Source organism: Mirounga angustirostris, unplaced genomic scaffold, assembly GCF_029215605.1.
Source record: "Mirounga angustirostris isolate CCGP_5_RB_7025 unplaced genomic scaffold, mMirAng1.0.hap1 SCAF_3, whole genome shotgun sequence".
NCBI classification, from domain to species: domain Eukaryota; kingdom Metazoa; phylum Chordata; class Mammalia; order Carnivora; family Phocidae; genus Mirounga; species Mirounga angustirostris.
This window is the reverse complement of record NW_026991711.1, coordinates 128,061,078-128,133,166: the sequence shown is the minus strand read 5'-3', so window position 1 is coordinate 128,133,166 and position 72,089 is coordinate 128,061,078. Positions and strand designations below refer to the sequence as shown.

Below are 72,089 nucleotides of genomic sequence, written 5' to 3'. Positions count from 1 at the left end.
TTTGATAATCTATTTGATGCTCCACATTTCATGAAGCCATGCATGTTTGGCTTGGGATTAGGACAAGTGTCAGTCAGAAACACAGCAATACTGTAAAGAGTGCTGTTCTTGCAGAATTTCCAACCCAATTTAAACCTATTTATTCTTGATATCTCATACAAAATATTTAGTATCGTGGGATTTATAGCCCAATTTTCTGACCGAACAAGTTCAGATAATTTTTAAAAGCTTATGATAAACAACTTTAAAGTTGTGCCCAAATCTCTGATTTTAGACCTCCTTGCAAACCACAGCACACTATTCTAGTAAATGCTCCTTAATTTTGGTTAACCAGTACTTGATTATTTCTATGTAGATGGTCAATGACACCCAGGAGACATTTGAGCTACCTTCCCCAACTAGTAGGTGGTATGGGCCCAAAGAATTACTAGTTTTATTTTATTTTTATTACTAGTTTTATTTCATGTTTATTACTAGTTTAAGTATAACCAGGGGTAAATTTGCTATAAAAGTCACACAGTGCCTTCCAATGGCAACTGCAAATGGCATTCAGAGTATTGACAAATAATTCACTTCCACATACCTTTAGAGAGGAAGGCAAGTGACTGTGTACGTCTATCTAGTCAAGTGGTTCTACCTTAGAGCCTGAGTCTTGGGGGCATGAGACAAAGTGTTAAGTCTTTTTGAGGTTACTTTTATAGAAAAACTGGTGGAGTTGAGGACTTAGCAGTATGATCACACTGGGGTTCTTAGGTGACATCTTAAATAGATCAAAAGAGGATTTGACTGTGTCTTTCCTCCCTTGGATTCTTGCTAGGCCTTGTATTCTAGGTTGTTATTTATGCTAACTTGCACCCTTCCAATAAATATCTTTTCTGTTTAAGTTAACCAGGGAAAGTTTCTGTTGTTTGCAACTAAAAAGCCTAACCAATAGTAAAGAAATATGATGCCATGATGCTATGTTTGCTTTACATCTGAGAGTTGCATTATAAAACTGTAGACATCAATCTAGATCGTCTGTAATAATTGCCCAATAAGTATTAAGACTTCAACTAGGTTAAATTAAAATAAAAGAAAACTCAATAGCACATTTTTGTCTACATCCACCTTTATGAAAAATAATGAACCACAGAGTCTAGAAATTTATTTAAAAAGCCACTTCTGACTTTTGTTTTGGTTCTGGCATGTAAGGATTTTGGAAGTTGTCACTGTGTCCTAACAGCAATGGAAAAACAAACAAACAAAAAATCCTGAAAAATCAGCAACTCTTCCTAGATCTGTCAGAAAAGTGAGGTCGTAGGCCAAACAACTTCCCCTAAAATTTGGAGAAACAGACAAATGAGTACAGAGAATCACAATGTACCCGCTAGAAGAAACTGCTGGGCTTTATCAGAGCCTAACTGACTTAGGGGGAGAGAAATACCCAATCCCAGGTGGCTCTAGCCATCTATTATTCAATTCCAAACCTCTCTAGCCTTCCACATGGAAGAAAAAAAATACACAACTTCAGGCCACTCTAGCCATCCTGTCCCACCTAGGGTAATAAAAAACTGAGAGGCACTTACAAAGTTTACAGTAAAGAGGTACAGGATCACTAAACGACTGAGACCTAATTATAGAATAACAGAATGCTTTTTCTGCATCCCATACCTCATCACCACATTACTAAAGGCCTAGTTACCTCAATTCCTTTCACTCAATACGTCCTGCCCAGCCATTAGTAAAAATTACAAGGCATAATAAAAGGCAAAAAACACAGTTTGAAGAGACAGAGCAAGAATCAGAACTAGACGCAGATATAGCAGGGATGTTGGAATTATTAAACTGGGAATTTAAGACAACTATGATTAATATGCTAAGGGCTCTATTGGATAAAGCAGACACATGCAAGAACAGATGGGCAATGTAAGCAGATAGATGAAAATTCAAAGAAAGAATAAAAAGGAAATGCTAGAGATAAAAACACTGTAACGGAAATGAAGAATGCCTTTGATGGACTCATTAGTAGACTGAACACATGAGGAAAAAATATCTGAGCTTGAGGATATGTCAACAGAAACTTCCAAAATGAAAAAGCAAAGGGAAGAAAAACTGGAAAAACAGAACACAATATCAATATCAAGGTTTGTGAGACAATTACAAAAAAATGAAACATATATATGGGACTACCAGAAGGAGAAGAAAGGGAAAAAGGAACAGTAGCAACATATGAAGCAATAATGGTAAGAATTTCCCCAAACTAATGTCAGACACAAAACCATGGACCCAGAAATCTCAGAGAACACCAAGCCTGATAGGTGAAACTAAAGAAAAAGAAGAAAAAAAAAAAGAAATCCCTACATGTAGGCATATAATATTCAAACTTCAGAAAATCACAGATAAAATCTTGAAAGAAGCCAAAGGTGAGAATTATATCTAATTTCTCAGAAATCACACAAGCAAGCAGAGATTGGAGTAAAGTAGTTTACATGTTAAGGGAGAAAAAAAAAAAAACAACTTGGAATTCTGTATCTTTTGAAATTATCTTTCAAAAGTAAAGGAGAAATAAAGTCTTCCCCAGACGAACAAAAATTGAGGAAATTTGTTGCTAGCAGACCTGCCTTGTGAGAAATGTTAAAAAAAAAAGTTCTTCAGAGAGAAGGAAAATGATATAGGTCAGAAACTTGGATCTATGTAATAAAAGGAAGAGCATCAAAGAAAGAAAAAGTGAAAGCAAAATACAATTTCTTAGTCTCAATTTAACAGATAATATTTGTTTTTCAAAATAATAATGCGACAATGTATCTGTTTTTTAAAAAACATTTCAGAGAGAGAGAGAGTCTGTGCATGAGGGATGGGGAGAAGGAAAGGGAGAGGGGAAGCAGACTCTCTGCTGAGTGTTGAGCCAGACATAGGGCTCTATGGAAGCGGTGGGGGGTGGGGGGGGGTGGGGACAGGGGTGTCTCAATCTCCTGACTGGAGATCATGACTCAGAGATCATGACCTAAGCCAAAACTAAGAATTGGTGGCTCAACTGACTGAGCCATCAGGTGCATCTGATACAACCAGGTATCAGTTTTATACACACATGCATACACACACTTATGTCTGCTTATGTATAGGTGAAATGAATGACAGTAATACTACAAGGGGCAATATAGGAATTAGATTGTCTTGTTATTATAAAGTACTTACACTACATGTGAAGTGGTATAGTGTTGGTTGAAATGGATTTGGGTTAGCTGTAAAGGTGTAAAGGTGTATTGCAAACCCTAGGGTAATCACTAAAAAAAGTAAAAATAACCAATATGCTAAGAAAACAGAGAAAATTTAATCATATAAGATGCTCAATTAAAACGAAAAAAAGCAAAAAAAGAGAGAGACAGAAAACAAAAATAAAAACAAAGAACAAGGGCAATGATTAGAAAACAGTGACAGATGTAGCAGATATTAATTCAACAACATCAATAATTATTTTCTTTCTTTCTTTCTTTCTTTCTTTCTTTCTTTCTTTCTTTCTTTCTTTCTTTCTTTCTTTCTTTCTTTCCTTTCTTTTGTTCTTTCTTTCTTTCTTTTCAGAGATTTTATTTATTCATTTTACTTTAGAGAGAGAGAGACAGAGAGCAGAGGGAGGGGCAAAGGGAGACGGAATTTCAAGCAGACTGCGTACCAAGTGTGGAGCCAGACATGGGGTTTGATCCCTTGACGCTGAGATCATGATCTGAGAGAAACCAAAAGTTGGATGCTCAAATGACTGATCTGATGCCACCCAGGCAACCCTCAATAATCACTTTAAATGTCAGTGGTCTAAATATACCAATTAGAAGACAGAAATTGTCAGACTGGATCAAAATACAAAACCCAACTATATGTTTTCTATAAGAAACTCACTTTAAATAAAAAGACATATAGATTAAAGGGATAGAATAAACTCAAAGTAAGTTAAATACCTAAATGTAAGACCTGATACCATAAAACCCCTAGAAGAAAACATAGGTAGTAATTTCTTTGACATTGGCCATACCAACATTTTTCTAGACATGTCTCCTCAGGCAAGGAAAACAAAAGCAAAAATAAACTATTGAAATACACCAAAATAAACAGTTCTTGCATAGTGAAGGAAATCATCAACTAAACAACAAGGCAACCTACACTAAATGGGAGAAGATATTTGCAAATTATGTATCTGATAACAGGTTAATATCCAAAATATATAAAGAACTTATACAACTCAATACTCCCCCAATAATCCAATTAAAAAATGGGCTGGGCCTTCCAAAGAAGAAATACAAATGGCCAACAGATGCATGAAAAGATGCTCAACATTACTAATCATCAAGGAAATGCAAATCAAAACTATAATGAGATATCAGAATATCTAAAATCAAAAACACAAGAAACAGTAAGTGTTGGTGAGGATATGGAGAAAGAGGAACCCTAGTGAACTGTTGGTGGGAATGCAAACTGGTGCAGCTACTGTGGAAGGGTATGGAGGTTTCTAAAAAATGAAAAATAGAACTACCATATGATCCAGTAATTCCACTCCTGGGTATTTACCTAAAGAAAGCAAAAACACAAACTTGAAAAGATATATGCACCCCTATGTTTATTGCAGCATTATTTACAATAGCCAAGATAATGGAAGCAACCCAAGTGTCTATCCATAGATGAATGGTTAAAGAAGATGTGGTATATATATTCAGTGGAATATTACTGAGTTATAAAAAGAATGAGATCTTGACATTTGAACAACATGGATGGACCTAGAGGGTATTATGCTTAGTGAAATAAGTCAGACAAAGAAAGACAAATACTATATGATTTCACTCATGTATGTAATTTAGCAAAACAAAGAAAAATAAAGAAAAAGGAGATAGACAAAAACAACAACAATAACAACAACAAAACCCAGACTTTTAAATATTGAGAACAAACTGATGGTTGCCAAAGGGGAGGTGGGTGGGGGAATGGGTGAAAAAGATAAAGGGGATTAAGAGTACACTTGTGAAAGGGCGCCTGGGTGGCTCAGTTGTTAGGCATCTGCCTTCGGCTCAGGTCATGGTCCCAGGGTCCTGGGATCGAGCCCCGCATCGAGCCCCGCGTCGGGCTCCCTGCTAGGCGGGAAGCCTGCTTCTCCCTCTCCCACTCCCCCTGCTTGTGTTCCCTCTCTTGCTGTGTCTCTCTCTGTCAAATAAATAAATAAAATTTAAAAAAAAAAGAGTACACTTGTGATGAGCACTGAGTAATGTATAGAACTGGTGAATCATACTGTACTCCTGAAAGTAACATAACATGTATATTAATTAAACTTCAATAAAAATAATGCATTAGATTAAATTATTAAATTATTATAATAATTCAGTGTGATTTTCTTCATTCTGTTTCTGTGTCCAAACTTTAAGATTTCAGACTTTTATCACTTTATTTCTGGATCATCAAAGTAGTCTCTGAAATTGTTTCCCTGTTTTCAGACTATATAGTTCTAAACCATCCTACTGATTAATTGCACACTCATATTCTTTGAAACATCAACATTTTATTGTGCCCATATATAGGACTGTTGACAATACTGACTCCATCTTTGGCCTTCCATCTTGTTCATGTTTGCTCAGTGATGTCTCTTGGGGCTACATGTTCCAGACCCCTTGGAGATTAATTTACATGCCTTAGAAATGCCCATCAGAGCCAGAAACAGGGGAGGTTTATTTTGGCCTCCCATGAATCTGTTAGAAATAACATAGTCTTCCCTTTCCTTATGTACAGGTGGTGCCACAAGATCTAATTAAGGGTTAGCTGTCAGGTGCATGCAAGTCCTTTAAGGTACATGCGAACACCTTGATCTCACTACTGTCTCAACCCACAGCCCTTCTGTGTATCCCCTCACTCTATAGAATCTGTGGACTGAGGTCTGGATTTTGTGGAGAAATAACTATGCAGCTGCTGTGGATTGTCCTCCACCCGATCATCCCTGTCGTAAGTTAACAGAAAGAAACTCTATGTAAACTGTATGGAGTGGCCTGCTTCTGGTCTCAAAGTGCCTTCTCAGTTTGGTGAATACTTCACTGTCTCTCTTCCACCTTCTAACACCATATTTAATAGCCTTTTATTACTTCTTGGATAAAAATCTACATTCTATTCATTATGAAAAGTTCTCTATAATGGTGCTCTTTATCTATCCATCCTCATGCCCCACCATAACCCTGTCAATTCACCGTCACTTCTAGCCCAATGCCAAACATCCTCCCTTGTTATTAGTGTTTTATATTTCATCTAATATTTATCTATTATTTATATTTCACTTAATTTCTTCACAGTTAACTCAAGTCCCTCCATCTTCATAATTCCCTGACTACTCTAGTCAGGGAACATAAAAAGTTACTGCAGAAGGAACATGGTCAATAATATTGTAATAACATTGTTTGGTGATAGATGGGGACTACATTTATCATGATGAGCACTGAGTAATGTGTAAAATTGTTGGATCATTATACTGTACATCTGAAACTAATATAACACTGTATGTTAAATGTAATTGAATTTGAAAAATAAAATAAAAGGTAATAAGAAATGTAAAGGGGTGAAGAAAGATATACTATGTGTGTAAGTCTGCTCAGGCTGCTGTAACAACATAGCAGAGACCAGGTGGCTTAAACAACAGAAATGTGTTACTCAATAGTTCCAGAGGCTGAGAAATCCAAGTTCGAGGTATCAGCAAAGTAGGTTTCAATCTGAGGCCTCTTCCCTTGGTTTGTAGGTAGCTACTACCTTACCTTCATGATCTACCCAGAATCATAACTTTTGATAACTTCCATTGCTACAAGCCCATTATCATCTCTCATGCATTGTTCCTAGAGTGCCTTATGGGTCTTTCTGCCCTTCTCCCCCTACACTCTATCCTCAACACAGCATGTCACTGTGATACCACAGGAGATCTCTTCACAAACTTGGCTCCAGGATGCTGGGCAATCTGGCCCCTCTTCCATCTCTTCAGTCTCATCCACTTGTCCCCTCTGCTTTGGTTATGAGAACTTTCCACCACTTCACACACACACACACACACACACACACACATCACATGTACTCTGCCGCAGGAACTTTATTGTTATGGTTCTTTCCTGGAATTCTCTTCTGCCAAATGTCTGCCTGACTTTCTTCTCACCTTCTTCAGGTTTTGGCTGGAGTGTCATCTTCTTAGTGACATCGACATACTTAGAAGTTGACTCTCCGTCCTCCTTCCCTTCATTATATTCTCCATAGAACTTATAAATATATAAGATACCAGATCTCATACTGTACCTTTTGGTTTTTACCTGTTTCTTCTTGCTAGGATATAAGCCCGTTAAAGTGAGGTTTTATTTTATTCATTTATTTACTTACTGGTCTATTTTGTTCAGTGTTTTCTCCTCATTACCTGTCACTTAAGAGGCTTAATAAATTTGTGTAAAATAAATAAAGGGCACATTTGCCTTTGTGGATGTCTCCCATTGTATTGTAGTAGGGAGGTCAGGGACCATAGAACATTTATCCTTTCCTCTGCTCTCTGCCCCACTGGACATGAGGGCATATAATATGTATTCAGCGACTGGGGATTTGTGTGTGTCTGTGTGTGTGCACGGTGCACACAACTAGTGAGTGTTAAAGCTGAGAATGGGACCTGTGTCTTCTAAATTTGGTCTCTCCATGGCTGTTCCCTTCTTATGACAATATATCTCAGTTTCAGAAGAATCTGGCTGAAGAGGCCTGAGTGTTGTCCTTTACTTTTTAAAATTTACTATCTCATTCGTGCTTATTTCCTGACTAGCAAAAATATATTTAATGCTTGATTTACACACAAGAACTATGTGATATGGTGGTAGAATATTGTAATACATTTGGTGAAATTTAAGCAAAAGACAGAGTACATTATTGCAATATAGCCCAGTTGTTTACCACAGTAATGATGATATATCCTCTTTAACAGGTATGAAATGCCTTTTTACCTGGCAATGTCCCTAGCTTTGAAGATTGAATGAAAAATATGTGCCAACTTCCTATTCTATACATTATTTTGACCACCTTGCGCCTTTTCCCAAGAGCGTTTGAATTTTCTGATGGTCACTTTTGCTAGGAAAATATTCTTGTGTGTTACAATTCTCTTCATGAACTAAAAAGCTATGAGAAGTGCTGCACACATACAAAAAACAAGCAGGGAAAGTGTAACTTCTTTGATTAGGCTTTTTCCTTACTTATCTCAGCTGAGGCTTAATTTAATATCTATTCTCTCTGTTTTATACTCTTGCTGTCTCCTGGGAGAAACTACTGCTTCTTACAGCACAGGTTTTTATAGTTTGATTTATCTATCATTTTTCTTCAGTATTTACCAAATAAATACAATGTTTCACAGCTTTACACTCCATGGCAAGAATGTTCTAAATCTTTCCCTAGTTTCTGTAAAATCTTTGACAGCATATTCTTACCACTTTTTCCTGTTCAAAAATTATAGCAATCAGAGGGCAAAGAAATACTTGTTTTTCCCTTAGGAGAATGGAGTGAGTAATCATAATAAAGAGTTTTCAAGATTATTCAACATTCCTTTCAAGAATCCTCACCTTATTGTAATTTTACTGCTACTACTATGGTTAATTCCCTTACCTTTGTAACTATTAGTTACCATTATTGAGCTGACTTACTTGCATATCTTCTTGAATCCTCAAACTCTACTATGAAATGGGTCCTATTTATTAATTACTTATTCCATTTTATGGAATAGGAAACTGAGATTCACAGTGGTTAGATAATGTTCTTGAGGTCACAGAGCTACTGAAGGCTGGTATTAGGATTTGAACCCAGGCCCATCTGCTTTCTCTTCAAATGTGAAGTATGAAACTCATGACACTGCTGTGAAGTCTATAACCTAAATAACTGAGCTCTTCCCTAGCATAATGAACATATTTTAGCACTCCATTAAAGAAATTCCAATATAATTCAAATTAATTCAAAGTGCTATGTCACCATTTTGTTCTTATATTAAAATATTAAGAAAATAAAAAAACTATAATAAGATTATAAGTGATAATAGGATTCTATATGTTTTAAATTATAATGATAAATGAAGGCAATTCAGTGAATTTTCTGAGGATAAAATAACACAAACAACAAAGATTCGTTTTGAAATCTAATCTTTATCATAGGATATTGTATGAACTACTAGGTTTATAAATTAATAAATATGAGGAAAAATTAATTGTGTGTTAGGTCAAAAGAGGAGATCCTTCCCTGAATTGGTTTTGAAAATGATTAGATGGAAGAAAAGAATAAAATTTTACAGCACTTTTTGCATGGCAGGCATATTTTTTTTAGCAAGCATATTTCTTATTACATACTTAATTTCCTGACAAAAGACTTTTGAAGTGGGCATTTTATCCTAGTCTTAAAGATGGGGAAACTGATACTCAGAGAGAGAAAATAATTTCTTTAGTGTCCAAGCTGATAATTGTAGAGCCGGGATGTGGCCCCGAGATTCCCTTGGTATTAGTCCACTTGATTCTCTGGGTCCATGTTGCTACACATTGAGTCTCTGAGAAAGAATGTGTATGTGGCAGGGAGTGGGGGCTGGGGTGGTGGTGGTGGTGAAATCAAACAGGTTGCCCTAGGGAACTTAGGTAGGTAAGTCCTTGTAGGCCATTAAGAGTTTGACCTTCCTTTGAATAAAATGGGAATATCCTGGAGGCTTTTGTGTAGAAACCCAAAACAATCTGGCAGAGATTAACAGCATGACTGTGACTATTCTCTTAAAAATAGACTTTAGGTTAATAAGGATTGATGCAGTGAGAACAATTAGGGACTAATGCAGTATTTCCTGCAGAGAATCTGATTTCAATCATATTTAAAAGATAGAACCAATAAAATTTGCTAATGGATTGGATGAATATTCCTACTATCATGCTATGAAAAATATTATGGGGGCGTCTGGATGGCTCCGTCAGTTAAGCATCTGCCTTTGGCTCGGGTCATGATCCCAGGGTCCTGGGATCAAGCCCCGCATTAGGCTCCCTGCTCAGTGGAAAGCTTGCTTTTCTCTCTCCCTCTGCTGCTCCCCCTTGCTTGTGTGCTCACTCTCGCTCTCTCTCTCAAATAAATAAAATCTTAAAAAAAAAAAAAAAGAAAAATATTATGTATCTTCTTTGCCTTCTCTTTCCCCATAAACCAATTGCACCTTTGTCACAGTCAGATGTGCATCTTAGAAAGAATACTGGGGAGAAAGTATGAGATGATAATATGACTAGAGACAAGGAGACCAGAAAGAAGTCTGTTGCACTTATCCTAATGATAGACTATGGTGGCTTGACCTAAGGGAGAGATGGAGACAGAAATACATCTGTAGAGTTAGGATAGGAATAAGTGACTGATTGGTATCAAAGCACAGACAAGAAGAATGATTCATAGCTTTTTGACTTAAACAAGGGATGATGATGCCATTCTAAAATAAAGAATCACAGGAGACAGAGAATAGGTTGAATGTGGAAGTTACGGGAAGATAATATGAATTCACCTTTGGACACACTGTATTCAGGGTTCTTGTTGGGGATCCGGGTGGTTTTTCAGGAGAGAGTGGGTTTCATGAGTGTGGGCTCAGAGGAGACATCAAGGCTCGTGCAGAGTCAGGCTCATCATTGTATAGGTAATAAGAGCTATGAGAATAGTTGAGACTATAAGAAGGTTTAGAATGTTTAGAATGAAAAGAACAAAGATTTGAGAATAGAACTAAGAAGAATACGTCCATTAAAGGAGTGGGTTCAAGCAAAGCCGTCCACGAAATATGATAAAAAAAAAGAATGGTTAGAAGGTGGGGCAAATTTATGAAGGTTAAATGTGGGGATGCCCAGGGAATAGGAGTGTGTGGTCAACAGTCTCATTGTTGGCAACTGTCAGAGTAAATCAAGGATTGGAAGTAAGCGGAATTAGCAACATAGAACTAATTTCAATGGTGAGAAGGAACTATATCACTGTAGTTTGCCTGTTGGCCTGTTCACTAGACACAAAGCTCCTATAGCATGGTGCTGTGTTCTTGAGTCTGGCCAATTCCTATTCCTTTCCTCTACCTCATGGCATCTCACACAGTGGAGATTTGGAATTTCACTGTCCATCTGAAATGGTGATTTACACTATAACAATAAATCATGGGTTCTATGTTGTATACGCTATGCCCTTTATGCCTCTTAAAAAATATTTTCCTCAATTAATTTCCACTGCGAGACTTAAAACAATTGGACTATATAGCATCTTGAATTGCTTTTGTCATTTCCTGCTTAATTATAGATGTCTCATCTTATTTTTAGTGCCACTAAGAATTACTATCTTTGGGAGCTAATTGCTATAGAGTCACAGAGTGTCGGTTATTTGTGACTTGTACAATCTATGCTGATGACTATACAACTTACATCCAAGGAATGCCACATTCCACAGTGTGCTGTGTTGGATAACAAGATCATTTTAAACTGAATTCCAAGTTCTCTAAACTTCACCTCTAATATATCTGGATGTGAATACCCTAATTTGTGAGCTACATAACTCCTTTGTTCCCCTGCAATAGATGTTGTATTAAGATGTCCTTCATACCCCAAAGACAGTGTTCTTTCCCTATAAAGCACCCCATTATACCCGAGAGCAGTGTAGGGCTTTTGTAGCCTCACTCAGAACTCCATTCATGCCCTCTCTAATAAAGGCCTCTTTGTAACATGCACATTAGTAGAACTCCCTCAAATCTCAGGTTCTCTGGAAGAACTCTAAAGAAAAGAAAGGGGAATGTTAGAATACGTACTTGGTGCAAATATAAATAAAAGACTGATCGGTTCAAGATCTTTTTTCCTTTGCAATAGTGCCAATGAGATGAAGAATTTGTGTGTCTGTTTTCATCACATTGTTCTGATGGTAGCGCCTCTCTTCTTGGCCTGCTTTATTGGTGTTTACCTACTTATTTTTTATGCCTTCCACCTTTGGCCTTGCTTTTTCAATGCAAGAAACTTATGCATACCCAGAGACCAAACATTTCCATAAGCTGCATTTTATCAAATAAAACATTTGTACAAATAAAAAGAGTTTTGGATTTTGGAGTAAAGTTTCTTATCCTTACCTATGTAACATTGCATAGGAGATTAAGTTTGACTTTGAAAGCAAAAACATTTTCCCCCAATTTTGTGTAATACCTAATTTGATTCTTTGTCTTTTTTTTTTTTTTTTCTATTTGGGAAAGAAAGAAAGAGAAAGAAAGAGAGAGGAAGAAAGAAATCACAGTGGAAGAAAGTCAGACCAGAGATTATATTAGGCTGAGGCAAATGGTATTCACCTTTTATAGTCCCTATGTTTTATAATGAAGATACTTCATTGAAACAATGATGCATACTTCAAGGGTCCCCTGGAGAGCTGTGAATCCTGTTTGGAGAGATTCATGAATATGTGCATTAGCACAATCCAACTGGAACTTGCCCTTAAAAACGAACCACAAGAGAAGCTGATCAGTTTCTGCTTATGTATATAATCAGAAGGTTATCATATTATCTCCCTCTCCACGGGAAAAGCAGATGCGTATTTTTCTACCACCTTAAGATGAGAAATGCCAAAGGAAACAACAATTTTTCCCCCCTCTGTGATGTTCATTATGTGAAACCCCATAGAGACCTTTTAATACTGGGTAAAAAGAGCAGAAAATGAATAGAGGCTCAATTTTTCAAAATGAACTTTAGTTTTTGTATAAGATGAATTGTAGAACAAGCCTTCAAAATACACATTTCTGCTTTAATTTGCTGAAGGGCACTAATAAACCTGCATCAACTTCAAATATTGCTAGAAATTGCATATATGAGATGTCTATTTCAGAGTCAAAGCTCACAGCAAGGTACATGAAACTCTGTGTCTTAAAGATGAATGTGGGGCACATAACAGATTTTGAAGTAATAGTTGATTTAAAGTACAAAGAATTCCATGAAAAATATTTCTAACCAGCAGTTGGTGACCAAATTTCAGTAAATATGGCAGACCACCACTAAGTTAGCAACAAAAGAGAAAAATTGTTGTTACCTAAGTACCGAATGTTGTTAAATTACCATCTTTGATGGCGTGCGGACCAGAAATCTCATTACCGAATGTAAATAAATTTGAAGTTTTTCTCCAGATCTGGGAAAAAATTTCCTTAGACAAGACCTTATGTAATTTGTGATGCATAGTTATTCTTACTTTAAGTCCTGTGCTCTGAGTTCAACCATGTCAGTGTTTGCAGCATGTTGTGCAAACATAGAGGAGAGTAATCACTGTCTCAAGAAGAAGAGTACAATTATATTAATGTGAAAAACTACTTAATTCCTGTCTAGCAATTTCTTTTTTAACTGGTCAGTGAGTCATTACTTAGGCATCTGATAATGAATTGCCAGAAATTGTTTCAATTTATCATTTTTTTGGTCCCTGTGTTCATGGAGAAAACAGTATTTGAACTCATCCAGTATTGTTCTCAAACCTCTGGATTCAAAGCTTCCTGGACATCTTAGGCTCTCCAAATGTGATTTGAGAGTCAGCACCATTCTTAGTATGCAGCATAGGGCCAAGGGAACATTGTTAATTTGAGAGGGTACAATGGTGTAGTCATGCATTTAAATTATTTCTAACTTTTCACCAGAAGTCGTATTCATGTTTTGGAAAATTAGTACTTAGCCAAGCTCTGAGGAAGAAAGCATTTTATTTAGTAATAGTTCAAATAATGCAGTAAAAATGTCTCTCTGTGCATTTGAACTGGCCCGGGTGGCCTGATTCAGTATTTTGCCCATTTCCTTGGCTGTTCTAGCTTCACACACACACACAAAGAAATTGTACAAAACACTTAGCACTATTTTTTCATAGCTGGTAGTGGGGCTTTCACTGCACAAAGGCAAGGAAAAATTATTTGGAAAGGTGGACAGGTTTTTTAGAAAAACTGAAAAACTCTCCTCATATGTTTTAGACTCAGCTTTCTGTCCCTTTCCTGTATGTTTTAATCTAGTTACTAGAATCCCTGAAAGAACTATGCTTTCTAATGTTAAATGCTGGATGTGATCACCCATGATGGCCTTTAAAAAAAAAATTTCATAAAGAATGGTGTTAAGAGAAAGACTGCTATTTACTGACAGTTTTCTTTTTGTGCCTATGCATATAAAATCTATTTATATCTATCTACCTCTCTATTCCCAAACTACCTCGGAATTTACGTATGCAGTACAGAAAATGTGGCTTTGAGCTCTTTTTGCAAATAGGTCCTATCATAGGATCTTAGAAGTTTTATCTTGTGCAAAAAGGCAGTTTTCACCAGCGACACAGCCATCTGTTTAGTGAAAACAGAGCCAGCTAGTGAATTGCAGCTTGTGTGTGTGTGTGTGTGTGTGTGTGTGTGTGTGTGTGTGTAGGCGAGGTGGTGGTGAGGGAGTAGAAGGTCAAAGGGTAAATTCCAATTGCTGTGACATATTTTTATGAGCTGAATCATACCCAGCTTTTAGCCTTGAAAGGGGAAGAGGATCTTAGAAAGGGAAGTAACATGAATGGGCAGGTCAGGAAAATCCTCAAGAAGTGCTCTTCCAAATTAGCAGTTAATTGCTCCCCAACTTGCCACATTCATGCATTTGAATTTTATTTTATTGTCCCAAGACTTGAAAAGATCCGTGTTCTCTTGAACGAATCCCAGTAAAATCTGGATTGCAAAAGTCGAAGTTATCTTGGAGAATTTACTTCCCTTTTATACCTTTGGTATTTTTCTCCTTGTTGGAGGGGTGAGGGGTGAAGCATCCTTGAAAGTCAGAGAGGAGGAGGAGACTGTGCGGGGAGTTCGTTCCCAGCCCAGGGCTGACAAAGCATTGCTGCAGCATGAAGGAAAATGCTAACCAGAGCGGGGAGAAAAAGACAGGAGGGGCCCCAGGAACCAAGCTTTGTTAGAAGCCTGAACCACCCCACCCTAGCCTCCTTTCCCCGCGCCCTCGCTCTCTGGCAAATGTGGAGGCTATTTTCTGCTTTTTACAAGAGGTACTGCCAGGAGGGGAAAAAAAAAAAAGACAGAAAAAAAGCGGGGGGTGTGAGATGAGGGGGTAGGGAAGCTGATGCTGAAATCAAGGAAGACAGCAGAAGGGTCAAGGCAGAAACAGCTGCCGTGGCCGGCCCAGCACCGGCCATCACCGTCCCGGCGGCGCGGCGACAGCCCGAGTGGCAACAGCTGGGGGGAGGCCCGGCTTCTCGCCCGCGCCGCCCGCACCGGGGCTCGGGCTGGGGGGTCCCTATCGCTCCCATCTTCTGAGCCAGCACATTCCTCTCATTCCTTCACTCGCGCCTTCTCAGCGTCAGCTGACCGGCTGCTCCCTCCCTGGCTTGGGGACCGGCGGAGCTGGTTTTCTTTCTCCGCGCTGCGCGGGAAGGACACCCGGATTTGTTCTAGTAGGGGTCCCTGCGGCTTCAGGACTTCGCGGAGCCAGTGCGGCCTGGGCCGCGCCCGCGCCCGCCTCCCCGCTGGCTCCTCAAACCCTAAGGCAGTTCTTTGCTGAGGTTGCCAGGGGCCAAACAGGACCTTCATTTTCAAAGTTGGTGGGGATAAACCCAGCATAACTGGAGCAGGTGACCAGCTCCAAGGCGCGGAAAGAAGATGAACAAATTAGGCAATTCCAGTATTATCGGAGACAGCATTATGACCCTTTTTGCTGTAAAATGAACATAAATGTAGCTACAGATTGAATGAAGTTATAGGCCATAAAAGGGCAGGAGAGAAAAAGGAAGAGATAATAGGCACTGTCCATTTGAGCCCGTTACACTTACTGTTTCAAATCTATTCAGACAGTGTTAGTGGCAAATACATAGTTTACCGGCAATAATAAATGAGGGACGGAGTGAAGATAAATACCACGGAGCGCTGCAGTGCATTTAGAGTAGTGACAATTGCTGTTTATTTGCTTTTCATTTGTGAAAATTACACAGGCCAAGGTTATATGTGAGACACATCGTTATATTGTTCTTTCTCATATTTTGGGGAGTCAGGGGGAGTGGAAACATTCCAGTTTATTTTCTTTATCTAGATAAACTAAAAAAAAAATCAATAAACCTTTTTTAGTATGGATTTCTGTCTTCTATTAAACACTCAAGCAAAACAAATTGTACATTTTTTTGGCATTTATAGCCAATCTGTTTGCCTTCATTAAGCCTACCCCATATAATCATTAAATGCTGCCTAAAAGTTTAAAATGTTTCGCATATATGAACTTTAACTCAGCCACGGAATAATGTATTTCTTTATACACTTGAGCAGTTACCCATTGAAGATTTCAGGCACATCGTTCACTTGATGGAAAATTAAAGAAATTTATTTTGTGTTTTTAAGTAGAAGCTCCTTAAGGGCAGAACTGGGGATTTCTCCATAGTCTGGAAACTACCAGCCTCACAATTAGTCTCAAGTAGGTGCATTTCCATTTGGAAAAAACAAATAAGCCAAACTTCAAATTTCAACTTGTACACTTGTGGTAATTGGTTTCAACTAAATGGAGAAATGAATTTTTTTTTTTTTTTTTAGGAGTGAAAGAACTTCGGGCCTTTAATTAGAAGATGTAATTATTTGATGTGGTGACAAAAGTATATACAGGTGATAATTGTTTATTTTGAAATTTTTTAAATGCATTACATTTTATTTTTTGTTTCTTTGAAATGGAGTGGAATAATTAAAAATAAGATCGCATTTGTCACATAAATGAAGGTGATCAAAATATTCATTTGTATTAGAAAAACAATTATACTACCTTTTGATAAATTATTTTACATAAATTTCAACAACATGATGTAGCATTTTACAAATACCTGAAAAGAATTTTCTTAAGGACAACTAAGAGAAATGACTATCAGAATACTATTTTTCCATGTGAAATTGAAGGAATTTTTTTACAAAAATGATATGTGAGGTTACATGAAAACTAACATTCCATTAAGAATATTCTTTAAGTAGCTTTCAAAAGAGAAAGAAAGATGAAATGTTAATATTTCTATGGTGAGCTGAGCAAACAGAATTTTTATGACTGATTTCATTTGGACATTCTGTAATTTTATAGTGTGATTTTGATGTATTTTTTTGATGTGTCCCTTAATGTGTACATGGGAGTTTGTTCTTCAGTGGCTCTTTTAAATAGAGAAAAATCAATGATTTCTTCATTCATAGATTGATCCTGATTTGCTTGTTATATTATTGTGTCACTGATCTTTTCTAGACACAGTGATATTGCATGAAATTTATATTTCAGTATTTTTATAAAATAACATAAAATGAGAAGGAGATTTCACATAATAAAAACAAACTTTTGCACCACATAGGTAAAAAAAATTCTCATTTAAAATGTACACTAAAATTGCGTTTTATTTCTTTATAGTCAAACAAAAGCTCTCTGAATGAAGGTTCAGGGATTCCTTGGGCTTTGTCTAAATTCAAAGTGCCCTCTACTGTCAAAAACGTGCACTGCTCAGAAAGAGAAAATCCGACAAGTCTGAAATCAAAATCTAGACAGTGAGAGACAGATGGAAGAAAACCAGGATAGGTAACAGCACTGTCACTCAGCTCCGGGACAATTCAGTTTGGAATGTTCCATCAGTAAATAGCCACACGCCCATTCCAAGTTAAAAGTTACATTTAAATCACTTGTAATTTTACAACTGTTGCTTCATGCTTCTTTTCTTTTTTTTTCGCTTTGGTTTTAAAACTGAAATTTCACTTTGGTTCCACTGTATGTTTTCCTATCACGATCTGAACCATGCATGTTATGACTGTCAGACGAAACTTTCAAACGACACATACCCAGATATTTTTATTCTACCTTTGAGGAACATTATTTAGAGTTTCTTTTCATATTTTTCTGTTACAGTATTTTCATTTTTATTATGGATTATGGATACTTAAAAAGGCAAAATATTTATCACCACTCTGACAGAATAATGCTAAGTAATCAGTTGAACCAGACTTTAAAAAATATCATGCAAATAAATAAAGGGTTGCCTATTTTGTTCGCTCTTAAGAAGGTGTTTAAACATTATCAAGACAGTCGTAGCATGCTCTGTGTGTTTGTGTAAGCTTATTATAATCTTTCAATTAAATTCAGTGACCCAAAGAAAATTTTGCCATAAGAAATTCAGGCTATTCCATAATGTTAAGTTGTGTTTTATAATGTACTGCAAAGCAGTGGAACTTGAGGTAGGTGACAGATATAGGTGAAAATTTTAGAAATCGTTACTGAGATGTTTTATTAAAGCTATAGATGGTATTGCAGTATATTCAAAAGAGAGTATTCTGATTGACTTTATTTATTTTTTTTTATAAAATCAATAATTTGAAGTGGGATTAAAGAGGCACTGACATAACTGAGAGGTGGGAAAGCTCACCATTGAAGTGGCCAATATATATAACCGGTCTTGGTTAACTAGCTCTTTGCAGTCTTTGGTCTGTATTTCAAGCAAAAACAAACTAGAGATTTGGATAATTTGGGGGAAGATTTTGTATAAAAATCAAGGGCCATAGCTTTTCTGTCAAATAAACCTAAAAATGGTTTTTCAGTTTAATCAACCACTAGAGATTTTAGGAGCGACTGTTGGAGGAGAAAGCCAGAGAGCTCATGCTTCCAGGGGAGTGGGCCTCAGGCAGCCAGTGTGTTCTTTCTCTGTGCCTCTCGTCTGGTTGGTTTCTGACTTCGCCACATGTCAGCTATCCGTGCTGCCTTCTGTGCATAAGCAGGACATTCAAATAGCACTTCACAATGATGCCTTCCTGATATGAAAGGCTGTATCTATCAGGAGTGCTTGTGTGTCACAAGCAACCAAGTGAATGAACAACTCAACTAACACATGAATAAAAGAGAGGCAAAACTTATCCCCAAGAAGTGGTTCTCTGGTGGTAGAAGTTAGAGGTGATTTGGAGAAGGAGAAGTACTTCAGGGCAAATCTCTCAACCCAAGGGCATACTTGAACCTAATTTTTGTGGAATCGCCATTTCTCTTGATCAGTGTTGTTATTTTCCACTCCTTGAAAAAGAATTGCATTTGTAATATTAATCCTAAATTCCACAAAAACATGCCCACATAAAAAAAGTCTAATACTATGACATACTAGATGACCAACTGAATGTTGTAGGCTTCTGTTTCCTTTGCTTTTTAGAATCCACTCTTTTCTTCTGAATTCAACTTGAGATCATCCAATTTCTAGATAACCTAATCTAAGCTAATTAATAATGGATCCCTTTTCTTTGGCATAAATACTCTTTGCCATTATGAGTCAGTTTGGGAAAACTTTAAATCAAGGGGCTGACATCCTCTAGCCAATGATGAGCTAAGTTAGACCCATGGAACTCCTTCTTCCTGCAAAATGAATTTTGAGGTAAATGTTACAAAGAGGAACAAACAAATAAACAAACAAACATTGGCTCCCTGAAGAGATTGCTCTTTATTTCCTACTTGTCTCCTAGCTTTGGTGGTCTGCACAATAGCCTTCTGATGAATTCCATTTCTCTGCAAGGTAGCTGGTCAGTTTCTTTTGTTTGCAACCAAATAAATCTAATGGACATGATTCATGTCTTTCTCAGTGAGCAACTCATAGATTCATAAGTGATATTCACAGAAAGTTCACAGACTTTCATTTCATGATCTAGAAGCTTAGTTGAAGAGGGGACTTGTCCAATGCCACATAGCATGCTTGTGCAAGAGACTGTGACTCAGTCCCAAACCTCCTGACAGCCACAGCATTACGCTGAAGCACTGATGAATCACTTCTATTTTCATGATCGGCCGGATTTTATATATGGCTTTGTTGACAGAAATTCTTATCTTTCACATCCTTACAATCTAATACTGAGAACATTGGTTTGGATACAAAAGTGAAAATCGCATATATCATGGAGATTAAACAATTTTAGGAAATGAGATATTACGACAAATTGAAATATTTGTAGTACATGTAGGGCCCTAACATTACACAGTTTGGTACCAGGATTATCTTCCCTAAAAAAAAAAATGAAATCTAGTGTATTTAAACGGTGGAGGGGACATATTTGGATTGTATATGTTTATGTAACTATCAATAGCAACTGTCTATTTCCAATTTGATAAGATGCACAACAAAACCCTTCTCTTTTTCTTATGAGAATTGTTGCAGATAGAAGAAAATATAAATTGTGGAAAATTGTCTTTAACACATCAGTAGTGACAAAGCATGCCACAAGCATTTAATAAAGGGATTATTGTGGACTTTCTTCATTCTTGGGAACCAACAGAAAAATCTCAAGGGACAGATCATTAAATCTTCTTCCTCAGTGTTAACTTGGACAACAGCTCAGGAGACATCTCTGAGGGTGCAAGGCACTTATTAGAAGCATGTTTAGGAATCTCTGACTGTTTTTCAAAAACCACTTCTGCAGCAAACAACAGGATAGTTACCAAGCATTTCTGGAAACCATGTATAACTGAGGAGATTCAATTCATTAGAAATATGATAAATTATAAATGGTAAAGGCTGAAAAAGGGTAAGTTGTGGGGGAAATATAAATTAAATATGAGAAGTATAATGTAACCATGAGAGATCATTTGGTATATATTATTTTATTATATTTTATATTATACTTTTTGAGATAAGGCAATTTACCACAGTATTATTTTATGCTTAACTTACTTTACAGAGGAAAAAGCAAAGAAAAATACAGAAACGAAATGTACAAGTGTGTTTTGTCTTACTATTTTTTCTTTTTGCATTATTAAATATTCTCATATTCATAACATAGAACATATTTATGGATTCTTCATTAGCTATAATTAATTCCCATTACTTTTTTCTTCCTGAAAGGGATTATTACTAAAACCATGATTTTTCTCCCAAATCTTTATCTTTCCTTGACCCAGCACTTTAATTTTTTTTTTCTAATGAATTTCAAGTAATAAATACAGTGTCTTTCATTTGTGTACCGATTCAGACTTAGTATTTTATAGTCAAACTTTTATTTGCTTCTCCTAAAGGCTCTCTTTCATAGTTGGCAGGTACTTTACTGATGGGTAATTTATTTGTTTGACTTTTTAAAAAATAAGGTTCAGGGATTAGCTCAAGATAACCCATATATTAGGAGATTAAAATAAGTGTAAAGTTCAGATCTTGAGAATCACAACTGGGCACTCATTTATTCACTGCTTTATTAAATCACTCATTTATGTATTTTTCAACAAGTTATTTGTTGAGCATCTATTTATATGAGATTCTCTTGCAAACAGGGGCCATTACTGCATTCTGCCTGAATGGGCTTTCCCTTGCCTAGGGGTAAGACCAGCAAGTTTATGAGGGCAGAAGGCACCTCAGGCTTCAAGGCATCAATTGAGGGTATATGTTTGGATAGATTTGATGACTAATCACTTCTGACTAATTCCCATGAAAAATCTTCTTTATTCCCTTTTTGCCTTTGGAAAATACTGTTTTGGACTTTCCACCTTGGAATCGATGCTTAATATGGTTCCTAACGTCTAGGCCCAATTTTGCTCCAGTCACTGTTAGACTTCCACACCCAGCCCTCAGGAACCAGAGGGTGTGGACACTTCCACTGTCCTTCACTACTCCTCATCGCCTCATCGTGCCCCCATCTCTGCCTCATGCATCTTGTCTGGGAGGGGAGTTCTCTGTCTAGAGTCAGACCTTATGGAAATCTGTAATTCTGCACTCCAGAGAATGTCAGCTTCATTTTTATTAATTTTTTTCCTTTTTCCTTTCTCCTCTGTGCTTTTCTGCTTTATTTTTTTTAAAGATTTTATTTATTTATTTAACACAGAGAGAGAGAGAGAGAGAGAGAGAGAGAGAGACAGTGAGAGAGGGAACACAAGCAAGGGGAGTGGGAGAGGGAGAAGCAGGCTTCCTGCCAAGCAGGGAGCCCGATGTGGGGCTTGATCCCGGGACTCCGGGATCATGACCTGAGCCAAAGGCAGACGCCCAACTGACTGAGCCACCCAGGTGCCCCTGCTTTTCTGCTTTAGCTGCTCTTTTATTTCCTTATTTATAATCCCTCCTTCCACTCACCTCTACCATTAATTATACCATTTATTTGTGGCATTGGACAAGTCACTTAACCTCAGTGAATCTGGTTTTGTTATCTGGATAAATAGAAATAACTTTACTTACAGAGCTATGGAGATGATTAAATAATACATTTAAAAGCACCGAACTAAATCCTTTTTACATAGTAATTGTGATTGGTGAGTGCCTTATGAGCATTTGCCTTCCTCGGATTTATGGATAAAACCTGTAGACAAGGGGTCTGTAGAGGGGGAAGCCTGCTTCTCCCTCTCCCACTCTCCCTGCTTGTGTTCCCTCTCTCGCTGTGTCTCTCTCTGTCAAATAAATAAATAAAATCTTTAGGAAAAAAAAAAAAACAAAAAACCTGTAGACAAATTGTAAACCAACTTGTGAGGTTGTTATAACACGATCAAGACTTCAGTTGATGTAGATGATTTCTCTATTCTATTACATTATTATTTATACCTCACATTTTGGATATTCCTTTGGTGTTGGCTATTGTTATTTTTGTGATTTCTAATTGACCATTTTCTTATACCTTGAAAACATTCAGTAACCAAGTAAAAAGTTGGATGTTTTTTTCCTGTAAACCAAACCTCTAAATTAGAGGACCTAGGCCTCAGTATTCACAATTTATAATACCTGGATAGGATATCTTACCCTATACTCTAAATTCCTTTTATATACTGATAATTATGAAATTTATATCCCTGGCCTGATGCATTCCTTAAACTCCAAACTCATATATCCAACTGTCTATGTGATATCTCTACTTGCATGTCTAATGAGCATCACAAACCTGTACATATAAATCTGAATTAATGATACTTGCCAGAAATCTTCTCCAAGGTTTTATTTTATTTTATTGTATTGGCCTAATAATTATGCAAACACATTGGACCAATTCTTAGACATTTTTCTCATACCTCAATCTAATCTACAAGTAAATGCTCTCAAACTCAATCTTCAAGGATACCCCAAGCCAACCCCTCCAGTGCTACAGGTCTGGTCCAATCCACCTTCCACTTGACCTCTACTCCTATAACACTCCTAGCTGCTATCCTTGAGCTCACTCTTGCTCTTTTGCAGTCTATTCTTCATCTCGCAGCCAGAGGGACAGACTTAAAATGTAAATTAAATCATGTTCCTCCCCTACATAAAACTTTTCAAAAGCTTCTTTTATTTAAAATAAAATTCACAGTTTTTATGATGGCTTAAAAGGATCTATCTACTGAACAGATAATCTAAATTAATGAGAAGAACTGGCCACATCTTCTAACTTATTTCTTATTGCTTTTTCCACTTTTTCCCACTGACTTCATTACAGCTCTTGGAAAACATTTCAGTTAGGGCCGTCATTCTTAACGATTCCCTCTGCCTAAAAGGTGTTTCACCCAGATATGTACATGCCACACGCCTCGGCTTCACTGAAATATACTTTGACTATCCTATATATTTTATTTATGAAGATGTTCACCCTTTGTGTCTTTCTTGCTTCAATCTTGATGTTTCAGGTTTCCTTCCCTTATTATCTCTTTGAAAAACTTTCTTTAGCATCCCTCTTAAAGTAGGTTCTGCGGTGACAAATTCTCTTAGTTTCTCTTCATCACAAAATGTTTTTATTTTGTTTTCATTTCTGAAGGATATTTTCACTGGATATAGAAGTCCAGGTTGACAGATTGTTTCCTCTCACAACTTTCTCAGTGTTGTCCCCATGGTTTAACGGCCTCCATGCCTTCTAATGAGAAATCCACAACAAAATAAATCATCATTCCTTTTTTGTGTTCTTCTTCTCTGGATGCTTTTAAGGTTTTTGTTTTGTTTTGTTTTAAAATTTATCTTGTTTGGAGTTTAGGGTTTGCTGAGCCTTTTGGATCTGTGAATTGATGCTTTCAGCAAATTTGGAAAATTTTCAGCTGTTATTTCTTCAAATATATTTTCTGTACCAATCTATGTCTTCTTTCCTCTCCTCTCTTCCTTTCCTGTCCTACCTAAAGTCTCTCTGCAATTGTCTTCTATCTGCTTTCCTCTTATGACATAACTGTTAAGCCTTTGAATATTGTCTCACAGTCCTGAGGTTCTGTTCACTTTTTAATTTTTTAATTATTTTTTATTTATTTCAATATGTGATAACTTTAATTTGTTCTATCTTCAGGTGTAATAATTCTTTCAATTCTGCCATTGACTCCTCAGTGAATTTTTAATTTTCATTATTGTATTTTTCCAGTTCTAAAATTTTCATGTGGTTCTTTCATGTGGTTTCTATTTCCTTGCTAAGAATGTTTTTATCCATTTGTTTCATGAGTACTTCTTACCTCTTAAATCATTGTTATAAAGGCTACTTTTATGTCTGTGTTTGAGGATTCCAATGCATAAGTCATCCTGCATTTGGCATTGGTTGATTGCCTTTTTCCTTGAGCGATGTTTAGGTTTTCTCAGTTCTATGTATATTGAGTAATGTTGGATTGTGTCCTGAACATTTAGATCTTTCAAATAAGGATATCTATTATGTTATGAGATTCTAGAGTCTGGGAAAATCTGGAGAGGGCTGATCCCTATTTTTTTGAGCAGTCCATCCTGTTAAATACAAACTGCAAGTCTTGACCTTTCTTCTGTGGCCCATGGTCCCAATGTCAATTTAGTTTTCAAAACCTTCATAGTGCTATTCTGGTCTCACCTGATTATACATCAACCAGGGACCAGTCTGGAACCTGTGCAATGATTTACCCTGTACTTTATTTTTTTAAGTCTTTCCTGCATTGATTCCAACTGGTTTCATTCATGTATATCCTACCTTGAGAGTAATCTCAGAACTTAATGCACAGATTCAAAGGGTTCCTTTCTCCAGCTCCTTCCTCTCAGTGATCCCACCCCTACAGTCTGTTTCCTAGAGTTTCCCCTTCCTGACCTTCTGACTAGAAAGCTGGGGTTATAGGTTCCTATGCTGTTCCACGTGTCCCACTACTAGGCCTGCTTTGTGACAAAACAGCAAGACACAGAAGTTTGAGCATCGCCAGTGCTGCCCCTGTTGCTACTGTAGGAGTTGAGTAGTGTTACTGGCTTCTATCTGGAGGTGGGCAGAGAGACTCGAAAGAACTTCACCCTTCACATAATGCTGCCACAGGTGGGGTGGGGGGCATTGCCTCTTTGTTGTTGGCATTTACCCAGAGTGAGACAGACAAAGTCCAGAGTGCTATTCTGCTGCCCTAGTGGGAAGGGGCAGGATGCTGCTTTGTTGTCAGCACTCATCCAGCGAAGGTCAGGGGAAGTCAGAAGGGATTGTCAGTGCTACAACCACAACCATGTGCCAGTGAGGATGTGGAGGGCTGCATGACTGTCCTATCCAAAGTCTCTCTGCAGTTGTCCTCTATCTGCTTATTCTCTGCTTCACAGCATTTATTACTACCAGGTGGGTGTGTGGGATATATGTAACATATATCCTAGTAAACCAACCTGGAGGCGGTGCAATGGCTGGCTATAGCTGGTGTTGTCACCATTTGAAGAGAGGGAAAGAAAAAGAAAAAGAAAGAAGAAAGAAAGAAAGAAAGAAAGAAAGAAAGAAAGAAAGAAAGAAAGAAAGAAAGAAAGAAAGAAAGAAAGAAAGAAAGAAAGAAAGAAAGAAAGAAAGAAAGAAAGAAAGAAAGAAAGAAAGAAAGAAAGAAAGAAAGAAAGAAAGAAAGAAAGAAAGAAAGAAAGAAAATGAAAAGAGAATACAAGATCTGCTTGTGTGCCCTGACAGGAAGGTTAGGAGGATCTGCTTTCTCATTTGGGATTTTAGTAAGGATGTGCTCCCTGTTTTCTTTGGGAATTCTGGACAACTGTTTTCTTCCCCATTGAGAATTGAGCAAAACTATTAAGAGGGGATTATGGATTTGGAGTCAAATAAGAAAATTAAAACATAAGGTTTTGGCTATACTGGTAGATCTAAATGGTCTGTGTGGAAGACGATTATGAAAGAATGGATTTTCTGAACAAAAAGCATGCTTATGTTACTGAATGGAGACACTGGAAAAAGAATGTTGCTGAGAAGAGGTAGGCAAGGGCAAAAATGCCACACCATACTTGTGAAAATAAGGGATCACCATTCTCCATACCTGGGCAACCAGACTAAGACTTCTCCACAAGTCTTTTTTTTTTTTTTCTGTGAAAATGCAAACTTAAAAAAATAAATAAGCATTCTCCCTTATAGGAGAGTTTTGAGGTGGTCCTCATATAGTAAGACTGCACATATCTAGTTTTTAGCAATTAAAGGATGACAAAAATGCATTTTTAAAACATTATAATGGGGGGTTGGCTACCCCTTTGTTTTCTTTCTACTCTCTGCTGTCCATTTCTGAAGCTGTACTGGTTTCCTAGGAGACTATTAAGGAATGAAACTTGATTGGCTATATTGGCAGAAAGAGTATTGGTGTACATTTTGAGAAACATTTACATATCAGCTACACACACAAAAAGAAATGCTTGACACATGGAAGATTTTTTTTTTTAATTGCAGTATGAAAAACCTCCTTGATAAACTAAAATTAGAGATGGAGACAATAACCTAGCAGGTCATCTTGTCAATCACCCTGCCAATTATTCCTTTAAATATTCTCCTCCTTGTCCAGTACAGTTAAATTAATGTCTTTATTCCTTTAGAATAATTTCCCCACTAGACTCTTTCTTTTACCAATTTGCTACATATTCCATATATTTCCTTTTTCGACCAGTCCCTTGCAAGATTATCAAAAGATGAAGAAGATGTACAAAGAATATCTCCCTCAGTATCTCTCTGAACAAGAAGGATACACAAGACAGAGTGACAGCAAACAAACAACAAACACAACTCTACTATTCATGTTATACAATGTTCTGCAAGACTAGAAGCACTAGTTCAATTTATTTAGAGGAAAGTGGAGTAAAGAAGAGGAGAGCATCAAGAGATTGCTAAACAGGAACCACTTTTATTTAAAGCTCACAGATGGGACCAAGGATGCAGTTCTAGCTGGCCCTTAATTTGAAAATATATATAAATAAGTAGGTTTGTTTTTGCAATTTTATTCCAAGATTTGGTACAATATTTTTTTTACTGCTATCTGTAACTATCAACTTCATTCCAAAACATATTTTCAGTTAACAAGAAAAGACTGGCACATTTTTCTTGAGTAAAGAACTTTACCATTTGTTGGTAGGTATATTGTTTTCAAGGGAAAAATGCAAAACAAAAATAAAACAAAACAAAAAACTAGTTAAGGAAAATTTTCTCTATGGCTTGATCTTAAAACTGGTTTCTATAAAATATTTTAGGAACGTTTTCTGCTGTGTACATTTTCCTAGCTTAAATCAGTTTTTTTTAATTTTTTTATTTAAATCAGTTTTTAAATTTAGTTCAGCAATTATTTGAGAGAAATTGATGTTTCTTGCACTGATCTAAGTGCAAAGAAAGGAAAAGGAGGGCTCTAAGATAGCATCTGACTCAGAGGAGACTATTGCCTCCTTTGGTAAACAAAAAAGATAAGGGCAGATGTAAAGAAGCATGAGATCAATAGAAAAAACCACCTGCCTATATGATCCTATCATTGTAGCCACACTGCAGTACAGTTACAAGTCCCATTATGTAATATTAAAATAGAGACTAGCAAAAAAAGACAAAATTCTGACTGCAATGGACTTTTTTTTTTTTGACAAAATTAACTTTGGTATTTATGCAGGGATAATAATTTGTATATATTTTGGTGAGTTTTTTTTTATCAGCATGTTATATTATAAATTCTGTCTTAGAAAATATTCTATTTCTTGGATGTTACTCTTAATGTGGAAATATGAGTTAGAGGAAGACTTTTCTAGAGTTGATGTTGAGTTGTAAGATATAAAAGTTTATGTTGCAATCTTGGAGCTGTTCATAAAATAAAATGGGCAGGAGGTGGTGAATTCTCCATCACTGCAGGTATGGAGGAAGGGAATGAAAGACCACCTGTTGAGAATGTTGTAAAGGTATTTCAGGCCTTTGATAATGGTTGGAATGGATGATCCCTGATGTCCTTTCAAAATTTACGACTTTATGAGTCTATGATAGTCTATGACATCTCTCTTTCTCTCTCTCTCTCATATATATATGGCATTCAAATAGTTTTTTTTTTTTTATTGTGGTCTGGGATAGTCTAGGAAATCTTAAGCAAATATGAAACATAGGCTATGTTTTGAATAATGGGTAGGATTTAGGTAAGCAGAAGAGTAGAGTAATCTCATTATAATGAGAAAATAAGAAAGAAAAAGAAAGAGGGATAAGCACAAATGAGCTTGGTATTTTGGGGAACAATGAAAATTTTGGCCTGACCTGAATATAAGATTGTGGAGATAACAAAGGTATAGAGGCAGATCTATTTGCAAAGGGCTTTCAGTACTAGAAACTGGTCAGGGAAGTTTTTATCTCACTTAGATATTATAGAACTTCTAGATTTTTGTCGATTAGAATAACCTGTTGATACATGTGTTTTAGTGAGATAAAGCTGGCATTGTTATATTGAAGAAGGAGGAATAAAATATGTAGATAGCTTGGGCATTAGTAGATGAGAACCTAGTCTGGGAGAGTGCCAGTAAGAACGGTCTTTGTACAAATAATTATCTAAAAACTATTTATATTTACTGATCCAGATAGATATAAACTATTATTCTAATGTAGAATGAAATAATACAAAGGTGAACATAAATTGTATAGCAACAGCTAAAGATAATCTTTATAGCATGTAGAGCATGTGATATTTTATAGTATATTTTTATAGTGCATATAGACAGACAAACAGGAAAGAGGGAGAGAGAGGGAGAGAGACAGAGACAGAGAGATGGATTTTAAGGAATTAACTCATGCAATTCTGGCAGTTTGAAGGTCTGAAATTCATAGGACAGTCTAACAGGCTGGAGACTCACGTTAAGAGCTGATATAACAGGGGCACCTGGGTGGCTCAGTCGTTTAGCGTCTGCCTTCGGCTCAAGTCATGATCCCAGGGTCCTGGGATCGAGCCCCGCATCGGGCTCCCTGCTCCACAGGAAGCCTGCTTTTCCCTCTCCCACTCCACCTGCTTGCGTTCCCTCTCTCACTGTGTCTCTCTCTGTCAATTAATAAATTCTTTAAAAAAAAAAAGAGTTGATATAACAGTCTTGAGTCCAAATTCTGTAGGGCAGTAGGCTTGAAACTATATTGGACTCTTGAAGAGAATTCCTTCTTCCTCTGGAAACCTCTGCTTTTTGCTTTTAAGGCCTTCAACTGATTGGATAAGGCTCACCCATATTATAGAGGATAATCTGGTTTTCTCAAAATCTACTCATTTAAATGTTAATCCCATCTAAAAAATACCCTTATCACAACCTCTAGACTGGTATTTGACCAAACAAACTTGGCACCATAGCCTAGCCAAGTTAACATATAAAATTAACCATCACAGCATGTAATATATATACAAGAAGTGAATTGGTACTTTGGCTTCGATGGACAACCATATTTGTAGAGTTCCACACACAGGTAAGTATATAGTTGATTACTTCTTAGAAAGAACTGTAGAGAAGACATATGATTGGTGGGACAGTCTGATTTCTTTAACCATCCACCAGTCTAGTTCACTAAGATATAACTTCTGATAGCTTGATTTGTTGTTAACAATATCAGATGAAGCCCAAAATAATCCTTTTAATCTTGCTTTTTACGTCATGTGCAATAACAGGAACCTACTACCCACTTCATGAGAAAGAAAACAACTAAATTCTGAATGGAGCACTGGGTGTTATGCACAAACAATGAATCATGGAACACTACATCAAAAACTAATGATGTAATGTATGGTGATTAACATAACATAATAAAATTTTTAAAAAGACAAAAAAAATTTATAGTGCAGTGTATCTAAGAATGTAAGCTTTCTGAAGACAGACACGTTCCATGTTTTATTTTGCTATACCTCAGTGCCTACAATAGTGCCCAATAACTGATAAGTAAGTACTCAATAAGTGTTAAACAAAGGACTACCTGTAAGTTAATCTGTACACTTGAAATTTTGATTCATGTGGGTCAATGGCCTTCTAAGAAGCTCCATCAATTTAGTATCTATCACACACAACTACATATGAAAATACCTGTTTTCTCACACTCGCGTTAACATTGGATATTATAAATATATGCATATGTTTAGTTTTTGCTAATCTAATGGGAAAAAACAAAACAAAACAAAAAGCTGTTACCTAAATAATGAACTTGCTAATTAATGAAGTGACTTACATGCTTTTAAAGTATTTATTGACCATTACAGTCTTTTCAATACACTTTCTGTTTTTTATTGTTGTTTTTACTCATTTATAGAAATTCGTTACAAATTCTGGAGAGTAATAATTTTTCCAATATATAATACATTTATTTTTCATAAACTTTCAATGCTATCCTTTAGTGTATGGTCATTTAAAATGTCATAAAATAAAATTCATTAATACTCAAAGAAAACAACTAAATTCTCCCTTCTGATAATTTTCTCTATACCCTGTGTCTTGGAGAGAGGGAAGGGGAAAGAAGATAACATTGGTCTTTTCAGTATTCTACCTCATGGTAATTTGAAAAGCCATGTTAATAGTGCTTTTTTCCATCATGCCTTCTGATTATTTTTCCTTTCTTTATTGAATTCCATCTCTGTTATATACCCTCATAAACCTTCTCTTATATATTTTTAGTCCTTTCCAAGTTTCTTTATCTTTATAATTATATGATTTAATGTAATTAGCAATGTACTGATAGCTAAAGAGTTGGAATGGCTTGTTCTGATTATTCAAAAGAAGAAAAAAAGAAAGACTTTTTTGGCTAAAAGTTAAATTCATTTGTATTCTTCTCCAGGGACTCCATTATAGAAGAAATTGAGAAGAAAAATAGAGAATGAGTTTGGCATATGAAGAAGTAATTAAAGTATTTCAGCTTTAGGGCACCTGGGTGGCTCAGTCATTAAGCGTCTGCCTTGGGCTCTGGTCATGATCCCGAGGTCCTGGGATCGAGCCCCGCATCAGGCTCTCTGCTCAGCAAGAAGCCTGCTTCTCCCACTCCCACTCCCCCTGCTTGTGTGCCCTCTCTCACTATCTCTCTCTCTCTGTCAAACAAATAAATAAATTTAAAAAAAAAGTATTTCAGCTTTAAAAAAAATCAAATCAGCACAGCTAGTGGGCTAGTGGGTTATGCTCTAAAGATACATCTTAGGCAAATGGTCTGGGGCATATGACTTCTCCTTAAATGTAACCGGAATGAGTTTTCACAAGAAAAAAAGCAGAAAGGGAACAGAAGTGGCAGTATTAAATTTAGTGACTTCTGAGCAGAGACAATAATTTAATTTTAAAGTAAAATTAGCCAATGTGGAATAAAATTTGACATTACCTAATAAGATACACAGCCTTGAAGGAAGCATTCAATTTGTAATAATACTCAGAGAAAATGTTCAGTGGGAAAGAATGTTCAAGGAGAAAATTTTGGTAATGGGGTGACCTAGAAAGAAGGCCAATAAACAAGTTATGAAAGAAATATTGCTGACAGAGTAAGAAGGCAAGCAAGATATAGTCTGCTAAGAAAAACAACAAACAACTAGAAACAAAAATGTCCAGTCAAGTTCACTTCCTTAGAAATTCATTCACCGAGACTTGATAGTACAATGGTCTTGGTAAGGACTCGGTAAGGGCTAGTGCCCCCAACCCCAAACACAACAGCATTCCAAGTCGTTTTACAATTATGGTTAAAAAAAAATAAGCAAAGCAAAGTTAATCAGATTATTTACCTATACCACAGAGAGGATGTAAGGATTAATGAGTTAATTATTGTGAAATATTAAAACACTTTGGGAATATCTGAATGAAAAATGGAAATAATTATTTATGGCTTTGCTAGAATGTCTCAGTAATCATGATTACTTTTTAGTATGGACTCTTTCCTTTCTACTTATCTTATGGTTTCCAGTACAAATTAAATCTGTGGCATAATTTGGCACCAGAACAAATATTTGATAGAGCAAAATTATCTAGATAAAATAATGCTAAAAATAATATGCCATTGATTCTCTTCTGATAAATGATCATTTTCTACTATGAACCTAGTAATTTTCTTATCTAAGATTATGTTTAAATGATTAGACAGGGAATATATAGATTAGTACATGCCTCCTGAAATGGGATACATTTATGGGCATTTAGTTATTAGTTTCTCCTTCAGACATGCTTAAAAACAGTTTGAGACAATTTGATGAAAAAAAATAATTGAACGAAAATGAGTAACAATTACTAAACTTACAAAAATGTCATATCCTTGGCATTTGTTGAGTTGAATGCAATAGGAAAAGACAAGTTAAACCTTGACAGATAAAAGGAGAAATAGAGGAGTGCACAGCCATAAAATTTGAGGGTTGGAAAAGATGTGGAGAGGTCATGCAGGTTACCACCCTTCTGGCAGGACCACACTAAAAACTACTAAGCCCGTGAGAATTCAGCCCTAATGTTGAAAACAAGACAAAACAAACTTAGAAACTAAAATCCTCCAGCTTAAGAGATAGATTTGGCTCTCTTTAATTTCTCTTTTTTTTTCCTGGCAATTTTTTAAGATTCCATTCTTGATTTTAGCATGGCTTCTTATGAGGTACTGACTGCCTTGTTGCAAATGTACCAATAATATGCTTATATAAGATTCGTTTCATTGATTAAATAAAACAAAAGCTTTGGGTTTTGAAGAACAGTCCTAGCGTCTCTCTAGTTCACATTGGCTCTTTGATACTCAACTCTGGCAGGTTCTAACAACTTTTTAAAAAATCATTTGATAATATTTTCTAGACAGGGGAGGGGTAGGCATAGGGAGCTTATTAGAAATGCAAAGTCTTGCTCCCTTTCCCAGAGCTTCAAAATCAGGATCTGCCTTTTAACAAGATCCTCAAATGCTTCACATTAGCACTTTCCAGTTGTTGACATGCTGGTCTCGAGGACCTAGATGTCAAAGAGATACTGCAAACACCGCACTCTCCTCCTTGGGTAAGACTGTCTTTTCCCTGCATTCACTGTTCAAGTGAGGAGACTGTATATTCATGGGGGAACTCAAGTCAGAAACCCAGGGACTCTTTCTTGATCCCTTTCTCCTTTTTATCACCCATACACAATATGTTCCCAATCTTGTCATTTTTTATTTTCTAAATATCTCTTTAATATTTCCTCAGTGTATCCCACCCCGCCCCCTGCCCCCTGCCCCCAGCGGTTACTTCCATAAGCCCTATATGTGTCACAGACTTGAACACAATCTTTGAACTTGTCTCACTGCTTTTAATCTAACCTTTCTCTAATTCCATCTCCTTGATCATTCGAGGTATATTTTTAAATTAGATCTGATCACAGCTTGACACACTCAAAAGTATTGTCTTGATTTGTCTTCCACTATAGGAAAAATGTTGTTCATGTAGAACCTTTTAACCAACCTCATCTTCCACAACACCCCAACTTACTCCATGTGCTGTAGTCATACCCAAAGACTTGCAGTTTCCTAAATATGTCATATTTGGTGCCCCTATACTTTGATATACTTTTTCCAGGGACTGAAACGTTCTTCCCCTAACTTATCAAATAGATGCACTGCCACAAAGTACCTCAAGACCAGATTCAGGTGAACCTTGCTTTGTAGTACATTCCCCTGGTCACCCCTCCAGGCATTGCTCATTTCACCCTTCCGAACCTCCAGCCCAATTGTACCACACCTCACTGCAGTGCTTTATTTACATCTCTACTCTGATTTGGACTAAATAGCTACAACAGATCATGTATTAAACTTTTTTCTGTGTCTTTGGTATTGCGTATAGTAGATGCTTAGTAAATTTTGTTGAACTGATACCAAATATAGTCATTAACAATAATGACCATATGAAATAAATGCTATTAATCGAAGTTATTCTCCATATGACCATAAATCACCCATTACTCAAACCAAATCTTTTATGAAATATATTTTGACCTCACCGAATTCCATATGATGGACAACTGGTCCCCCCCCCCCCAGGAAGAATTCAGCTTATTGATAGAAATGAAGAGCAATGCAAGAACTGGGTGAGATTGTTTGTGGACTTCGGTTCTAGGGGGGAAAAACACATTAAATCTATTCTAATTTCTGATTTTCCTTAAGACCAGAAAAAATGCAAACACAATAAATCTTTTATGAAAATGTGTGCACAGGTTTTCGTGTAAGTATATATTTTCATTTCTCTTAGATAAATGTTTAAGCTTGTAAAAGGAAAAAATGATAAATTGGATATCGTCACAATTAAAAACTTTTGCTTTGCAAAATCCTATGTGAAGAGGCTGAAATGACAAGCTACAGATTGGGGAAAATATTTGTAACCACATACCGGATAAAAGACTTATGTGTAAAATACATGAGGAGCCCTCAGAACAAAACATTAAAAATCAAACAATCCAATTAGAATATGGGCAAAATACATGAACAGACATTTCACCTAAGAGGATATACAGATGGCAAATAAGCACATGAAAAGATGTTTAACATCATTAACCATTAGGGAAATGCCAATTAAAACCTCAAAGAGATATGACTACACCTGTCAGAATGGCTAAAATAAAAAAAAAAAAGTAGTAACAACATCAAAAGCTGGTGAGGATGCAGGAAAGCTGGATCACTCCTCCATGGCTGACGGGAACATGAAATTGTACAGCCACTCTGAAGAAGAGTTTGGCAGTTTCTTATAAGGATGAATATCCCTATCAGTTTTTAGAAATAAACTGTAATCATCATATAGAACATTCATGTCAAAAAATGCCATAGATAAAAATAATCTAACTTAATGGATTGACATTGAATTATCTGTGCATTGTAGATGATAGACCATGTTCAGTAAAATAAATCTGATGCACTGGGGGTATTGAAGATGTATTTTAGTTAACATAGAAACCACAGAACTGAGCACTACAAAGACTGATGGAAATATGGGCATCAGTAATGTATATGTAAGTGATGGTGTTAGGCAATCTGCAAAGGCTGGGAACATGCTGGATATAACTATAATTATTTATCTTGCAGAGTCATTGTGAGAACCTATTGGGTAATATGTATAAAGTTACTTTGAAAACTGGGAAAGTATTGTAAGCATATTAAATACTAAGTATTATTTTGACACCACTAAATTAAATACCAGTGCATAGAGGTACATTTAAAATCCTGATTTTCCTTGATATGCTCATTAATCTTTGAATCTTTGGTAAACTGGTAATTTTAATCAATTTCTTTTACCTTGATTGGATGAATAGACTAGTATCTATTTTAAAAATATGATCAATTTTCTGTTTATAGTAAATTAGAGTTAACATGAATATTTGAGGTTTTGAAGAATATTAAATTTTTCCCAATATCACCGAGGCCAAGCAATTCTTTAATCTCTCAGATACACTCCTTTCTTTTGACAGCCTTAGCTGCAACCATTGTCATGGCCATCATCCTATCAGAATAACATCTTAGCTACTCACTTTCCTTCTAGCCTCTTTTTCTCAAGTCCATCCTTCCCAAAAGCTGCCGAAAAACTCACTGTGTTAATGGCTTCACAATTTTAAAAAAATCACCATAATAGTAACTATGCCAATACATGAAAAATATATAAATGAAGAGTAAAAAAAGTTTATCATCATTCGTGGATTATAGAATTTATACCAAGATAACCTAAAATAAATAACTAAAAAAAGAAAAAGAGAGAAAGAAAAATCTCCAATTCACTGCTTTTCTATAGGACATATAATGTGAAAGAAAAAGAAAAGAAAGAAAGAAAGAAAGAAAGAAAGAAAGAAAGAAAGAAAGAAAGAAAGAAAGAAAGAAAGAAAGAAAGAAAGAAAAGAAAAGATTGAAAGAAAGAAAGAAAAGAGATGTGATGCAAAATGGCCTATCAACTCCAAGGTGCTGGAGCAGATGAGGGAAGACTAAACATTTCTTCCTTTATTCTCTGCCTCACTTCAGAGCCTGTACTTTGAAGAAGTTCTACTTCTGTCTAAAGTCTCACAAAATCTCTTATGATGACAGATCCATCGACTTCTGGCCCTTACCCTTCTTAAATCCTGTTCAATAATGTCATGACATCTCCTCAACAACTTTCATGCCTCCTAGATAAGACATATTTCCTCTAAAGTTCCCTTGGTCTCAAACAGACAATATTTATATTCTTAGACCTGAAGGAGCTCTTGTTTCCATTTTGGTAGATGGTTTTTGGTTTTTATTTGTATCTTTAAAAGAACCATTTAGGTGCATTTCTCAGAATGACTTTGCCCTGGAATCTCTATCTCTTGTCAGATAAGAAATTATTTGCCACTTTAAGGTAATTTTAAAACACTTTTTAATTATTTTTTTTTTAGCTTATACCTATTAAGGTTCCCCAAATTATAGACTCTCAGCTTTAGCTGGGGCATCCTAGACATTTCTGTGGGACCCAGTATGATTCACGAATTGAATGCTTTGTTAGCTTTCATGACAGAAAGTAGAACTGGGGATAGGTGTGTGAACTTCTCCTAATCAGTATTGCCTATAAAATTGATCCTAAAGAATAGGGTCTATTACTGGGATGTCAGTCTAAGATATTAGAAAGATTTTTTTGTAGTCTAGTTGAGGCAGTAGTGCATAATGAAAAAGAGCAAGGGTTTGAAGTCAATAGGCATAGTTTTGCATTCCAGCTCTACCACTTGTGAGCTGTGTGGCCCTCCTTAATCTCTCTGAGCTTCAATTTTTTTCATTTGTAAAATAAGGATAATAGACATACCTAACTCATAGTTTACTGTGAAGATTAAATGAGATACATAAGGCACTTTGCATGTAGTGTCTGGCATGTAGTGAATTCTAGGTAGCTTTATGATTATGTTAAGTCTGGGAATCAGAGCAGGTATGCCAAGAAAACTATTTTTAGCCATTTAAAATTTGAATTTCAAAAAGAAGAGCTGCAGACATTAAGTAGAAGGCCTAAGGGGTGATCAGAAATGACCCCTCCTCCTCCAAATAAATAAATAAATAAGTTAATGTGTTAATGGCTGACTCAGAAAGAATTCCATTAACTTCAGTTCCTTTTATGCACAGTCTGGTGTACTGGGCTGGTCCCGGGACTTGTTTATAAAACATTAGCATAAGACCAGACACAGATGACAGATGAATGAGGAAACAGATGATATAGACAAATCAACTGGACCGTTGTATATTTCAAGTATGTTTATTCCAAATTTTCATGTAAAGCCATTGAGATCTAGAACCTGGTCTTTAACAATTAATTTGAACTTGTAAAGTGCTTAATGCATTGAGTACTCTAAACATGTATGTAGTCTGTGACTATCTACAGCAATGCTATCTTTCCTCCAGTTGGGTTAGAAGAGAGTAGAATAGTTGTAATGAGAGGCTAGATAACCATTTGGAGAATGCACCGACCCAGTGATTATCCAGTTACCTTATTTCTTAAAATATCAGTTATTTACCTTAAGGGGAACAAGCGTTTTAATTCTCTTTCATTATAATCCTACACTTTCTTGCCATATGCTCCAAGATCTAACATTATTGTATTAACTCCATTATCCTAGACTCTGCTTTAATTAATAGCTCATCTTATGCCAAAACACAGAGATTAGTTTGAGGTTTCCATAGAAAAACCCTAGAAAGGTACTACCTAGTGACTGGTAGTTTCTCTCTTTTGATTCAATTTTATACAGTGTTCCAATAATCAATATTTGCAATTAGTTTTATAAAATTCAGAGCAACTGTTACCATAAACAAATGTACTATTAAAACATGATACATTAAAAAAATTAACATGCTGTTTAAAAGAAGTTGTCACGGTAAAATTTAGGGTTTTAGTATGTCATATTTTACAAATGATAAGTCAGTATCTTTCCATGTATTTAATATTGAGGACATGAGTATTGATTAATAACCCAACTAAGAGTTATGCATATCATGCATGGGATTTTGGATTTCTAATTAAACAACTCCACTGTAAAGCTAGATTACTTAACAGTGAGTTCACAGTGATTCTAGTTCATCTGTTTTTTTCATAAACTCAAAACCCTGTAATTGTGATAGTTATCCTGATAAGTCCAATTGTCAATATACGGGACTCAGAAAACCATTTTGGTTATTTGAGCTTTATGAATTTTGAATTAATTTGAACTTAAAATGTGGCTTAAGGAAGGTTTCTATGTGAAAAAGATCCAAAACCATGTTTATTCCTTTTATAAATGCTTTCCTAATCAAAGTGGAATACTAGAAAATGCATGCAATTTGGACTCAGACTGGGGCCTGAGATCTGAACTCCTCAATTTGTCAGCCATGTGACCTTGGAAAAGTCACTCGACCTCCTGACCTACAAGTTTTTCATCTCTAAAATAATAATTTGATTCAGTGATATGTCGAAGCTTAGAGATAATGCATGTAAAGCCACTGGCACAAGGCCTGGTTTACAGCAGGTATTCAAAATTGGGTGCTACTGATATTAAAAATAATAACACTAATAAAGAATCTAATGCAACATAACAATACCAAGACTATTAATTAAACTAATCACAATATGTCAAGATTAAATAGAGTCAGTAGGTAATAACTAGTTGTAGACCAACGCTCAATCTTAACATAGAAAATAAACAGAACGTTTTTTCTTTCTGTCAACATAAAGGTATTTTCTTGCATCGAGAGTCCCATGTTTCACAACAAGGTTGTATCATTTATCCGTTCCTTCACTCGTGTGCCCTGGCATTCACAGCCCTCCGTCACTGATGTTCCTCTCTCCTCCACCTCTCTGAATGTGATTTTCCCGCCCAAAGGGATGAAAAGGATTGCATGTGAGATTCTTACTTAGAAGATGCTTATCTATCTCTTCTCAAAGAATACCCATTAAAAATACCAAGTTTTAAAATACGGGCAATTTCCAGTAGGATAGGGGAAAAAATTATTGCGAGCTTAGGAGAGTCTACTGAAGAGAGCGCAATGCTTATAGATATATCCAGAGAGATTGATTATATTTTATTGATTCTCCTCATTTTTAAAATGGAGATAAAATATCAATCTTTTAAGGTTATTTGAAGAATTAAACTTCTAAATAATATAGGCAATGTTCGGTTCCTGGCAAGTAAAGAGCATTTTTTAATTGTTAGTGATTATGATAATTATAGTGGTGGTAAAGATGACGATGATGATGATGTAAAGAAATACCAGGAGAGTTTTGAGGTGAGAGAAGGGTGATTTGGTATGATATATTTAGGGCTTTATGTAAATTTTCCTAAATAAATGGTGTCATGTTCTGGTATTCCTACATAGAACAGATATCCAAGACAAACATTCTGCCCCTAGATGATACATATTTTAACATCTAATTATTTAGATGTACCACATAATTAGGAAGCAAGAAGAACAGATCCATAAGTGTGTAAAAAATATAAGGGAAATCATCTATCTGAGATGCAGCACGTATAATACTCATACAACTGAAGCAGCATAAAGTATGATGTAAATCATTTTACTAAGTCAGATTAAAGGTGCTATTACTCATGGTTATGTAATACTATCTGTAATTTCTGTGTTAAACTTGACATTATAAATCCTTTAATCTGCGTATTTAAAAGCCATTCCATGGCTCATTTTTCAAACAGATTCCCGTTAACACATTTACTGCTAATGAACCACTAACGCGTTCTCTCTTTCTTAGATAAACGCTGTTGACCAACATTATTATTTGCTCCTCATATAATTATTTTTTTGGCTTTCTAATTTAATTGCTTCAATAAAAAATACACCAATAATGCATTTTTAATTACACTTCCCAGGTGACCTATGTAAAAAGAGGTTTTCTAATGAAGCCACAATAATTAGCCTGTCACAGTCCAGTTTGGGGCTATTGTCTAGTTGTCCTTTCCATGGCTTGTTGTGGCATGACTAGAATTTTAAAGACCTTGTGTATTATCTCCCATAATACTTAGGAAGGTATTAAAAATGTGTGCAATACTGGCAGAAGCAGGGTCTCTAATTATTGTCAGCTATTTCTAGTGTGACGTGGTAAATTCCCTTGAGAACAGAAACAACAGCCCACTCCAGGGTTTGTAATAGGCCCTAGAGCCTAAGTAGTTGTAGACAGAGCTGTTTCCCTCCGGATAGATAATTGGTTTACATAGCAGCTCAACATCTGAACCAAATCCATTTTTTTCCTATTGTGATTTCACTGTTTACTCTAATATACATAAACTATTTTGATATATTAAATAGCATATGACTCATTCTTTAATAGCTGAGTAAATTTGCATGTTCTGCCTCACCTGGAATGCTAATGGCTATTATGTCTGCCTGTTTTGCATGCATGAAATATTAAATATTTGGTTTGTTAAGCATACCTGCTTACTGTAAATAATGTGTTCTGGCAACTTGTTAAGTACGATTATCCTTTAGTTTCATTTTTTCATGGATGAAATGTGGCTTTAACTTGAAGAGAAATGCAGATGATTTCCAAGGAATTTTAGGATGTTTGTTCTTATTTGTGCAGTACAATCAATTACTGCGAAACATCTGTTAATGTTTGTAGACTACTACTCATAGTAACCTGGTGACACTTGATTGTGCAAACAGAGAAAGTATATCAGATTCTCCTGGGTATGCAGATACCTTGCTTCACCACAGTGAGTACATGCATCGTGGCACATTGAAGCTCCAGCTAGACTTGGTTCTAATATTGCTGATCTCTAACAGGTACGCCGCTACTGATCCGTGTTGTGAGCAAATCCTCTCGTAAATGCTTTTCTTTTAAGATTATATCAGATCTTCAAGTTACCACTTTTCTCCTCAATTCCAAAGTGACTAGATGTAAAAAAAACAATGACATATAAGAAGGCCAGCAGAATCTGGAAACACTTTCTACTGTTTTAGGCAATTCTTTCTTCCTTGTCTCTTCCCTCCCATAGCACAGTATAATAATCCTCTGACGCTTTCTGTCTTGCCCTGAATATGGGTCTTTTCTACGTGTACCCAGTAGAATCGTGTGTAAGGCATTTATTACTACTCAGTGAGATAATTCCACTAGCCTTCAGTATTTCCCTCTCTACTACTAAGGAGTCCCTGTGAGATAGTCTGGGGGACTCAGAATGATAGGATTATTTGGCCAACTTGTATTTAGTGTCATGTGAAGGGGCGCAGAGATGAGATGTTATGACATTCTGGTTTCTATTTTCCCAGAAAGAAACAGATTATCTTCAATGAGTAAGAATGTAAAATGGGACTAAAACACTATGTTGTATCCCAGCAAATCAGTTTTTTTCCCACTGTGTTTTGCCATCATGTGTAACAGAAAGGGACCCTTCCCCCACCTCACACTAAATAGTACAAGTATCTCCGTAACTTCAGGCAGGCTCCTTAATCTCTCTCAACCTCAGTTCTGTCATCCTTAAAAGAAGAAGAAATGACATTAACTTCATAAAAGGGTAAAAATAGGTATTTAAAGTGCATAGCACAGTACGCAACAACAGGATAATTACTCAGTAAATGTTTAGTTCTTTCTCCTTCAACTCATGTTTTTTTATGTTCAATTCTTTTTTAATGAGGTTGACAAAAACATTATATGAATAGATACAAGATGATGATTTTAATCAGAGATGCAAAATTTGCCCTTTGAACAAAAATGTTCTTCACCTCCACTGTATGCGTTTGACATTGTATGAAATGTACATATCTGTTTGCCATTTTGAATTTTTAAATACCTGTGTTTGTATTCTAATAAAGATTCCATAAGGATTGACCCAAAGGTATTTTAGCAGATGATAGATATCTAGAAAGGACAAAAACATACTAAGATTAAAATACTTTGCTTCCTTAAAAATAAAAAAAAAAGAATTTCTTAGAAAAACAGAAAAACAGAGTAAAAAAAAATCAGTGATGTGAGTGGTCAAATATCACCTTTTGGCATCCTAATAAACTGTTGCTTAGATAGAAATATCAAGCTATTACTAATGGCTATTAATGTGTACATGCTTCATGTAATTTTATAGTATCTTATTTTAATATCTGTAATTTTAATGAATTGCAATTTAGGAAAGAAACAATTTTCATTTACTTTATATAACATAATTATGGATCAAATTAACCCCACACTAGTCTTAATTACATTTAGTTTCATTTGGCTGATCAAGCAATTAACATGCCACTGTATTTTGGAAGTAAAAACCAAGTTGTTATGGTCTTTCCTCCAAAAAACATGTACTTGTTCATCTGAAGTGTAACCACCATGTAAAATTATTCCTTGGAGTGTGTGTGTGTGTATCTATCTATCTATCTATCTATCTATCTATCTATCTATCTATCCATCTATATTGGTTTATTGTACTCTCAGAGGTATAATGAGGAAGTACGGCACCTGGGGTCCTGTTCTATGCTACTGCTTAATAATCTCTCCTTCATGCCACCCTTTATCTGCTACATTCAGATTGGTTTTCATGCATTTCTTTTTTAATTGGAACTAATTTTAGGTTTGCCAGTACTTGTGATTAAACAGCCTCTTCACCACACATATATTTCTTTCCATTTATGTATTGTTACCTTCACAATCTTCTTTAGAAGAGAATGATTTGTCAGGAAGAGAGCATCTTTTTAGTCCATTAGCTAAGTTATATCTGTAAGGAGCATAATTTTAACAGCAATAAAAAATATTGGGTTTAATAATAATAGCATTCAGTACCATATGAGTATCACTGCAACTAATCCTTTTCAACTAATTGAAAATGAAAATGGCCCTTTGCAATACGTGTGTATTGTGAATAATCCTAATTAGGATAATGCAAGGTTATTTTAGCACAGTTCAGAGGCAGGGTACAGTCTCGGAAAAACAGCTGAGCTGAAGTGTAGTCCATTTAGAGTTGCCTTGAAGCCTGTGGGAAGGCACAAACTTGGGGCCATGAACACCACAGAAGAGAGGTCCTTTTGAAAGCATAAGTTCCCAATTGTCTTTAAACAGGCTTGAAAAGGGAAAAGGGTCCCATATTGTGATATTTCTAATACCCTCCAGTAGAAAAAAATAAATTCTAAAATCTATGACATCAGCCTAATATCCATGATAGCATATATCTCAAAAGGGCTGAATAGAAGATATTTGAGCAAGCCCCGTGCTGGTGTATTATTTGCTTATATTCCAAAAGCTTTGTTTTTGTATTTCACGGTGTTTTTTTTTCTCTTCAGTCTAGATAAAGATAGTAGCTTTCCCTTGTTTTCCTGTGACATTTCCTATTGTGACTGGATTTGTCAGATTGCATCAGTCACATTTGATTACATTATATCATGTCAAGAAACAATGAAAAATAAGGTATGTTTCTACTCTTTTATTGCAAGAAGCAAGGATTCACGGTCCACCGGATTTCTTACATAAATATTCCCATTCACATAAATGATAAAAACAAAAATATACTAGTGTGATAAAAAATGAAGGAAACTAATAATGACTGACAATTTAAATAAGACATGCTCATTGTAACTAATTTGTTTCACCTGTATGACAAAATATTATAGGTCTATGTGTGTCTCAATCTCCTAGTGATTTATTGCTTTTTAAAATTTATGGTTAGAGTTTGGGTGTTTGCAATCAGTAGTGTCTAAAGATCAATATTTTTTGTTATTAATTGGACCAGCTTTAAGAAGTTATGTTGTATTCACAATACAATTTTCTACTGTTTTCACTATTCTCATTTTGCTTTTCTAGTAGAGTAATCATCCAAATAGATACTGTCAGTGAAAAGTGTCTTTGGCTAATTAGTGTATACTGACTATTTTAAATCAAGACAAAAATAGTCATGATATAAGATATTCATTGACTTTAGTTTCTCACTTAAGACAAAACAAAATAGATAAGAAAGGAAAAAAAAAAAAAACTCCTCCAGACCACCAGGAACACATCTGTACTTTACAGGTTGTGTTTGTTGGTTGTTATAACAAGAGAGAACCTTTGTGTGTGTGCTCTGTGGCAGGGCTGGAGTGGGCTGGGGGGGTGGTGGGGGGTGAGACTTGTACCCAGGCTGCTTCTGCTCAGCTCTTCCCTCAAGGCCATGGTGGGGAGGGATCGACACTAGCGCCTCAGGGCTTGCATGTCCCAGCCGACTTCTTCATCATTTTCTGAATTCTCATTTTAAACTCAAAACAAACTTCTGAAGTTGAAGCTAAGAGGTTAGGCCTATTGCCCAAGGTCACATGGTCAGTAAGTGGTTCAGAGGGTGCGCAGGTGATTAAGCAGAAAGCAGCACCTAGGGAAGCCTTGGAAGGGACCCAGAGCAGGTGGGGCATGGAACTCTCTCCAGGTTGAGGGTCCTGAGAGGGGGGTTGGCAGAGAAGTCTGGAGCACCTTGGACACATGCTCCAAGCATCACACCTGGGCTTCACTGGCGTGGGGGCCTGGCATCTCTTCCTAGCCCAGGAGAGGTTTCTGGAGCTCCATCTTCCTGCAGAGCTGCCCTGAGACTCCCTCCTTCCAAACTCTGCTTCAGCGCACTTGTGGGTGACTCAGTGCCTTTCCCTGATCAACTCTCTCTGGGAGTGGGCTGGGGCCTTTGTGGGTGGTGGGGGGACAGACATGTCAGAAGCCCCAAGTCCCCTGTTAGCCATGGAGCAACTCAGACCCGTGGAGAGTTCTAGCCTTGGTCCTTCCCTCTCCAGTATCTCCAGGGGTGCCAGGGGCTCCCCCTCACATCTGCCATCTTACCCAAGCCCCCTACGGGGAATCATGAAGTAGCTCAGCAAGAAGTTGTCAGAAAGGTCTTACTATATACAAGACTCAGGCTTTGGCTGTGTGATTTTGGGGTGGTTCCAGTAAGGGGGGGCGGTTTCTCTGGATTGGGTACTGTCAGTAAGAGGGGACAGTTCTATGTTTGGGTATTTTAATCCCTGGTTTATCGGGAGAGCAGACTAGAGGGAAGCTAAAGCTGTAAAAGATGCGGCCCCCTCACTCAGTCCCCCATATTAGCCAGGATGAGGAATATTTGAGCATTTTTTGTGATTTGAAAAATGTCCTGTGAAATCCTTCATTTTCAACAGGAGAAGCTGTGGCTTGGCTGATTATGGTACCAGGTCAGCCCCTAGTGGCACCAAGACCCGGCTGATAACCAGGCTGCCAGTTCCCAGACATCAGGGCCACTGTCCTGTCTCAGATCTATGCCTTTTCATCTCGACTAGCTAGCTGGTCATAGCACCTGCCCAGAAGAAAAGTAAGAAAATCCCATTTCTTTGTGTCTACACATTCTTCCTAGAACCACACACCCACTCCCATGAAATTTCTGTGTTGGACATTTCAAAATATATAAAACTATCGTGACTCTTATCTCACATCTAAGCCTTCAATTTTTTTTAAGGTTTATTTATTTATTTTCGAGAGAGAGAGAGTAGGGAGAGAGGGGCAGAGGGAGAGAGAATCTCAAGCAGACTGCCGGCTGAGCACAGAGCCCAACGCGGGGCTTGATCTCACAGCTCTGAGATCATGACCTGAGCCAAGATCAAGAGTCAGACGCTTAACCGACTGAGCCGCCCAGGAGCCCCAACCTTCAAAAAAATTCTTTTAATTGGCTGCCTACTTCTTATCACCCACTCAGTGCTAAATGATCTGAATTTCTGAATCTACCTCCTTAGATCTGCTCCTCCACAGAGCCACCCCGTGCTCCTACCTCTCTCTTCCATAACACATTACCAGGATCTGTTGATTCAACCTCCAAAACAGAAATCTACACTTTCGTCTTTTTAGATCTTTTATGATTTTCCCAGGCAAAACGAATTGCTACTTTCTTTACAGTGTGTGTTTCTTTACAAGTGTGTTTATCAGATCTCGTTGGTTCTCCATGTTTCACCACCTAGACTCTGATCTCCTTGCCCATGACTTATTCCTTTTTGTCTCTCCAGCCTCTTATACATGAGGAAATAGAGCATAATGGTTAAGACCATGGGCTGTAGAGCCTATCTAGGTTCTCTCCTTGGCTCCACCAGTTCCTAGCTCTGAGGTCTTGGCCATGCCACATAGCTACTCTGGGCCTCAGTTACATTATCTGTAAAATGAGGTTATTAATAATAGCACCCATCTTTAGAGTTGTTCTGAGAATTAATGAGGCATAAGGCATGTGTATGAAACAGCACCCAACACACAGTAAGTCCTTGGTAAATGTGTTAACTATCATCGTCACATTGTCTGCCACACATGAGATTCAATAAATCTTTGTTGAATTGGGTTAATACGGAATTGCTGATTACTATATATAAAAAGTGAAGTCAGTTTAGGATATGGAGACAATATTTCATCCTCACTGAAGTTGAGTAATGCTAGGATGTCTCTAGTCAGGCTGGTGTCTGTGACCCCATGCTCCACCAAAAGCATTAGATCAGAAGGTGCACAGACGCTGAAGTCAGGTAGAACCAGGTTTGAATGTGGGTGCAAATTAGAGTAAATTCCTTCAGTTTGCTGAACCTCATCTGTTAAATGGGAATAATATCTAATTCATGGGGTTATTTGGAAAATTAAGTGAGTTAATGTGTGTAAACTAATAAGTAAGTTACCAACCAGGTAGTATATATTGGTTATTTTTCCTTAATTTCTACCCTCCCCCACTCTTCAAGGACATACCCTCCCCCACTCTTCAAGGACATACCCTCCCACATAAATGTTCCAAACAGCATGGTAAGGGGCTAGAGAGGGCTACAAAGCAATTCTCTGATGAATGTCTTCCAAAGACAGGATCTAACGTAGGGCTAACTAGTAATAGAGACAAGCAAGTCAACATCAGGTACTGGTTAGGAAAACTGGTCAGGATCCAGGCCGAGGCAGACAGGACTTTTTAAGGCAAGGAAGGTAGCTTCCGTCACAGTGACCAAGCAGGGCAGGCACTACCCAGTGTGAGTGTCTGGAATTTAGAAAGACAGAAGAGGTCCAACAAGGCCCATCCCTGCTGGGGAAACAAAAGCAATGAAAATTTCAAATAGAGAATTGGTTGTACTGGTATTAGAGGACAGATAAGATGACAGAATGACCTAGAGGGAACACAGAGAGAATGATGGCAGGCAGGGAGCAACCACTTCCCCGGGGAGGGGGAGGTGGGGGAAAGAGATCTGGAGGCCCCAAATATCCTCAAAGCAAGTTGTTACTCTTCCAACCCTCAGTTCCTCACTCTTTAGTTTCCAGTGCCGATTAGGAAGCTATTATCTTTTAGCTACAAACTTAGTCTTCTATATTATGCTTTGAAATACTGGGGCTAGGGCGCCTGGGTGGCTCAGTTGGTTAAGCGACTGCCTTCAGCTCAGGTCATGATCCCAGGGTCCTGGGATCGAGTCCCGCATCGGGCTCTCTGCTCCTTGGGAGCCTGCTTCTCCCTCTGCCTCTCTCTCTCTGTCTCTCATGAATAAATAAATAAAATCTTAAAAAAAGAAAAAAAAAAGAACACATTCTCTTAAAAAAAAAAAAAATACTGGGGCTAGAACCCTGCAAACTTCACCTTTCTTTTGCTTACCGTCTCCATTCAGTTCTGCTAATAGAAGAGACTCCAGGGAGACCATATGACTGGAGGAGGGAGAAGGGACTTGCTCCTAACTGTTTTGTGTGAGGGGTCTATTAATGGTACTCCAGCAATGGCCTTCCCCGAGTATTGGTAATTGATTCTAGTTTCCATCTTTTCCCCCATGGTCCTAGAACCAGCCATATTATGCCTACTCAGAGGTCTCAGCTCTAGCTGGAGACTGTCCCATCCTCAGAAGGGGTCAAACTCTATAGGATTCCTCATCTGAACTTCTAGGGTCTGATACCCTCAACCTCTTCCTTCTGCTAGTCCTTCCCTAGGGAGGGAGCTTCTCCCTGCAGTTACTCTCTCTGTGTTACCCTGTATTTTATTCCTGCCTCTTGAGTCTTTCAATACCTACTTAACCAATTCTTTCCTTGAAATTCTCTTCATTTCTATTTCCTTGTCCAGACTCTGACGTATTCTCCCACATCCTTATGAGATCTTTGGATCTACACACAAAAAGTAGATGATGCATCCTTTGTGCACCAGATGTCCTAGAGAGTGAGGGAATCTGGGAGGGAGTTTGGGAATGTTGTGTTCCTGATAATATCCCAGAGGAAATCACCTTGAGCTTCTCATGCCTAACCTCACCATGGCTGGCATTCTTTGTTCACTATCAATCCTTCCATATGGTACATTCTAGGAAGGTATAGATCACATGGCAGCATCTAGCCTGACACACAGGCACTCATTAAGTTATCTGTTGATAAATCACAAAAGTAAATAGGGCATGGAAATGTTTTCATGTGTCTGTGTAAAACTGATGACGATTACTTATATCTACTACTCAATAATGTGGTCATTCATAAAATTTATGCCTACATTTCAGTTGGCTTCCATGACTTGTTAGTAAAGAAGTTATGCAATAAATAGTTCCTTTGTGACTAGAAAGATGCTTAATTTACAAATACAGTCAAATACATAGGTTGTGACTTTTCCTGAGTATTAAGGAAAAGGAATGGACTTTATGGACTTTCGGATCCAGATTCATATTGACAGATTTTGAAGGAAATGTATAACCCATGCCTTATATTTTCTTTTGAATAGAAATATGTTCAATAGAAAATTCAGATCTAAATGGAAAATCACTATCTATTTTACAAAAGAATGAAATTCACATCAAACTATTTTTTTTTTATTTAAAAGACAGAATGGGAGAAGATATTTGCAAATGACATATCAGATAAAGGGCTAGTATCTAAAATCTATAAAGAATTTATCAAACTCAACACCCAAAGAACAAATGATCCAATCAAGAAATGGGTAGAAGACATGAACAGACATTTTTCCAAAGAAGACATCCAAATGGCCAACAGACACATGAAAAAGTGCTCAACATTGCTCGGCATCAGGGAAATCCAAATCTCAATGAGATACCACTTCACACCAGTCAGAACAGCTAAAATTAACAAGTCAGGAAACAACAGATGTTGGAGGGGATGCGGAGAGAGGGGAACCCTCCTACACTGTTGGTGGGAATGCAGGCTGGTGCAGCCACTCTGGAAAACAGTATGGAGGTTCCTCAAAAAGCTGAAAATAGAGCTACCGTATGACCCAGTAATTGCACTACTGGGTATTTACCCCAAAGATACAAATGTAGTGATCCGAAGGGGTACGTGCACCCCGATGTTTATAGCAGCAATGTCCACAATAGCCAAACTATGGAAAGAGCCAAGATGTCTATCAACAGATGAATGGATAAAGAAAATGTGGTACACACACACACACACACACACACACACACACTGGAATATTATGCAGCCATCAAATGGAATGAAATCTTGCCATTTGCAATGACATGGGTGGAACTGGAGGGTATTATGCTGAGCGAAATAAGTCAATCAGAGAAAGACATGTATCATATGGTCTCACTGATATGAGGAATTCTTAATCTCAGGAAATAAACTGAGGGTTGCTGGAGTGGTGGGGGTGGGAGGGATGGGGTGGCTGGGTGATAGACATTGGGGAGGGTATGTGCTATGGTGAGCGCTGTGAATTGTGCAAGACTGTTGAATCACAGAACTGTACCTCTGAAACAAATAATACATTATATGTTAAAAAAAAAGAAGATAGTAGGAAGGGAAAAATGAAGGGGGGGAAATTGGAGGGGGAGATGAACTATGAGAGACTATGGACTCTGAGAAACAAACTGAGGGTTCAAGAGGGGAGGGGGTGGGGGATCAGTTAGCCTGGTGATGGGTATTAAAGAGGGCACGTACTGAATGGAACACTGGTGTTATACGCAAACAATGAATCATGGAACACTACATCAAAAACTAATGATGTATGGTGATTAGCATAACATAATAAAATTTAAAAAACGTAAAAAATATAAATGACACTATTTTAAAACAGTAGTTTAGAAAGTGGGTATTACTATAAACACGTTAAATTTAAAATTCATGACTTGAGAATCTGTTAAATTTCAGGAGCTTGCTTTGAAAAGTATTATGCTATTGGTGATACATGAGTTAAAAAGCACATTTTGCATAACATGTGTGCAGACTGGTCCTCTAGTGACTTAAAGACTGAGGGTTGGAGAAGTTAAATGACTGATCCCACTCAGGGCTTCTAACTCTCAACTCCAGATTTTTTTCCTATATCATGCACCCCTCAGAGAAAAAAAAAAAAAACTGGTAGGAATTAACCTTTATTCATACTTACATGAATAATAGAATAGCTTTAAGTGATTGTACATAACAACATATATATATATGTACATATATATGGATATGTACATATGCTGTTTTTAAGTCTTATCACGTTACCAAATAAGGTAACGTGACTGGATGATAAAGGTTACCCAGAATTTGAGGGAAAAATGCTCTGGGACTGAGTATCAAGACATGATTCTGGAGTGAGGGACATTGTGGGAGAATGAGAAACTTAGAAGCCTCAATCTCCCTCAAAGAAAGAGGATATTTACAGGAATTAAACACAAAACATGAAAGAATAAAGGCATCATTGATTTGGAAGAGATAGGTTCAAAATCCCTTGCACTCATGTTGCAGATTTAGGCATGAAGACAAATATTCTTCTGCAGTGAGAGCCTGCATATAATCCTGAGCTTGTTTTCCTGGTCAACCCCTGACCAGAGCAGGTGGATTGTTGAATCCTTTAACATTACGACTTGGTCATAGAAAAATGAAATGGTTGAGGGAACGGGGATGCTGTCATATGGACTTGTTTTACCAGATACTCAAAAAACACATACATTTAACAAGTTCATGTGGATCATTTATAAATATTTTTAAAATAAATTGCAAAATTCATAAGGTCATTATGGGTGATGATGGTATTTTCATCTTCAGAAATAGCTGTATTTGTAGTTACATGGTATCTTATAAAGTTCCATGACTTTATTTGCAGAGAACACTATTGAGAATGCTGTTTTCAATTCTCTAATTTGTTGAGACACATGAAGCTCTTTCAGACTTTTAGAGTGAAGCATTATTGAGATTTTCTACACAATACAGGAAACCTAGATAAGAAGGTTTCCCTGTTAATCTGCATGGGTAGATGTGCTCTGTGAATGCCTTCTGCATTCCTAGTGCCCACCTTGTGAAAGCCACTAAACCATTCCTGAGGAAGAAGCAAAATGATCCAATTTGAGACTTTCTTAAGAATCTCTAAGAGAAAAATGTACTACTAGCGTGGCATGGTGATTCCGCGCAAGAATAGAGTGTTTTAACTTACAATCTTAAAACCATAGACTGTCAGGTTTGGAAGGGTTCTTTAAAGTACTTACCCAACCAGTCGAAGTTCCATTGTCCCTCACCTTGCTATAAGGTAGTCATTCAGTGTCTGTTTAAATATCTACAGTGACAGGAGTTCCATCACCTTTGGAGATAGTTTATAGGGGAACCACAATTACTGGGACTAGTTTGACCTCCTGAGGTTAGAAGGAGGCCAAACCCAGTGATATGAAGAGAGTGCCATGTCACATCACCTTGGAGTTAGTATTCCCATGAAAAATGCCCACTTTTCGATTAATTGTTTCTCCTGTGACAGTTCATGTTCCTTTCCCATCCTAGCCAATTGTGTCAGCAGTAGGAGAGGGAAGTTTACCACTTACCCACCCCTCTGCCAGCCTCCTGCACTTAAAGATGCACCCAGCAATAACTTTGTAGTTGCTTATTTCAATGTTTCCCCAAGTGGGTTCTGTGGGACATCGTTCTCACAAGCATACTATATGAAAAAAGTTTCAAAGGGCAAATACATTCAGGATATGTTGCAAATCTATATGCTTCTCATTGCAATTCACAATGAACAGGATCATACTAAAAGCTCTAGGAAGCCCTTGAGAAAAGAAACCTGTTTAACTTTCTATAGTTTAGTATTCCCCAAACTTCTTTGATCTTAGAACCCTTTTTCAAGTAACATCTGCTAGCATTTCTTTGAACCAACCGTTCTTTCAAAATGCATGTTGAGAAATGCTGGCCATAAATTTACTGAGATGTCAAATCATACAAGGAGGATGGAACAAATATTTGGTCAAGTACGTTTTTAGTAATAGGAGATGTCATGTAATAAGAAGAAAAGACAACATCATCACCACTGTATCATTGTTTTCTGCCTTTGCTGTCCCTGGTTTTGCCCAAGTCCTCCCCTTGGGGTCTCACAATTTTGCTCATTTGTCTTGTTCTATGCATGAGCATTACAGCCTCATACAAACTACAGGTCAGAGACCATTTATAAGAATTCTGTGGAGCCTTAAAACACCATAAATAAGACCACCACTATAATGTTCTTTTTAAAAGAAGGGCAATGGGTTGGGAAGAATTAGCCAGAGCAACTATTACAAGCATTCACTTTTCTTCATTATAAAGACAAGTGGTTATATGGCATGAAATTCCTTGCCAGACAAAAAAATAAAATGACCAAAACACTTGATGAATATTTAATAATTAAAGATAATTTATTCTCAAGTGGAGTTTACCAAAGAAGGTCCTAGAAACAGGTTTTTTTTCTTTTTCTTTTTCTTTGTTAAGCTAGATGCCAAGCTATGGGAGCAATATAAAATCTTAGCAAGCCACACCGAGAAGGAAAAAAAAAAAAGGTCTTGTTATTTAAACTATATTTTATAGGTAAATGCTTGGAATTGTGGCTTTCAGTTGATATTTCCTTGTTATGATTAGGTGGTATTTGCAACAAGGGTTTAATACTCTGACCTGTGTTTTATTACTTATCAGTAATTTTATAGCTAACGACCAAACTAAAGCAAAATCAGAAAATGGACACAATTATGGTAGAATTTACAGAGAATACAATTCATCTCCTCTGATAAGGCAATATAAAATCTCTCCATTGCTATAATGGGTCATTCTCAAATGGGGGTTCTCTAGATTGTTTGATTAGACAACATTTTAAGAATTAAGAGAAAACGCTCCTATAATGTGGTGGTTTTGTAACAAGAAAATAAGGTTTCCTTTTTTAAATCTCCTTTTTTGGACATGTGCCAATACTCTTCATAATGATAATTTGATAATTACTGTATTTCTAAGTTGAGGAAACTGGTAGAAAATAAAATATCCTTTGTTGGCAGTCAGTAAATGTTAAAAAAAAAAAAACCAACAACCCTGAAAACAGAATCAGCAGGGTTCTTCAGAATATAAAACTGAGAAAATGGAATTGACTGAGATGTTGCCCAACAATAATAATTTATGAATTGTAGTGTTATATATATATATATATATATATATATATATATATATATATATATATATATATAAAATTCACACACACACACATGCATGCACATACTCACACATATACAAGAACCATTTCCAAGAATGTGTATTAAAATTTGATAGGAGAAAAAAATAAATGGGGTCTTCCTTTATTTTATGGTCTTTAAAATTGGAAATCATAAGAAGTGATTTCACATAAAGTACTAAGAAAAGCAGATGAGAAGATCTCTGCATTTATTTCAGTGCTTTGACTATGAAACTAGCAGGTATTGATTAAAAGTTGTTATACTGATAGGCATTCAATAAATCATGTGGAATGCATTTGTATTTTTAGATTGAGGAATATGTCTGTAAAATTTCCTAAACATAAATACCATCTCATTACAGCCACCTGTGGTGTTCTGAGAGGGACAGGGTGGGCTTTTGAATCCCAGCTCTGCCCCTCATTAGCTGTGTGATCATAGGCGAGTTACAGACACCTCTGAGCGTCCACCATTGGTTATTGTATGCAAAACAGATGTAACAGCGGCATCCTCACTGGGCTGTGATCATGACTCATACAAGATTCCAGAGTGTCCTCCCTTTAGTAAGTATATAATAAATCTTGTATCTCTTTCCGTCTCCTTCTCTTTCTTCTTCTCCTCCTCCTCCTTCTTCCTCTTACCTTTCCTTTTCCTCCTCCATCCTCATTGTTATTAAACTCCCTGCTATTGACATCTCATTTAGAATTACCATATCTCAGCTCTCCATGGAATCAGACTTCACTAGGTCAAAGGCAAATGTGCCACAACTGCAGTTATCAAAAATAGAGTGACCTTGACAGAGTAATGAAAAGACGACACAAACGAGAACTGTGGTGCCTCAGTTCCCCAGACTTTTTCCTTCCATGAACTCCACGTTAAAATATGTCCAGCGATGCAATGGAAGGATTCCTAAGGAGGCTCCCAGAGCAGCTGGCTTGAGCACAAGGGTGGGAAGCGTGTCTCCATCTGGTCTGCACTGTCCCGGCTGAACTACCTGTCTCTAGCTTCTCTCCCCAGCTTCACCGCCCTCACAGGCAGCGCGGGTTGGGGAGTTGGGGGGGGAGGGGGGGTGGTGTGGAGTGAGGATTTAAGAATTCAGCAGCAAACGTTGAAGAAATTATGAGGATTCTGACATTTAAGAATTTCTTTTTGCAGTGCCTTATAATTTTTAAATGTCAGAGAGAATTGGAGTGGCTATTAAGTCAGATCCTAGCACAGAGTTAGGTCAGTTTTATTTTACTAAAACCGGCTTGTGTACGTCTTGTGAGTAAATACCGTACTCCAACGTGACCATCTCTTTTCCTCATCTGTAACTACTCTGTCATTGGTTTTAAGATTAAGGGCCACGATTTCAAAGATATAGCTATAAAAACAAAAGCAGAGTCACTTTATTGGCTATGGGTTTTGTTTTTGTTTTTGTTTGTCTATTAGGGCAATAAAACAAGAAAGAAGCTAACATGTTCGATGTGTTTCACATCCAAATAGTTCTATTATCAAAAGCCTCTTCAATAAGCAGCATAAGAGCACCCCATTCAGAGACCCCAGAGTCTCCTTTAGAGTAATATTGATATTTAGATTTTCTATAGAAATTAGGCTGTTAAATAGTGTTCTTTCAAAAGTAAACCCAAAGGAAAAAATCCACGAAATTACATTTTCACTTAATTTACTATCAATAAGAGGAAAGAGAGTTTTAAAATCTGTAACAAACACCAAGTTACTAAGTATGTGACCTGCTAGTAGGAAAGGGAAATTCTAGATGTACAACTGAATCTGCTCTTGAAGTTTCTCTGTGATCTTGTATGTACACAAATAATTTTTGAATGATTGCTTCCCCATCCTTAAGGTGTGGTCCGAAGGCCATATTCCTAATGAAATTTTCCAAGACTCCTCCAGAGGGGAGCATTTTCTTTCCACTCTGAATTTCCAAAATGTTTTTTTCTCTACTTCTCTTTTATTGCTTATTAGGTTTTACATTATGTTGTCATTATTTCCATATTAGCTTTTACATTATGTTGTCCTTATTTCCTATTTAAATGCCAGTCCAGGAAAGCAGAGCTTTTTGTCTTAATTATTTTTATATTCACCATACTGCCTTACATGAAATAAATACTCGTATTATTAAATATGTGAATGAAGGAATGAATGACTCCCCACTTGAAGTCTGTTACTTTGAGACTAACTGCCAAAGTGAGACATGCATACACACACACCCCTATACATGCACATTCAGTCAAGAGTGATCTCATTCTCTTTCACTCTCTTCCCATATTTCACTCATTAAGATGCTGAATGAAGCTCAGAGAAACCAAGTACTAAAAGAAGATACACAATATGTCCAAGAACGCTCGTGAAAGTGTTTTTCAACTGGAAGAAAACTTAAAGATTATATTGTTTGATACTTTTACTCTTTCCTCAACCATTTATGTATGCATGTACATATTTATGTATGTATATATGTATGTATGTGCTTATCTATTATTCTATTATTTTTAACCAAATAAGAGGCTCAGAAAGGAAAGTGATCAGTAAAGGCCATATCAGGACTTGCTGGCAAGAACTTGGACTAGAAGACTGTTCTCCCCGTCGCACATTATAGAGCCTGGAAATGGTATTGTTTCTGTGATACACGAACCCAGTAGTAGCTTTTCCATTTGGCTCAGCCAAACCAGTTCACGCACATTACATAGGAACTGGACCTGTCTGAGAATGCCCTATATGGATAGGTCTGGAAGATTTAGGGGAGACAACACATGTGTCTATGATGGCAAAAACCACTGAAAACATACAGCCTACTTTTTACCTTTATCTTAGTGTATCACTTTCCTCTTTTTATGAAAGAATCTTTCTAGATACCACTGCTTGCGGTTCTCACAACTATGAAAAAGATATGCATTCTCCCATTTCTTCTCCCACCTTTGATGAGGAAAGGGAGAGCTGTTTAAGTTTATAAACTGAATTGGAGACAGAACCAAGGTTTGAACCTAAACGTTTCAAGTCATAGCCTGCTGTCCTTCATTCTGCTGTCATCCCCTCATGTGTGTGGGATATCACATAAAGAACCTAGAAAACAAAAAAATAATTGTGTTTCTGTAGAAATGTTAACCATTGTCCTAATAAAATACTTTTCAACGGAGGAAATGAAAATATTTTTTGAACTTGCAATGTGTAGGCCCCGGTGGCTATGCTTTATAGGTCAGGGAAGTTAGAGAAGGCCCTTTTATTGTGTTCTTTTTCCATGCCGAGACTCAAGCCTAAACAGTTAGCCTATCTTTCTTTAGTGATCCTGTTTTTGTTGGCTAATTGAGTTTCATTTTTGATTTTATTCGATATGTCAGTAGCTTTTTATGCAAACAACAGCAACAAAATCAAACACAGAAATATAGTATGTGAATACCGGATAAACATGGTTGAGAGTTTGAGGTATCTTTCCAAACTTTTTATGTAATATAAAAGTACATTATCTAAACATGTCATATAGGGATATTTAAAAATTGAACTGTATGTGGGCACCTGGGTGGCTCAGTTGTTAAGCATCTGCCTTCGGCTCAGGTCATGATCCCAGAGTCCTGGGATTGAGCCCCGCATCGGGCTGCCTGCTCCGCGGGAAGCCTGCTTCTCCCTCTCCCACTCCCCCTGCTTGTGTTCCCTCTCTCACTGTGTCTCTCTCTGTCAAATAAATAAATAAAATCTTAAAAAAAAAAAAAATTGAACTGTATGTGTATCATTCTATAATTGCCTTTTTAACTTCACAGTATGATTTCTAAACTGCATTTAACCCTACTCCTAGTACAGATATTTAGCTTATTGGTCATTTTTTTGGTTTTGATTTTGTTTTGTTCCATTACTAGATGAATCTACTATGGGTATTCTGTCCCTTCCACATTTGTATGCCAATGTAGCTGTTTTCTTATGACAAAATCTTAGATGTAGAATAGCTGGGTCGTGCAGGGGAGGTTCCCCAACAGCACACTGTGACATGAAGGTTGCATTTAGGCATATTAGGAAGTGCCCATGGGGTCAATACCTGGGGAACGGAACGGAAGGGAAGAGGACTTTGAGAAGTTGGTGGCCATGCAGTCTCAGGGAAAGCCTCGGCTGACCCTATAGGGAAAATTTAAGCTGGGATGCCCTCTCAGAGTTGCCTTTAGCTGGACTGAGGTGGACGGTCCCAAAATTGATTAGTCACTGGATGTTGGCTGCCCAAGGAAGGAGGCCAGCCTGCCCTTGAGCAAGGTGGTTCTCTTCAGCCAGAGTGATTCCTGAAGACTGTTGACAGCTGAGGGCTGTCTGCCGGCAGCACGGCCAGCAGCTGGGGGAATGAGTCCGAAATTTCTGAAAGGGGGTCTGGGTGGTGCATCCCTGCACTGTGTCAAAGGCAATGCGCATGATACAAATTGATATATTTATAAATTGATAAATCGTACCAGATTACCATCCAAAAATTTGTTAAAATGCTCTAATTTCACCAGGAGTATATGAGAATGCTTGTTGCCCCAAATCCTTAACACTAACAACTGTCAGTCTTTATTATATTTGCCAATGTGATAGACAAAAAAATCCTCACTGTTGTTTTAATTTGCATTCATTTATTAGTGAGATTAATATCTTTTCATACATTTAAAGGCCATGCGTATTTCTTCTTTAGTGACTTGCCTGCTTATGCCTCTTTTGCCATTTTCTATTGTGCTCATCTTTATGCAGTAAGGATATTAACCATTTATTTGTCACATATGTTGCATGCATCTTCTGAGTTTGCAAACTGCTTTTTAATATGCTTTATATATCCTTCAATGTTGTCTTTCATATATTCAAATCTGTCCATATTTTCTTAGTTTCTACCCTCTATGGTAAGAATTCAAGATTATTCAAGATTATAAATATATCTTTACATACACTTGTCATACTTTGTGGTATATTGACTCCATTTGAATTTTTTAAATAAATATGTATAACATGATACTACAGTTGAAGTTTGTATTGAGGCATCAAGATATGATACCTTATTCTAAGCTATCTAGATGGGGCAGGCGAAACAATGCAGCTGTTACAATTTTATATTGTGATGGTTGCAGGACTCGTCAACCTCTCAATGATATCTAGGGTAGGTGAGGGTCAGGGGCTGCTGATTAAAGGAGTGGACATTGTTTAGATAAAGCTCTTCGAGTCCTGGGAATCTCACTATCAGCCTCAGCGGGAGGAGTGGCATGGTGGGGCTCCCTTCACTTTAAGGAGACCACTTAACTAGTTCAACTGTCCTCTGAAGTTTCAGGGCACAGTGGGTAGGTGTCTGATGCGGGATGGAGAACTGAAAGGACAAGTGACTAGCTTACTAGCTTCTTTGATGTTAGAATGAAGGGCAGATTGCTACTGAGTGGCTGATCTGCATTCCCAGAATTTCTTAGAACAGAGGTTTCTGAGTGTTTCCTATGATCAGAAGCTCCCCATCCCATGCCCCTCAACACAGAAGCATAGAACATGGGGTCGTCTTAGGTCTTGTCCCAAAGGGTCACTGATGAGGGCAAAGAGATATCAGCAGAACTCCGATTATATTTAAAGGAGAAAAAAGGAGACAAGACAAAGTTTATAATTGTAACCTATAAGCCTGCTTCTTCCACATAATAGTTACAGTAGCATGAGGCAAGGTTCTAATTTTTTTCATAAGTGTAGCCAGTTCTTCCAATATTATTTCTAAAACAATGTACCCTTTCATTCACGGATTTAAAAACCACTTTTAAAAAATATGTTAAATTTGAATATCTATTTACTTGTTCATGTATTCCACAATGTTCTAAAAACATACTCATTTTTCTGGGCGCCTGGGTGGCACAGTCTGTTAAGTGTCCAACTCTTGGTTTCAGCTCAGGTTGGGGTCTCAGAGTCGTGAGATCAACTCCCGTGTGGGGCTCTGCACCCAGTGGGGAGTTGGCTTAAGACACTCTCTCCCTACCCCCCTTTATCTTCCCTCTCTCCGTCTTTCAAATAAATAAATAAATCTTAAAAAAAAAAGAATATAATCATTCCTCTGCATTGTCATATTCTGTTAGTAAAATGAATTGATAAACTATTTCAGTATCTTGTTAGAGAAATTTATTATCATTTTGGTCTAAACATTTTTTTCTCTATGTTAGCATTTATGTTTTTAAATGAACAAAATAAACTCAATTAAGCAACCTTCCAAACTGTAGTTATTTTATTGGAATTCCAACAAATTTCCAGAGTGTTTTGGGGAGACATCTTTTATAAAATTTAGACTTCCCACCAAATACTTGGTATATCTTTATCTCCTTCAGTAACTATTTATGGCTTTTTTCCTATATATCCATACAATTCTTATTATATCCAATCCTAGATATCATATATTTTAACTATTATGATGAATTGGATCATTCATTCTCATACTTGTAAACATCATAGGATTATATATATAGTAAGTATAATATATATTATATATATAATTATATGTGCTGATAAATGCTTAATAGCTGACTCTCTGGAGGAGTAACAAAATCCCTGACTTTTAGAATTTGTAATTTTTCATGGTATCAGTATTTCTACCATTTTATTTCTTAAAATACCTATGGGCCTCCATGCCACCAGATGTGGAATTAGGAAAAGTATGCTGAATTTACTCCTGTGAGCTGTTATAAACCAATTCTAGTGTATCACTCTTCCTTACATCTTTTCTAGCCAAATAATACTTAAATGATTATAATCAACTGTGATGTTCAAAGTAAACTTTATAAATAAGAATTTAGAACCTAATAACTAGAATCTAAGGACCTAGAAATTAAAATGTAGAGAAAAATTAAGATATATTATCCTTAAATGTATTTGTTTCCTTGAATTCATTACTCATCACTACGCCTAGTATACATTAATTGGGGAAGCATTTATGGTGATTTATCTTGGCCTTCTTCATAGGGGCTCTTGATCTCATGGTTTTTCTTTTCCTGTTGGCACCTGGTCTACGGTTGGCCTTGTAGATGAGTGAAGTGCACTGCATTGCATGTGGGGGTCTACCATACTCGACAGGCTTGAAGTCTGCATTTGACCATGCAAGTTCTCTGTGCCAAGTAGACTTTGAGAGAAGTGACTTCAAGCATAGGGTTCTTGTGAAATTCTTAAAGTTTTCCATGTGTTCTTTGTTGGGGCAGCTCCCCAAAGTTTCCTCTGCATCTGCTGGTTGTATTTGCAAGTGCTTGTGCCGGGTCAGAGTTAAAATTCACAGTGGGAATGTTGTCGAAATTAACTGGACTTCTGAACTTTTTTTTTTTTTTTTTTTGCTTTCACTCATTTTTGTTGTGATGAACTAAATTTACCTATTAAGATGCTAGCCTCATTCTCTCATCTTTATCGCTCAATTAGGAGCCATCAATATTTACCTTAAATTAAATCTAAGGACAAATGCTGCATCCAGTTGTTTGGGACTCAACTGAATTTCATTCATCCATCATCTCTGCTTTCCTTCCCACTCTCCCAAATTGGAGTTATAGGTATTTTCCCAGCCACTATTTCATGCTTAAGGGTTTTCCAGGCCTTTTGGGGAATATAGTTCCCATTACTTTTGAAGTAGCTCCTTTCTTTGTCATATGAGTTTGCTAGGGCTGTTATAACAAACTACCACAGGCTTAATGACTTTAACAAGAAATGTATTTCCTCACAGTTCTGGAGACTGAGTCTCTCCTTGGCTTGTAGATGACCATTTTTTCTCTGTGTCTTCACATGGTCTTGTCTCTTTGTGTGTCCTCATTTTCTCTTCTTGTTAGAATGCCAGTCATACTGGATTGGGGTCCATCTAAATTATCTCATTTAAAGACCCTGTCTCTAAATATAGTCACATTCTGAGGACTAAGGGTTGAACTTTAACATATGACTTTTGGGGGGCACAATTCAACCCATAGCAACACCAGAACACCAGGGTTGACTTTTAAAATATTATGTATTAGTTGGCATTTTATTTCATCTCCTTATTTGATGATACCTAATCTGGTTTGCCATTCTTAATTCTGTCTTTCTTATTTTTATATTTTCTTGGACTTTTCAATAGGATATAGGGAAAGGGGGAAGATAAACACATGGACTCAAATTGCTATCTTTATTTTGAAATCTTCTGATGTTTTCCAGTGCCTGTGCAGGAAACAAAGAGACAAGAAAATATATCATCAGCGATTACTACTGTGGACACTTCTACCCTAACACCGAAGGGCATGAATCTTCAGTGAAGAATAAAACTGAAATGCTATCATATTTTGTATTCATTTGAATTGGTCCAAAATGTTTATAAACCACATTTTAAAGTTGTTGATTAAAGTATAATTAAACATTAGCGTGGTTTGTAAAGTTAAAGATGAATTACAATGGAAATATTTGTGAATTTTCTGAGATCATGGCCATAATATCATAGTAATGCTAAGCATTCACAAATATTTCCATTGTATTAATATCTATATAATGTATATAACATAATATATTAATTTACAATATTTCTGCCTACTTGTATCTAATTGTAATCTTATTTTCTAGTTATATCAAAACATGAGTCTTTATAAACTACAAAAGCATTGTTAACAAGAATGGTTAAAAATGGGTCTTAAGGTTTCTTACTGTAAGAACATTGTTTGTGAATGAATTCCATTCTACCCTCTTGACGCCTCAGCCCACACAACTAATACAACTGCTCCCTTTAATTAAAATGAGAAAATATATTACTTATAAAACTTGGTCTTAAGCAGAGCTAGATACAAAATCTATAGTTCCCATAATGGGAGAGGCACTGTAAAATGGAATAAAATGATAAATTGATAAATACATTGTATAATTATTTGTTCCCCGCTGCTATCTATCTTTTATCACTGGCAAAAAGTACGAAAGAATTATAAAGCCTCAGTTTTAATAAAAGAAAAACTAAGAATTATATAACTTATAAGATCTTACAGTTTAAAAAGTTTTTGAAATTAAAATTCTTTTTAGATCTTTCTACCCTTTACATCATTTTTCTCTTCTCTTTATAATAATTAACAAAATCCTTCCAGATAATTTCTCCTGTCATTTATCTCAAAAGAGCCAAATCATGGAGGCGAAAACAGTTTTCAATGGCATGTCCTATTTTGTACTTGTCCACGGATGCTTTGGTCATACATTGGAAAAATGAAAACAAATGCAGCTGTATTATGAGATGAACTTTAGATACCAAATAAGTATTCCCTGGAGGGGAAGAAACAGAAATATGAGCTACTCTGGGAGCTTTTCAAGTCCTCTAATCTGTTTGAAATTATTTTGATGCCATTAATTGAAGATTAGAGCTTTCTTGTTGCAAGCAAACCTCAGTTTGGCATTCTGTACCTGCTGTCATAACAGTTGTTAGGATTCTGGAATCAGGATTTCCCTTTATTGTGCCTGAAGTACAGTTGGGTGTTTCTACTTACCATTACATTTTGACTCAAATGAAATGTTCACATTTCTGCTCATAACATAGATATTTTCTGAGAGGGGGAGGAAGGAATGTGGAGATTGGGGGAATCAACCCAAATGGGCCACTGTGCTCACATATATTTGATCATAAAGATTGGTGAAAATACTCTCTGCCTCCAAAGCTTTGCTTATAGGTTTCATATTAAATGAAAGAGACACAGTAATGCAGAGCTATATTTAGAAACCTATTCACACTCAAAGCATTTTCAAGATGTTTCTATAATAATATAAAAACCAGAAAAAAAGACTGCACCATTGTTTTATTGTGTTTATCCATAGGAATATAAAACCAAATGGCTGTTCCTCAGGGAAGTAGAGAATCTAATATGTATTTCATTTTAACTCTGTTTAAAATAAAGTATCAAGGTGCTACTTGGCTTTCCTGGACTCTTGGCTTATGCCCCACTTTTAAGGCAGTTTTTAAAACTCCAGGGTTTCCAGGCTAGGTCCTGGGACACATATAAAGACTAGGTTGAATCCATCATAACTGTCCAGTGTTGAGAAGCAAAATAATCAAAATAGCATTTACCTACTAAATGTCAGATTCATTTCTCTATTTTTTATAACTCCCAACTACTCTGTTAAAGTAGGTTGTTTTACCCACGCTTGTAGAGGGAAAAAAAATGGACTCAGAGAATAATCATGGTACCCAGGTTTGAAACACAGAACTGTCTTACTCAAAAGGCTACATTGATTCCAATTCATGAAGCTGCCTCCCAAATATTCAAGCACCTATACTGATCCCATGGCTTATAGTTACTACAGTGCATATGAAGTCACAAGAATGGAAGGGAAGAATAGTTGAGGTGAATCACAATTCTAAACCTTCTTTTGGCTCTACCCAAGAGGTTCAACCAAGTAGTTGAACCACAGGAATGAAAACATATATATACATAACCTCTATAACCCATTCTCAAGGACTTCCTAATCAGGAAATGGCTTGGATGAATTACAGACACACTAAGATTCATAGATATGGAATAACTGAGTTCTTGAGGTAGTGTGTCTACCCCCTCAAGCTGCTTACCTGTCCTCTTCCCAGCCACCTGCCATGGTTCTAAGCATAGGAATCCTTTACATTTCAAGAACATCCATTGCCTAACTGGTCCAGTTTTGTCTTCTGCCACTCTTCATTTGATACAATATTGTGACACTGGCATTTCCAGGATGCACCATGTTCTTCCAAGCAGCCATGTCTTTGCTCAAGCTGACCTCTCCTTCTGGGATGCTAACACCACTACTACCTCCTTCCTAAATCCAGCTTGTCTACGTAGGGTATCCGATCAAAGGCAATTGTTTCTGTGGTTCCTTCTTTTAAGTCCTCAAATAGATCAAAGTAATCCTCCCAGGCTTCCACAATCTTGTATATATCTTCATTATTCAAATTAAAATGGTTTGTCTTTATCTTTCATTACTATTTCATTGTACTCTAAAACTCATTCTGACAGAAACAATGCTCTCCATGTCTAAATTGGTGATAGGATCAGAGTAGACCCTCACTAAAGTTTGTTTAATTAATTGCTTTAAAACTGATATAGAAAATAAGACTACAGGGTCCTCTTCTTTTTAGTTTTTCTTTTGGCAGAGAAACCAATATATATTCCAATCACATAATAATTAACAATGAAAATATATTCTCAAGATTGTCCACTACTGTATACATAAAAAGAGTATACCATAGTTTCAAGTTTCCATTTGATGAGAAAATTAAAGAAGAAATTCTACTATTAAAGAATTATTCTTTTTTTTTTTAGAGATTTTATTTATTTATTTGACAGAGAGAGACACAGAGAGAGAGGGAACACAAGTGGGAGAGGGAGAAGCAGGCTCCCCGCAGAGTAGGGAGCCTGATGTGGGACTCGATCCCAGGACCCTGGGATCATGACCCGAGCCGAAGGCAGACGCTTAACCAACTGAGCCCACCCAGGCGCCCTTAAAGAATCATTCTTTTTAAAAAATTTAAAAATGGGAAAAATTCTAAATTCTTCAAAAAAATTTATTGTTTATTTTCCTTCCATGATACTCAGTTTCAGTGGCCCTGCTATTTAAATACTTAGAATTAAGTGATAACATGAATATAAGGTCAACGGATAGAATTTTTTCCTACTTTGTATTTAACAGTAGAACCTACCAAAGGGAATTACCAGAGAGCTAAGCCAATTTCCATGAATTACCATCAAAGGGGCTTTTGTGTGCTACTTTCAATTACAGTTTTAAAATTCATAGTCAGGAAATACTGATGCTCTGTTCTTTACTTTTTTGAATAAGTTAAAACTTGAATTTATTTAGAATAACACAATCACAATGAATTATGAATGTGTCTGAAAGGATTACCATTCAATGATATATCACATGTATCTCAACATAAATATTTTCTTGAAATGTATTGGGGAAAACAAAGCCCTTTTAAGAACTATTTCATAATGATTAGTTATACAGCATTTACTACATTGTGCATAAACTTTTTCATTTTTTAAAGATATGCAAGAATGTAACAACATAAAATTAATCTTACAAAATTCAGAGGGGAAGTTTCATACTCAAGATTGTAAGTTTAGAAGTGTCACTCACTGGATGATTTGTATAGAATTAGAGAAGAAGCACTTGGAACCATAAAGAGGTCACTGGGAAAAATTTGACAGTATCTATTTTGTTTTGCCATAAATAGTACTGTACTAAATATCCTTGTAGCTACATTTTTTTTTCATTTGTAATTACCTTCTTTACAAATTTACTTAGAATTTTGGGTAAAAGAATATGCAAAATAAGGTGTTTTTTTAAATTTTATTTTTAAATTTTTTTCCCTTTTTTAAAAAAGTTTTTATTCAAATTCCAGCAAGTTAACATACAGCGTAATATTAGTTTTAGGTGTACAATATAGTGATTCACACATCACAAGTGTGCTTCTTAATCCCTATCACCTGTATAATCCACTCCCACCACCTCCTCTTGGTAATCATCAGTTTGTTCTCTATTGTTAAGAGGCTGTTTCTTAGTTTGCCTCTCTCTCGCTCTTTTTCCCCTTTGTTTGTTTGTTTTGTTTCTTAAATTCCACATATGAGTGAAATCATATGGTATTTTGTTTCTCTGACTGACATTTCATTTAGCATAATAATTCTAGCTCCATACATGCCCCCCAATGTTTATAGCAGTATTATCTACACTATGGAAAATATGGAAACAGCCCAAGTATCCATCAACTGATGAATGGGTAAAGAAGATGTGGTATATGTATACAATGGGATATTACTCGGTCATAAAAAAAGAATGAAATCTTGCCATCTGCAAAATAAGATTTTCAGTCTGTGTTCCCAAATGCTTCTCCAAAAGGTTTTCATAAATTTTCATACCATGAGTAGTAAATGTGTGTGTGTTCGTTTTTCTCATCAAAATACAATTTCTCATCAAAATATGTTATTTTTAAAGAATCCCTACCACAATGATCATTTAAAAAATCTTACCTAGTTTGCATTTTGATTTGTGATGAAGCTTAGTATGGTCACAGCCATTTGTATCTGTGTGAGTGTGTGTGAACATCTGAAACTTTTCTCAACATGGAAAAACTGGTCAGTTGTCATTCTCTTGTAAATGTCAAGGCTTTGTATACAACAGATATGTTAACTTTTGTCTGTGATATATATTTCAAATCCAGTTTTCCACCGTGTTGTTTGATTTTCAATATTATTTTTATTGATTCATGACATACAGAAATTAAAATTTTCAATGTAATCAAAATCAACATTATTTCCTATTATCATTTCTGGGTTTCATTTCTTGCTTGGACAGCTTTTTTGCATAGTAAGACAATGTTATTGTTCACCTGTATTTTCCTAGAGTGTGTTTTAGCCCATTGCTACATGGATAAAGGTTTGGGTGATTACATTCTCATATTTGCTTTAGCATTGAGCATGAAGGAACCCATGCTACTGTTTTTCAATTACATGAGGCTTTATGGGTAAGGATCTTTAAAGTTCTTTCCAGTTGAAACATTCTGATTTTATGATTATGTATTGTGACATTATTCCTGCAAACATAAACCTTCACAAGTTACTAAATGCATTAGATATTTGTTCTGACTCTATATTGGTTTTTGTAAAAGCTCCTTTTTTGGTCATCCCTTCCATGACAAGACCATAAAAACTCAAAGGCAGAATGCTTCCGTTACAGATTAGAAAAAGATTCTAAAAAAATCTTAAGCTTTTGACAGAATGGCCTGTGAGTGTCTTGCCATTGCTTCTTTAGACAGCGACAGCAAAAAGTACCAGCAGAATGCTGTTTAGTAAGGTTTTCAGCTAAAAAAGAATTGCTTTCTTCTGTGCTACCATGTCAGTCCTGGTAGTCCTATTTTATTTTGTCTCATGAGTTTTCCCCCTTTGATGTTCACCTTACCTCTATTTGCTCTCATGATTATTTTACGTGAATCATAGACACGAGGACTATAGGGAAAATGACAGGTCATTGTATTCAGACCTCTGTACCTAATGCATGTTATTGCCAGACACTTATATTATTCCCTTTAGAATTATATTTAATCTCTTCCTGAATGTCTTATTGATGTTTCTTCAATGACCTCTTTGGGTGGCTATTCCATTGTTAAATTGTTCTTGCCTTTAGGACACTTTCTCTTATAAGTAATTTAAACATGCCCTTCTTATTTCTTGTAAAACATTCTAAGTCAACCACAAATGATTCTTCCCTCTACTGTATATTATTTCTTTCTTCTCCAGTAAAATACCACATGTCATGGGAGGCAAGCTCTCCATTCAACATATAGGCCATTCAGAAGAAACCTCAGATTTATGACAGTCCATCATCTCTAAAGTTCTTTCCAGCTCTAATATTCTGCTATTCTATGATTCCTACATTTGGTTGTGAAATTTCTAAATCAGTCTCTATCCCATCCCATGAAGTCACTTTCTAGAACTCTTGTCCTATCCTCTACAACACTATTTTTCCAATTCTTTTTATTTCTCTGTGGCTACCAAGGAAGTTTCTTAACTTCCATATGTTTTCAAGAACTCTAGAGCAAGCTAATATTTTCAAAAAACTAAATATATTTTATTCCTTTTAAAACTCAGCTTGCAAAGTGAGTTGTTTAATCAATCTCATACTGAATAGTTTCCTTGTTGTATGAAGTTTTCTAGTGTAGACTGTACACTGTTTTCTAGTGTAGTTAGGCCACAAAACAAGTTTTAGCAAATTCAAGAAGATTAAAATAATGCCAGTATCTTTTCTGATGACAATGGCGTGAAACTAGAAATCAATAATAAAAGGAAAATTGGAAAATTCATGAATACATGGAAATTATTAGATCTAATCAATGCACTCAGTAAAGTTGTAGGGTATAAAATTAACATACAAAAATCAGTAGCATTTCTATACATTAACAACAGAATTTCTGAAAAGGAAATAAAGAAATTGATCCCAAATAATAACAACAGAAACAATAAAATATTCAGGAAAAAATGTAATAAGGAGGTGAAAGATCTACAACATGGATGTAGAAAACTACAAGACCTTGATGAAAGAAATTGAAAAAGACACAAAGAAATGGAAAGGTATCTCATGGTCATGGATTGAAAGAATTAATATTGTTAAAATGTCAATACTACCAAAAGCCATCTATAGAATCAATGGCAATTTCTATCAAGATTGCAATGGAAATTTTTACAGAAGTAAAAACACAAACAAACAAACAAACAAACAAAAAACAACAAAACTCCTAAAATTTATGTGGAACCATAAAAGACCCCAAATAGCTAAGGAATTCTTGAGAAAGAAAGTCAAAGTAGGAGGTATCAGATTTCTTGATCATCAAAACAGTAAGGTACTGGCATAAAAACAGACAGATCAATGAAACAGAATCAAAACCCCAGTATAAGCCCACACACATACAGTCAACCAATATTTGACCAGGGAACCAAGGATACTCAATGGAGAAAAGATAATCTCTTCAATAAATGTTGCTGGGATAATTGGATATTTACAAGCAAAAGAATGGAACTAGACTCAGCTTACACCACTCACAAAAAATAATGCAAAATGGATTAAAGACTTAAGTGTAACATCTGAAAACATGAAACTCCTGGAAGAAAACTTATGAACAGAGTTCCTTGACATGGGTCTTGGTAATGATTTTTTGGATATGACACCTAAAGCACAAACAACAAAGTAAAAAATAAACAAAGTGGAACTACATCAAACTAAAAGAAGCTCTGCACAGCAAAAGAAACCAACACCAAAGTGAAAAGACAACCTACAGAATGGGAAAAATATTTGCAAACCATGTATCTGATATGTCTGATAATGCATCCAAACATATGAACAACTCATACAACAAAATAACAACAACAACAACAAAACACAAATAGCCCAATTAATAAATATGCAAAAGACCTGAATAGACATTTCTCCAAAAAGATATACAAAAGGCTAACAGGTATATAAAAAGATGCTCGGGGCACCTGGGTGGCTCAGTCGTTAAGCATTTGCCTTCGGCTCAGGTCATGATCCCAGGGTCCTGGGATCGAGCCCCGCATTGGGCTCCCTGCTTGGCGGGAAGCCTGCTTCTCCCTCTCCCACTCTCCCTGCTTGTGTTCCCTCTCTCGCTATGTCTCTCTCTGTCAAATAAATAAAATCTTAAAAAAAAAAAAAAGATGCTCAACATCACTAGTCATTAGGGAAATACAAATTAAAACCATAATAAGAAATCACCTCATGCCTGTTAAAATGGCCATCATCAAAAAGATGAGAGCTAACAAATGCTGGTGTGGATGTGGAGAAAAGAGAACCCTTGTGCACTGTTAGCGGGAATGTAAACTGGTGCAATTATTATGGAAAACAGTATGGAGAATTGTCAAAAAACTATGAATAGAACTACCACATGATCCAGCAAGAAAACATTAATTTGAAAAGATATCTGCATCCCCTTGTTCATAGCAGGTTTATTTATAATAGGCAAGACATGGAAACAACCTAAGTGTCCACTGATGGATGAATGGATAAAAAACTTGTGGTATATACATACAATAAAATATTAGTCATAATAAAATGAGGAAACCCTACCGTTTGTGACAACATAATGTAGCTTAAAGGCATTATGCTAAATGAAAGAAGTCAAAGAGAGAAAAACAAACGCTGTATGATCTCACTTAAATGTGGAATCTAAAAGAAAACAACAACAGAACTCAAGGAAAAGGAGATCAGACTTGTGGTTCCCAGCGGCACAGGGTGGAAGGAGGGGGAAGTTGAAGAGGGTGGTCACAAGGCACAAACTTCCAGTTGTAAGATAAATAAATACTAGGGATTTAAGTGCAACATGATAACCACAGCTAATGCTGCTGTATAATATACAGAAACATTGTTAATAGAGTAAATCTTAAGGGTTTTCACCACCAGGAGATTATTTTTCTTCATTATTTTCTTTTTTCTTTCTTTTTATTGTGTCTATATAAGAAGATGGATGTTACCCGAACCTATTGTGATCATCTCACAATATAGGTAATTCAAATCATCCTGCTGTATACCTTAAACTCCTGCATTAATGTATGCTACTTATTTCTCAATAACATGGAAAAAAATAAATTACTTTCACAAAGATCAGTTTTCCATGTCTGAAGTCAATCATCTTTTGGATTGTTAAAAAGATGAATACTAGGATATAGCCAACAAACTAAAAAAGAGTCAAGCATAATTAAGAAAAACTTTGCAATCATTGGCAAAGTGTTTTCGAAGTTTAATAATTTCCAGAATTTGTACCTACTAGTGATTAAGGGGAAGTAAAACACAATCGTTGCATAATACACCACCAGATGATTTTTATAGCACCTACAAAATACAGCTGTGGGTTCTTTCTTAGCGTAACATATGTTTCTGTGTTTCTGAACTGATGACCTGCGATGCACTTATTCAAATAGCAGCAAAACAAAATTCTCTTAGAATTGAAAAAATTTTAAACATGTCAAATAGTATGTGAAGTTGAGAATCCTGTAAGGCAGAGGTATCTAGTTTTTAAGAGAGTATAAAAATAAGCAAAATGACCCAGACAGAAAGCTTACCCTAAGAGAGAAAAGAGCTGGGAGTGGAAAACCAATTCTTCAGAGGACAAAGATAGGAGGATAATTGGTTCAGAAGGAAACTTCTACCTGAAGTGGAGAAAAAGCAGGTTGATAACCCTTGGGGAACTATGAAGGAAGAGAACCAGAACTGTCTTCATAATCATGGAGGCTGGGATGGGCCCCAGTATTAGAGATTCTATTGTGGAAGTTCAAAGATAGGAGAAAGGAAGTCATTGTTCACTTGGAAAGGAACTAAAATGTTCTCAGGCCAAAGAAAATTCAACACTTGGATTGAAATTATGAGGAAATAAAAAGATGAATGAAACGCTAGATGGAAAACTAAAAATTAATAACTTTTAGAAGAACAGTTGTAAGGACAATGTATATTCCCCAAATTATTGAATGCATTCACATTTCTGTTTTTATTAAACTTGTGTATCATTTCAAAATAAGTGAAGTCAGTGATCTTTTTTCTCTTTCCTACATATCAGTTTATAGGTACATATCGGACATACACACATATCCAATGTGGTGCTTTCACAGATGACTTAGTGCTGTGTAAGACGGTTTTGCAGTGAAGCTGTGAGCTCTGCTAGAATGGGAGTAGGGGCTGTGCGTAGGTTTAAGTGTGTTATATTGGTAATTGAATGGTTTCCACATTTCTTTGTAATTCTGGGAATCTTTTCCATTTAGGCTGTGTCTGGTATTTTGTTCCTTCTTTCCAAAAGCAAGGAGAATAAAACCCTAATATTGCAGATTATGAAATTATAGAAATAGAGACAGAACTAAAGAGCATTGCAAAGCGATAGGCAATTCTTGGAGATTATAGATGCCTTTAAATACCATCATTAAAGATCAGGTATTAAGAAATTGGAGAGTGGGGGTTTTTACACTAATTTTAATGACATTATACAAAGGAGAAACCATCCCAATATAGAAAGATTTTGGACAAAGAACATGGACATTTTAAAGAGAATCATTACAACCTGAATGATTTAGAAGAAAAGTACAGATCCAGCTCTCACGTATTTCCTATCTTTGTAAAGACTTTCTTAAAATGAGCCAATCCTTTTTGAGTATAAATTTAAAACTAAATAAAATACCACCATGCAATTCAAAGACACTGGCCGTTCCTCTGACCTTCAGAAACTTAGTGAACTTCTTTAAAACTCCTATCAGGTCCAGAGCCAATGGAAATCAAAACCACTGGAGTTGGTGATGTTGGTGCCCTAATCCTATGACTTCACTTAACGTTCAACTTCCAGTACCTATGCATTTACCTC

At 36.4% G+C, this 72,089-nt stretch overlaps 1 long non-coding RNA gene across 4 annotated transcripts; it reads left to right on the top strand.

The window, feature by feature from the left end:
- Positions 1-14,372: 14,372 nt before the first annotated feature.
- On the top strand, positions 14,373-62,183 carry LOC123838444 (uncharacterized). Of its 4 annotated transcripts, XR_006789465.3 has the most exons (5): positions 15,383-15,579; positions 16,340-16,409; positions 16,526-16,594; positions 53,643-53,841; positions 61,403-62,183. It is a non-coding gene; the product is annotated as an uncharacterized LOC123838444 (long non-coding RNA). The 4 variants fall into 4 exon arrangements; XR_010409837.1 differs by lacking the exons at positions 15,383-15,579; positions 16,340-16,409 and adding an exon at positions 14,373-14,997; XR_010409835.1 differs by having other exon boundaries at positions 15,383-16,409.
- The last annotated feature ends 9,906 nt before the right edge of the window (positions 62,184-72,089 follow it).